At 44.9% G+C, this 72,089-nt stretch overlaps 1 non-coding gene across 1 annotated transcript; it reads right to left on the bottom strand.

Moving 5' to 3' along the window:
- Window positions 1-37,086: 37,086 nt before the first annotated feature.
- LOC132575598 (U6 spliceosomal RNA) lies at window positions 37,087-37,196 on the bottom strand. Its single transcript, XR_009555691.1, has one exon. It is a non-coding gene; the product is annotated as a U6 spliceosomal RNA (small nuclear RNA).
- Window positions 37,197-72,089: the final 34,893 nt, after the last annotated feature.

The raw sequence follows: 72,089 nt of genomic DNA, 5'->3' as shown, positions 1-72,089 counted from the left end.
CTCCAACCACCATCTGGTGCTTGGAAGCCCTAGCTGAGAAGCAGAAATACAAACAGTGGGTAATCATAGAATCATAGAGTTGGAAGGGACCTCCAGGGTCATCTAGTCCAACCCCCTGCACAATGCAGGAAACTCACAAACACTCCCCCCTAAATTCACAGGATCTTCATTGCTGTCAGATGGCCATCTAGCCTCTGTTTAAAAACCTCCAAGGAAGAAGAGCCCACCACCTCCTGTGGAAGTCTGTTCCACTGAGGAACCACTCTAACAGCCAGGAAGTTCTTCCTAATGCTGAGCCAGAAACTCTTTTGATTTAATTTCAACCCGTTGAATCATAGAGTTGGCAGGGACCTCCAGGGTTATCAACCCCCTGCACAATGCAGGAAACTCACAAACACTTCCCCCTAAATTCACAGGATCTTCATTGCTGTCAGATGGCCATCTAGCCTCTGTTTAAAAACCTCCAAGGAAGGAGAGCCCACCACCTCCCGAGGAAGCCTGTTCTACTGAGGAATTGCTCTAACGGTCAGGAAGTTCTTCCCAATGTTGAGCCGGAAACTCTTTTAATTTCAACCCACTAGTTCTGGTCCCACCTTCTGGGGCCACAGAAAACAATTCCACACCATCCTCTATAAGACAGCCCTTCAAGTACTTGAAGATGGTGATCATATCACCTCTCAGCTGCCTCCTTTCCAAGCTAAACATCCCCAGCTCCTTCAACCTTTCTTCATAGGACTTGGTCTCCAGACCCCTGACCATCTGCGTCACCCTCCTCTCCTAATCAAGGAGTAGTGAGGGAAATGGTAGAGGAGATGACTAAGGCATTAACCTTGAGAAGGTCTGAAGAAATTTTAGAAGCTGGGTTGTGTATATATTTGGTGTTGGATGGAGGAGACGGATTGCTAAGGATGTCTGCCTGACCAAGATAGAGGTCATAGGGTGGAGACCTCCTGGGATTACAACTGATCTCCAGGTGACAGAGGTCAGTTCCCTTGGTGAAAATGGCCTCTATGGTGAAAGTGGTCTCTATGGCATTATACCCTGCTGAGGTTCCTCTCCTCTCCTCCCCGACATATAATTTTTGGGAGGGCAGGTTGGAAATAATAAAAGAATGAATGAAGATTGAAAGACCAGAACTTGAGGAGAGAACAAGAGAACAGGTGTGACCCAAAACTTCACAGAGGTTGTAGAACCACAACTGTAGGAGGAAACTGCAAAGCCAAAGCGAGGTTTAGTGGAAGTGTGGTTTAGATTGCATACATGAGTTGTAGGTATACACCTCAAATGCCAATAATGCTACTGGGTCTATGGATGGAGTATTTTGCTAGTTGCAGTATTCTTTTTTTGGAGGGGGTGGGTGGGTGGGGAGTCTACCATTTTGGGATAAGGAAGCAAATGTGCATGGGCATCAGTAATTCTCCTTAGCCACATGGATGGAAGATGCAAATAGTGGGAGGGATGGTGGCTCAGTGGTGGAACATCTGCTTGGTAAGCAGAAGGTCCCAGGTTCAATCCCCGGCATCTCCAACTAAAAAAGGTCCAGGTAAGTAGAGGTGAAAAACCTCATCTTGAGACCCCGGAGAGCCACTGCCAGTCTGAGTAGACAATACTGACTCTGATGGACCGAGGGGGGGGGGGGTCTGATTCAGTAATAAGGCAGCTTCATATGTCCATATAGTAAACACTATCCATAGCAACATGGGAGCAATCACTCTGCTCCAGTTAATGGATGCAGCATTGTAACCTGACAACCCTCAGGGGCGCAATGAAAGCCAAGAAGCAGTAGAACAGTGTGACGGCTGAATTTCACACACTGATTTGGTCTAGCCAATCAATTCCCTGGCTGATGGCTTCTAGTATGGTAGTAGCAGACCTACATATTACAACACAGTCTGCATCTCAATTCTTGCTTATATCCAAAATTAAACTCTGCTGCTCTTAAAGGTGCCTCTGGACTCAAACTTAGTTTTCACATCTGTTTGTTAACTCTTTTATTCGTATGCTAATTTGCTGCTATTCACAGGTCTTACCAACTATTTTAATCCAGTCTCTGCTATACATCACTCAGTTACTTATGCATCTTAACTCTAACTAGCCCTTCCTGGTAACTAACTCCCTCAACTATACCTAAGGCTTGAGGAAGTCTGTTCAACATATCTGAAGAAGTGTGGACGCACAAAAAAGCTCATACCTAGAATTAAAATTCTCTTTGGTCTTACAGGTGCCGCCGTGTGAGGATCAACCAGGTATCAATCACAAAGACTCTCTTCTATGAAAGCATAGATAGAGTTTATTGAGTATCAATAACAAGAATCAACCTTCTAGCCAGAGAATGAGATACCAGAGTTAAAATAGTCAAGTTGTATGGCAAAAGTTAGTCTTCCCTTTCCTGCTTTCTCACACCAAGTAGTATATCACTTTGAAGAGAAAACAGTCCAGGCAGCTCCCACTCTCCAAGGCCACTCACATATAGGGGGGACTCAGCAGGCCAGACACCGGGGCCTTTGTTTCTATGACAACAAGATAAGCTAGGAATTGCAGATACCAGATATATGCTATAAAATGCAAAGGTTTTACATGACAAAGCAATGAGCATCACGCCCCCCCCCACCCCAATACACCAGGAATACATCAAAAGGCCAGAAAAGATAATAACTTTTTGGCAGGACTCAGTCCTGACACACTGGACTCAAACTTTGTTCTAATTTGAATCATTGATGGGGTGCTGCTTGAAAAAGAGGGTCATTTGCACCTAATAGTTCATGCTTCCAAACATAAACTGAGGAGGGCAACACAGCATGCCTAGATATTGGGGGATGCTGCACTGCTCTAGGTATGTATTTATGTTATCTCCTTAATGAAAAGGATGCTGCTCTTTGCCTTAACCTGGAAGCTTATCTCTGACTCCTCTCTTCCTGTGCCTTTTGTCCCTCAAGATGCATCTACAGGTCTCTCCTTTGGAAACTATGTCCTCTCAGTTGCACATATGTGATACTGAGGTAGCCTGCTATTTGTGATAGCAGGGAACAGTATTCTTTAGATTTCAGTTGCAACATGGATATGAACTGAATCTACTTCAATAAGTGTGAGTTTTACCTTTTTTTGGCAACACACTTCTTTGGAGTGCATTTCCCATACATGAGTGCATGCTTCTAAGACTGGACACCTTTGCTATATTAACTAATACATATCCCCAATTTAAACTCCATTTCAAATTAAGCACAGACTGTTCTGAATCCAGGACAGTCCAACAGAGTGAAAATAGGCTGACTGCATATCTTGTCCCTATTCCTGTTGTCCTTTTCTCACATAAGAAAGGCAAGGGGACAGGTTCTCCACAACTGCAGAATTCAGGATAAAGGCATGCAAGCTGCTACATGCATTCATGACAAAAAAAAGCATAAGCAATGCTTCAGATGTCAATGAATGTTGCTACACAAGCTTGCAACACTGTCTGGGTCCAAGGTCCCTAACACTGACTCAGCAAAAGTTAGGAAATTTGGGGAACAATGCCTGAGAAGGGCAGAGTTTTGGAAGGATGTGATGTCACTTTTGAGTGAAGTTCTAGACTGCCTCCCCTAGTCTCTATGGTATTTACTTACTAGGTGAAGGCCATTCCCACCCACCCCTTGCTCCTCAGCTCTTCAGGAATGGGAAATGAGGCATAGTAGTTACCCTCCTCAGGCAGGCCAACGGAAGAGGTACCTGAGCCACAATCCTAATAGCTGTCATTGCCAGAGGTCCTCTCTGCTACTTCTGTTCCTTGGAAAGAAAAGTTTGCAAAAGGGACGAAGTGGCAGGAAGAGAGAAAGGGCAGTGAGCAGGTACATTTCACGGTGCTCTCTATGCACCTGCACCATCACAGGACCCAATACAATGGAGAATAAATTACAAGTAATGTTTTCGGATTATCAGTTTTCAGAAGGGAAGTGTAATAATCTTGGAGTTGGATCTAATGCTTTTCAATGCATAAGGGAAATTAGGTGCAAGCAGACTTTTCAAGCAGTGCTTTTCAAAAACAAGTGTTTACAGGAGATGTGCTACTGACCTGTTTCTCAGATACTTCTTAATTGAATTTACTTAACCCATTTCTGCAGATGCTTACTATTGAGCCCAGTGAACATAGGAGGGAAATTACATTTTTAAAAAACCTCTGAGGAAAAGGCATCGTGAAAGGGTCTGATTATGCGAACCAAAGTGAAAATGTTCGTTTCTTTCTGCACTCCTGGATTGCTTGTCAGCATTTAGCAATTTAAATGCATAATTTATTAAACGCTCTCCAACACTGGAATCTGTCAGATTTAAAGAGTTCCCATTTAGCCTTCGTTATTTCATAAAGGGATTACAGTGGTTAATTTCAATGACTTTCCCCCAGCCCCTTTCAGTCAGGATTCCTCTTGGACTGCATCTACACATGATCAATGTCATTCATGTATGCTCCTTCTCTTGACGGTGAGATGAAAAGCTTTTTTTTGTGTGTGTGTGTGCCTGGTTTCCCAAGATTCTTGTTAAGGTTTTGTCCCTTGTCTTACTCCTCAGCATGCAGATTACCTGATGATATCTATGGCTGGGGACAGATGGCTGGGCTTGGGGCTGCGGCCTCCCATCCCGGAAGGAAACTGGCAGAAAGAGAAGTGCCCCGGGGTGGTCAGATGGTGCACATCCTGCTGCTGGAATGGGGATGGGCTGTGTGCGCCCCAGAGGAGCAGTCACACTGTTCATGTGCCTGACCTCTGCTCCTTGGCTATTCAGGCTGCCAGGAAAGGCACCCCGGAAGAGCTTCGCCGAGTTGCTGCCAATTTGCTACCACTTTGTATGTGGTAGCTTTTTGAGGTGGTAGGATGACATGTTAGGATGGGGTGAGGGCCGCAGAAGGGTGGGATTCTGATGTGCATGCTTGAACACACTTTTTTGGTCTGGACATGGGGCATCCCTGAGGTGGCTTATACTGGCCATCTGACCCAGCCTATAAGTCTGGACCTGCTGGTTCCTTCAGCTGCTATCCTGTCTGCATATCAATATACAAAAGGGATGAAAACATTTTGTTCTTCCTTTTGCCAGCAAAAGAAGAACATGACAACTCAAATGCAATTCTTTGTTGTTCTTCAGTTGCTGTCAAAATTTTCACCAGGAACAAAATGTAAAGCTTATTTGAGGTGTTCCTTCTCACAGAAATCAAGAGAGTTCTGATCTGACTAGCAAAACTTCTCAGGGGCTTTTATCTATATTCATTCCTTGCTCTTAGTGAACAGTGCGGAACCAAGATACTAGGCCAAAAAAGGCTGCAGAAGCACCAATAAAGTATTTCACAGCACTGTTTTCTAGAGGCCATATGTAGACCAAACTGGGCTAACTGTTCCCAAGTATCCGCCACTTTTATTCACTGACTCAATGTCTTCTCTTTCAGGGCTTGATGATTAGCAACACTCCTCAATTATTGGCCTCCATGTTTCTACAGGTGACAGCCATTTTATTGTTAGACTACAGACATGGTAGCTGCAAAGGAAGAAGCAGTAGCCCCCACGAGCAGATGTAGAAGTCCCAGGATACCATGTCAAAGGGATGGGTCAAGCTTGCCAGAACATGCCATCAGTACAGTTTTAGATATATGTTTCCCTGATGATATTGTTGGATTAGAGCTGGCACTTACTGGGAAAGTTGCCTTCTTGGTAAATGGCTACTCTGGTTCAATGGTAACAAATTACTTATGGACAACCCCTGAAGCAGTCTTGTACAGCCTGTTCCTGCCCTTTTAAAAACTCTAGTGTTTATTTTGGGTCCTTGCGGCATCCTCTGAACCTCTGTCCAGCATCTGTCACAACTCTTGAACAACAGGCCTCCCAGATGCTTTTAATTCTGTTGCCCACCCGTTAGTGTTGCCAACGTCCAGCTTATGGCTGGAGATTTCTTGCCGTTGCAACTGATCTCCAGGTGATAGTAAGGATGCCAGACCCCCTGGTAGAGGTTCCCTGCCAATGGTGCCTGCCCCAATCTGCCAATCAGCTGGCCAGCAGGGGACTTACCTGGAGAAAGAGAAAGCCCCAGGCCTCCAGCTAGTATTGCACAGGAAGTGACATCATCACACCCAGTGTTATCCAGGTGATGCTCTGGTATTTGGGCAAAAACTCAATGGCCTGTTGTTCACTTTTACCATAGAGGTTTTGCCCAAATACAAGACAGTCATTTAGATGTTGTAGGTGTGTTGACATCACTACCTCTGTGATGCTGGTTATGAGTCCTGGGCCTTTCTCTTTCTTCAGGTAAGTTCCCCCTGTCCTGCACTGGTTTACTGGGGAGATTAAAGTGAAAAAAACAACTTCTTATCAATGACCAAATTGCTATTCCAAAAGGTTGAGTTAGTAAAATTAATGTTTTGAGCACATGGGAATTTTCCCTTTCTTCCTTTCCTTTAAAAATACATTACAAGACACCTCAAGGTATGTTAAGTACAACAGCATAGTTTGAGGTCAAGAAGTTCGAAGGAGGGTTTGCATTTATCTCCAGACAGCCAAAGGCAGCGCTTTAAAAGAAATGCCAGTCAGGCAGAATAATGATGGCTACTTTATTAAGCCCAAAGCACCATAAAATTACATCCTGTACCAAATGCGTACACAAACACACACACAGAGTTCTTTCTGAACCCCATGACATTGTCTGGTATTAGCTAAAGGAAGTTTTCATTTCCCTGTTTCTCCTGGGAGTGGTAACAGAATTGGATTGTGGGTAATCTTCTTTTCTCTGCTATACAATAACCTGAAGTGAGCATATTGCCTCTAAAAGGAGGGGGGGGGGAGAGAGAGGACAACAAGATGGAACAGTCCATTCTCATCACTGCTCCTCAACCGTACAGAAAATGGCAGACACAGTAACCCAGACCTGAATCAGAACTGATTTAGGAAGCAGAAAAACAGCCTATCAGCCATGTATTGTGAACTTGAGGCTGCTTTATACATTCCAACCATTATTCCTTCTACAACAGGATTGCCGTTTCTGAATGGTAGCAGCTCTCCAGGTTCTTAGGCAGAACTCTTTCACAGCCTTGCTAGGCAAGTTATTTTTTTTAAATGAAAGTAACGAAGACTGCAAGTTTTTGTAGGTAAAAAAACAAGCCCCCGATGGGCATCACAAGTTGTACAGGCTTGCCACAGAGGGCTTTATTACAGCTTATCGCTTGCAGTGCAATCCTAAACAGAATTACACTCTCCTAAACTGACTGATTTAGACGAGAATAACTCTGTTTAGGATTGCACTGACAAAGTTTTCAATTTTTGTTTTTCATTTGGAAAGGAAAGGAGGTCCCCTGTGCAAGCACCAGTTGTTTCCGACTCTGGGGGGACGTTGCTTTCACAACGTTTTCACAGCAGACTTTTTTTACGGGGTGGTTTGCCATTGCCTTCCCCAGTCATCTACACTTTCCCCCCAGCAAGCTGGGTACTCATTTTACTGACCTCAGAAGGTGGAAGGCTGAAAACCCAGTTTCCACCGAGGATTGAACTCAGGTCATGAGCAGAGAGTTCAGACCGCAGTACTGCAGCTTTAACACTCTGCGCCATGGGGCTCTTACTTTTCATTTGGAAGGGATGTACAAGTGCCTCCTACAGCAGGTAATCTACAGCAGGGGTCCCCAGTGTGTCCTATGGGTCCTGCCAGCATCATTCCTGGTGGCCACCCATACTTTTGAGGCAATGAGCGGGGTCAGGTGAGGCTTTTCCAAAGGAAGGCTTTTGAGTAACCGCTGAATATTTCATGGGCTGTGCAGATATTTTAAAATGTTGCTTTGACAGATGCTGCTGCCACAGCACAAGGGTCATAAGAACATAAGAGAAGCCATGTTGGATCAGGCCAGTGGCCCATCCAGTCCAACACTCTGTGTCACATAAGAAGAGAAGAGAAGCCCTGTTGGATCAGGCCAGTGGCCCATCCAGTCCAACACTCTGTGTCACATAAGAACATAAGAGAAGCCCTGTTGGATCAGGCCAGTGGCCCATCCAGTCCAACACTCTGTGTCACATAAGAACAGAAGAGAAGCCCTGTTGGATCAGGCCAATGGCCCATCCAGTCCAACACTCTGTGTCACATAAGAACAGAAGAGAAGCCCTGTTGGATCAGGCCAATGGCCCATCCAGTCCAACACTCTGTGTCACATAAGAACATAAGAGAAGCCCTGTTGGATCAGGCCAGTGGCCCATCCAGTCCAACACTCTGTGTCACATAAGAACATAAGAGAAGCCCTGTTGGATCAGGCCAATGGCCCATCCAGTCCAACACTCTGTGTCACATAAGAACAGAAGAGAAGCCCTGTTGGATCAGGCCAATGGCCCATCCAGTCCAACACTCTGTGTCACATAAGAACATAAGAGAAGCCCTGTTGGATCAGGCCAGTGGCCCATCCAGTCCAACACTCTGTGTCACATAAGAACATAAGAGAAGCCCTGTTGGATCAGGCCAATGGCCCATCCAGTCCAACACTCTGTGTCACATAAGAACATAAGAGAAACCCTGTTGGATCAGGCCAATGGCCCATCCAGTCCAACACTGTGTCACACAGTGGCCCAAAAAATTGTGTATATACACACAGACACACACACTGTGGCTAATAGCCACTGATGGACTTCTGCTCCATATTTTTATCTAACCCCCTCTTGTAGCTGTCTATGCTTGTAGCTGCCACCACCTCCTGTGGCAGTGAATTCCACATGTTAATCACCCTTTGGGTGAAGAAGTACTTCCTTTTATCCGTTTTAACCTGACTGCTCAGCAATTTCATTGAATGCCCACAAGTTCTTGTATTGTGAGAAAGGGAGAAAGTACTCCTTTCTCTACCTTCTACATCCTATGCATAATCTTGTAAACTTCTATCATGTCACCCCACAGTCGACGTTTCTCCAAGCTAAAGAGCCCCAAGCATTTCAACCTTTCTTCATAGGAAAAGTGTTCCAAACCTTTAATCATTCTTGTTGCCCTTTTCTGCGCTTTTTCCAATGCTATAATATCCTTTTTGAGGTGCGCTGACCAGAATTGCACACAGTATTCCAAATGAGACCACACCATCGATTTATACAGGGGCATTATGATACTGGCTGATTTGTTTTCAGTTCCCTTCCTAATAATTCCCAACATGGCGTTGGCCTTTTTTATTGCAATCGCACACTGTCTTGACATTTTCAGTGAGTTATCTACCATGACCCCAAGATCTCTCTCTTGGTCAGTCTCTGTCAGTTCACACCCCATCAACTTGTATTTGTAGCTGGGATTCTTGGCCCCAATGTGCATTACTTTGGACTTGGCCACATTGAACCTCATCTGCCACGTTGACGCCCACTCACCCAGCCTCAGCAGAGTCCTTTGGAGTGCTTCACAATCCTCTCTGGTTCTCACCACCCTGAACAATTTATTGTCATCTTTACTGTGGCATTCTGCGGCAGCCATTTTGTGCTTGTCTCTGCCTCCTGCAGCAGCCATTTTGTGACTGTCAGAATTCCAAAGGTGCCTACAGGTTCAAAAAGGTCGAGGACTTCTGATCCACAGTGTCAGCTTTGCAAATAAGCCCACAAAGCAAATATCAAAACCCAATTCTGCTATAACTTTTCTTGCTTCCCTTCCCACAAATTTGTGGTCACTGTTCACAGCATAGTAACAAAAAATAAGGAACCAAGGAAATCTTCTCATTTAATGTTCCTTTCACAGGTGAATGCGTGTTTAGCAGACAAGTGCATAATATTTTGCTATTTCTGGGCCTAAGCCAGAGTCGTTACAGAGCTGGGTGTTTTATTCCAAGGTCCTGCTCATGTTCCAATGCCGCCCACCCTCTCACTAAAAATGACCAATAAGATTCACTGAACATTGGGCATAAACTGAATATTAAAATTCTCTCTAGAAGCTCCTAATGGAAGCATCATACTTTGGCCACGTGATGAGAAAACAAGAGTCACCAGAAAAGGCAATAATGCAAAGAAAAGTCGAAGGCAGAAAGAAACGGGGAAGATTCAGTGTGAGATGGATTGACCCACTCAAGGAAGCCACAAGGACCCTCCATTTTCAGCACGAGCAAGGCCGTGCTCATGGCTCCACCCCCAATGTTTCCTGGTTCCACCCCCAAAGTCCTCAGTAGGCTTCCCACCCCCCACCCCTGGCGGGGGACCCCCAAATTTGCAGCCTCCTCCCCCGCTTTCCAAAAATCCGGAAGCAGGGGGGGGGAACATGAGTGTAGGCATCATGTAGTTGCAGAGCTCCTGATCCATTTGTAAAATGTGTGCCTTTAAGGCTGCGCAGGAAACAGGAAACAGGAAGGGCTTCATTGGAAAGGGTCAGTAACAGTTTCCATGGAGAACGGCCCCTCCCTTTCTTTTGCTTTCGTTTTCACAGCAAGTAGAGTTCTGCAGGAAGAAGATCTAGTAAGTATTTGTGTGTGTGAGAGAGGGAGGGGCAGGGGATTCCCTGGTTTGGAGGCCCTCCCCCCCTCTTTAGAAAGCGTAGGTGGGGGGGAGGGAAATGTCTACTTGGCACTCTATTATTCCCTATGGAGAACGATTCCCATAGGGAATAATAGGGAATTGATCTGTTGGTATTGGGGGCTCTGGGGGGCTATTTTTTGAGATAGAGGCTCCAAATTTTTCGTATAGCATCTAGTGCCTCTCCCCAAAATACCCCCAAAGTTTCAAAACGATTGGACCAGAGGGTCCAATTCTATGAGCCCCAAAATATGGTGCCCCCATCCTTAATTATTTCCTATGGAAGAAAGGCATTTTAAAAGGTGTGCTGTCCCTTTAAATGTGATGGCCAGAACTCCCTTGGAGTTCAATTATGCTTGTCACACCCTTGTTCCTGGCCCCACCCCCAATGTCTCCTGGCTCCATCTCCAAAGTCTCCTGGCTCCGCCCCCAAAGTCCCCAGATTTTCCTTTAATTGGACTTGGGAACCCTAGTCCTCAGATATTTGTTGAATTGGACTTGGCAACCCTAATTAAGTCATAAGACTGTCATAAGATAAAAACAACCTGATTACATTTACACACACGCAATGGAGAATACACAGGAAAGCAGTCTGGGATATTTCAGTTTCTTTGGCCATCTTCTGGTTTTAGATTGATTACATTCAGAGTTGTGAGGGAAACTCCCTCATATAAGAAGAAGAAGAAGAAGAAGAAGAAGAAGAAGAAGAAGATATTGGATTTATATCCCGCCCTCCACTCCGAAGAGTCTCAGAGCGGCTCACAATCTCCTTTATCTTCCTCCCCCACAACAGACACCCTGTGAGGTGGGTGGGGCTGGAGAGGGCTCTCACAGCAGCTGCCCTTTCAAGGACAACCTCTGCCAGAGCTATGGCTGACCCAAGGCCATTTCAGCAGGTGCAAGTGGAGGAGTGGAGAATCAAACCCGGTTCTCCCAGATAAGAGTCCGCACACTTAACCACTACACCAAACTGGCTCTCCACTTCTATAAAGGAAAAGAGGCTTAAGCCTTCACATTGTAGAGCAAAGTGTCATGGTCTGAGCCTGCCCCACAGGTGTGGACATGCCCCAGGTCCACTTGCTGAGGAACAGAAGGCTCCCTGCCATAGTGAGATGTTGTTTAGCTCCCATGAAATCCCTTGAAGTGTCTCTCAGTATTAGGGGTCTGGATGAGGGACCAAAAGTCTGATCAGATTTTTGTGTTGGTGGATTTTGGACAAGAGAGAAACGCAGAACAGGACTCCCAGCACGGATGAGATAAGCGTTGCCTCTTACTCATCCCCCTTTTCAGTAGGGTACAAATCCATGTTGAGACTCTTATCCCCCTCCCCTCACACACGCACCCCTTGGTTTGGATGATAACACTGGAAGGACACCGAAGAGTCCTTCCTGGCACAGCACCTGAAAAGGCCAGGTAGCACATGCCTTTCTTCCCCCTACTGAATAGGCAGTTCAGCACAGGAAAAATCATGAGGCCCATGAGAGTCATCCCATCAGTCAACCCAAATGGTTGTCTCTTCCCTTTAGAGACCTTATCAGGATGGAGCGGCTCTTTGCCACCCAGCAAGCGGGCTCCCCTATTCCTCCAGTGATATACCACTCAGGTCTAATTGCAGGAAGGTACCTGGAGATTTGTTGACAGATGCAATAGATAAAGCAGAGGGAATAATAAATCCTGATCTGGAATGGTTCCTACGGCAATGCAGTATTTCAGTCCTCCCGATTCAATGCTTACTGTCAGCCCTGTCAAATTTAAATGAGGAGGCTTATTTATGTATTTTTAAAAGGAAACCTACTTGGAGCAACCAGGCCACTCTGCTTCGATTGTAATCCAAAACTGAAGTTTAACTCAGCAATTCTCCCACAGGTAAAACACTAATGCAACAATGTGCTTCAGTATCAACCTCTGTTTGCATTTATATACATGCATCATATGTGCACTCTAAGAAGATTCCTTCCCCACCCCAGTCAAGACGCAGCCAACTTATGGAACCCTATAGGTTTTTCAAGGTGAGAACTGTTCAGAGATGGATTGCCATTGCCTACCTCTGCATAAGAGCCTAGTGGTGCAGCGTGGGAAGCTGCAGTACTGCAGTCCAAGCTCTCTGCTCACGACCTGAGTTCGATCCCAGCAGAAGCTGGGTTCAGGTAGCTGGCTCCAAGTTGACTCAGCCTTCCATCCTTCCGAGGTCAGTAAAATGAGTACCCAGCTCATGACTGGGGAAGGCAATGACTGGGGAAGGCAATGGCAAACCACCCTGTAAAAAAAGTCTGCCATGAAAACATTGTGATGTGACGTCACCCCAGAGTTGGAAGCGACTGGTGCTTGCACAGGGGACTCCCTTTACCTTTTTGCCTCTGCATAGCAACCCTGGGTTTCTTTGGTGGTCTCCCATCCATCCAAGTACTAACCAGGGTTGACTCTGCTTAGCTTCTGAGATCTGAATGTGAGGTTTTGCTAGTCAGCTCAGTGCATATACAAATGGTCAATTGTTTATTCAGGACCAATGCAGAGCAATGGATCTTCATGTTATGAAGCCATTGCTGAGAATAAGATAGCATACAAACAGAACCAAGAATATACCCAGCAAAAGGCATGCATATTAAGCCAACTCCTGGCAGTTAGGTTCTCAGGGTTAGGTGTACAGCATAGTGAGCTGGATGCTCAAGGCCAAAGGCAGATGCTGTCATGGTTACTAGACAGCAATCTTACTTCCTGTGTCTTCCTCCTGTGCATCCTGAGAATGTTACAGCAAGTGAAATGCCAAAGCATGTTCAATGAGATACACATTTGAGCAGGGTATGACTTGACTACATAGTGCAGATTACATTGGTATGCAATGCCAGGGTATATAAAGTAAAGGCAATGACTAAACAGGAGAGAATCCCCCCAAAGAAGAACCAATTGCCAGGGAGTCTGCAGTGGATTTCTGTTAGATACAATGTATGGGATTTGAATGTGTGCCCTTTGTATTTCTTGAAGAATCTTGAAGTCAGACTTATACATTGTTTCTTTATTTCTTATTGTAAGTTGCATATAGTCAATTACAGCCTTTGTTTACCTGAGTGTTCTGCTTTTTGCATTATAGGGTTTCCTCTTTGGTAGATTCGGTTGCTGGGCTATCCAAGAAGTTATTGACTGATAAATTATATACTTGGAGAAATTGTGTTTTACATTGTAATGCCATGTCCAAATGCCTTATGCTGTTATATTATGGAATTATACACCCAATTTCTGAAGTCCAAGACTATACATATATATGCATATCATAGATTCAGGGGTGTACAACAGAACAATTTGAGTCCAGTGGCACCTTTAAGACCAACAAAATCTAATTCTGGGTATGTTTTCATGTGCATGCACATGAAAGCTGATATCTAGAGCCAGTTTGGTGTAGTGGTTAAGTGCACAGACTCTTATCTGGAAGAACCAGGTTTGATTCCCCACTCCTCCACTTGCAGCTGCTGGAATGGCCTTGGGTCAGCCATAGCTCTAGCAGAGCTGTCCTTGAAAGGGCAGCTTCTGTGAGAGATCTCTCAGCCCCACCTATCTCACAGGGTATCTGTTGTGGAGGAGGAAGATACAAGAGATTGTAAGCCTCTCTTAGACTCTGAGATTCAGAGTGAAGGGCGGGGTATAAATCCAATATCATCTTCTAGAATTAAAAATATATTCAGGGGAGCGGTGTTGGTTTGAAGCAACAGAACGACGTTTGAGTCCAGTGGCACCTTTAAGACCAACAAATTTTAATTCTGGGTAGAAGCTTTTGTGATGAAGTGTGCATGCACAGGTCAAGGATCCTGGAGGTTTTTGCCATCTTCTGGGCATGGAGCAGGGGTCATTGGGGAGGTGTGTAGGGGGAAATATTTGTGAAGTCCCTGCACTGTGCAGGGGGTTGGACTAGATGACACTTGGAGTCACCTTCCAACTCTATGAGTCTGTGGATGTATGCACACTTGTGATGGGTTGCATGCACACTTCATCACAAAAATGTATACCCAGAATTAAACTTGGTTGGTAATTTAAAGGTGCCACTGGACTCACACTTTGTGCATATGCATTTCATGTTATGCACAAATGTCAGACTTTATTACAGCTAAACAAAGTTTTTGCAAATGCATACATGTGTTCTGATTGAGAGAAAGAGATTGAATTTCTTGATGCTCTCAATGACTGTGCTATGGAGCAGATGGTCTCAGAACCTACCAGTGGTGGGGCGATCCTGGATTTGGTCCTAAGTAATGCCCAAGACTTGGTGAGAGATGTAAAAGTGATTGCGCCGCTTGGGAGCAGTGACCATAATGTTATTGATTTCACTGTTTGTATAAATAGGGAGTTGCCCAAAAAGACCGCCACAACCACGTTTAACTTTAAAAGGGGTAAATACACTGAGATGAGGAGGCATGTGAGGAGGAAACTGAAAGGAAAGGTAAATACGGTCAAAACCCTTGGGGAAGCTTGGAGACTATTTAAAACTATAATCCTAGAAGCTCAGATAAAATACATACCACAAGTTAGGAAAGGCACAAACAGGCATAAGAAAAGGCCTGCGTGGTTAACAAACAAAGTAATGGAAGCTGTAAAAGGTAAGAAGGACTCCTTTAAGCAGTGGAAAACCAGTCCAAGTGAGATTAGTAAAAGGGAACACAGGCTGTGGCAAATCAAATGCAAGACTGTGATAAGGCAGGCAAAAAAGGACTATGAGGAACATATTGCAAAAAACATAAAGACCAACAATAAAAATTTCTTCAAATATATTAGAAGTAGGAAACCAGCTAGGGAGGCAGTGGGGCCCATGGATGACCATGGGGTAAAAGGATTACTGAAGGAGGATAGGGAAATGGCTGAGAAGCTGAATGAATTTTTTGCCTCTGTCTTCACTGTGGAAGATGAGAACTTTTTGCCCACCCCAGAACCACTAATTTTGGAAGGGGTGTTGAAAGACCTGAGTCAGATTGAGGTGACAAAAGAGGAGGTCCTACAACTGATAGACAAATTAAAAACTAATAAGTCACCGGGTCCGGATGGCATACATCCGAGAGTTCTGAAAGAACTCAAAGTTGAACTTGTGGATCTTCTAACAAAAATCTGTAATCTTTCATTGAAATCTGCCTCCGTTCCTGAGGACTGGAAGGTAGCAAATGTCACCCCCATCTTTAAAAAGGGTTCCAGAGGAGAGCCGGAAAATTACAGGCCAGTCAGTCTGACTTCAATACCGGGAAAGTTGGTAGAAAGCATTATCAAGGACAGAATGAGTAGGCACATTGATGAACATGGGTTATTGAGGAAGACTCAGCATGGGTTCTGTAAGGGAAGATCTTGCCTCACTAACCTGTTACATTTCTTTGAGGGGGTAAACAAACATGTGGACAAAGGAGACCCGATAGATGTTGTTTACCTTGACTTCCAGAAAGCTTTTGATAAAGTTCCTCATCAAAGGCTCCTTAGAAAGCTTGAGAGTCATGGAGTAAAAGGACAGGTCCTCTTGTGGATCAAAAACTGGCTTAGTAATAGGAAGCAGAGACTGAGTATAAATGGGCAGTCTTCGCAGTGGAGGACGGTAAGCAGTAGGGTGCTGCAGGGCTTGGTACTGGGTCCCATGCTCTTTAACTTGTTCATAAATGATTTAGAGTTGGGAGTGAGCAGTGAAGTGGCCAGGTTTGCGGATGACACTAAATTGTTCAGGGTGGTGAGAACCAGAGAGGATTGTGAGGATCTCCAAAGGGATCTGTTGAGGCTGGGTGAGTGGGCGTCAACGTGGCAGATGCGGTTCAATGTGGCCAAGTGCAAAGTAATGCACATTGGGGCCAAGAATCCCAGCTACAAATACAAGTTGATGGGGTGTGAACTGACAGAGAATGACCAAGAGAGAGATCTTGGGGTCATGGTAGATAACTCACTGAAAATGTCAAGACAGTGTGTGTTTGCAATAAAAAAGGCCAACGCCATGCTGGGAATTATTAGGAAGGGAATTGAAAACAAATCGGCCAGTATCATAATGCCCCTGTATAAATCGATCGTGCGGTCTCATTTGGAGTACTGTGTGCAGTTCTGGTCACCGCACTTCAAAAAGGATATTATAGCATTGGAGAAAGTCCAGAAAAGGGCAACTAGAATGATTAAAGGGCTGAAACAGTTTCCCTATGAAGAAAGGTTGAAACGCTGGGGACTCTTTAGCTTGGAGAAACGTCGACTGTGGGGTGACATGATAGAGGTTTACAAGATAATGCATGGGATGGAGAAAGTAGAGAAAGAAGTACTTTTCTCCCTTTCTCACAATACAAGAACTCATGGGCATTCGATGAAATTGCTGAGCAGACAGGTTAAAACGGATAAAAGGAAGTACTTCTTCACCCAAAGGTTGATTAAAATGAGGAATTCACTGCCACAGGAGGTGGTGGCAGCAACAAGCATAGCCACCTTCAAGAGGGGTTTAGATAAAAATATGGAGCAGAGGTCCATCAGTGGCTATTAGCCACAGTGTGTGTGTGTGTGTGTATATAAATTTATTTATTTATATTTATATATTTATATATATAAATAAATAAATATATATTATATATATAAATAAATAAATAAAATTTTTGCCACTGTGTGACACAGAGTGTTGGACTGGATGGGCCATTGGCCTGATCTAACATGGCTTCCCTTATGTTCTTATGTCATGTACAGAGTGTAAAAAAGATTCTACTCTTTCCTATACATTTCTGAAAATTCTATAGAGAGTACAGCATGTTTACATTTTTGAAGCTCTGAACGCTCATGTATTCCTGAGGAAAGTTTTAAATGACAGTTTTTTCTCTTAATGGTGACTGACTTTTATGGCACTTGCTCTCATAAACTTTTTGGCAGGGTTACAAATTCCGTTCCCTGGGTATGTTCTTATATCCAGCCATCCAGCACAGTCTTGGGTTTTTGTTTGGTTTGGTTTGATTTCTGTAGTAGTTTCATGGCACAGGTGCAGCTTTTGGGGAGTTTTGTGCGCAACCCATACAGACCTGTTTCCAAAAGGGCAAATGCAGCGCCATCTTGAAAAGATGCACTGCCATCTTTTTTCATCCCTCTGCTCATAGGTCTGCAGAGTTTGAGCCAGCCTGGGAAATTTCTCATGATTCCTGAACTACTCCCCCCACCTCGTGATGGAAATATTGCAGTCAACAGGGTGGAAGCCATCATCTGAAGTCATGAGATGGTTCTGTCCCATATCCCCTCATGCCCACTAATCTGTGCAGAAGGTTAGCGCTCAAGTCAATTTAATCAAGGCTTTCAAGATGTAGCTCAACAGATAAGAAGGAATCCATTGCAAAGAACAGCTTGGATATGAGCATTTTTAATCAAGTAATAAGAACTGTAATATGGTGGACAAGTTTAGAAGGTTGCTTTTATACGGGGAATAGGATTGTAGTTTTTGCACTGCTTATTGCATGTATCAGCTTGCTTTTACTGCATTGCCATCCACCTTTGTAATCCATGTTCTGCAATACAGCACAGCACGCCTTAGGCAGGTTTCTGTTTATCTGCAATGCTTTTCAGTTCTGTAATAGTACCCCCACTACAATATTTATTGGATGTCTCATGCTGTGTTGACTGATTTTTTTTTTTCCACACTTGAGGCTAAGCTATAAACATGGGCTATATGTGAAGGAAATGAAATTAAAATAATCAATACAATTTGACTGGTGCATGTGCAGCTCTGGTGATGTGCAAGCAATGATTTCAGCAGTGTGGGGAGGGTTAGAGGTGCCTTAGGAAGAACATGATGGGGTTCTGCAAAGGGAAGGGAGAATCAGTGGGAAACTGCCACTTTAGTCCAGCCATGTATTTTATTACTCTATAATTCCAGTTCAAAATGAAGAATTTTAAAATTTGATTGTGGAATTAGAACATGAGAAGTTTACCATGGCTTTCACTTCCTTCTGTTAATTTGTTTCTTTCCCCCCACCTCGGTGTTTGAGGTATACATATAGAAACCTTGCTGTGGTTGGATATATCTTCAAAGGTCCTACTTTGCATGCCCCACCTAGAGTTGCCAGCCTCCAGGTGGTAACAGGAGACCTCCCACTATTACAACTGACTTTCAGGCAACAGAGATCAGCTCGCCCAGAGAAAATGGCTGCTTTGGAAGGTGGAGCTGAAGTTAATTTGCAGGCCTTGATTGTAAGAGAGAGCAATTAGGGATGTGGCCAGAAATTACATGTAGGTTCAGCACTTTTTCTTCATTTTTGTACTTTTAATATTGTGAGGTCACAAGTCTGGGGTTGCTGTTGTATTTGTGGAATGTTTCCACTGGGGTCAGTTAGGAGGAAATATTCTAGGGCTGTACCCCCTTGCTCAAAGCAACCTAAAATTCAGGCAGGTGGGATAAAGTCTCCTCATTCTAGAGACCCCAAGAAGAACAACATAGATCTGTCTCTAAATTCCCTTTCCTTTCCATTCCACCTGAAATGGAATTCTGACTTCGTTGGGTTGGACCCAGTGAATTAATACATAGGACATTGGTCCACTACAGGTTTTGCATTTAAGCATTGTGGAAATGTCCTGCGAAGCTACAGTTAATGGCACAGGAAGAGAGGGGGAATTTGCACTAGACAGGGGCAAGGTGTAAATTGCCAAAACTGCTGCAAACCAGTGTTACTTTTCAACCAGACTAGTATTTGGAAGATCTTCTCTCAAGGGATCCCTTCCTGTTGTCTCACACACGCAAGGAATGCTCTCTTCTGTTTACTTGTGAGAGGACTGGAGTTGCCAGCTCTGGGTTGGGAAACATCCAAAGATTTTCTTGTGGAGGGGGGGTAAGAGCCTAGTGAGGATGTGGTTTGGAGAGGGGAGGAATCACCGCAGAGTCGACCTTCTGAAGTGGCCACTTTCTCCAGGTGATCTCTGTTGCCTGGAGGTTAGTTGTAATTCCAGGAGTTCCCCAGGTGCCACTTGGAGGTTGGCAACCCTAGAGAAGGCACAGACCAGCACAATGGAAAGGGCTCCTTCCATGGCACCCATTCTGTGGCCGACCTCACAAGGGAAGCTTGTTTCTTATTTCTTTATTGGCCATTTCTCGCTCTCTTCTTGTCTGTCATCCTAAGCTAAATGTGGAAAGGTGGCTAACAACTGCAACAAACAGATACCAAATACTCTTTACCTGTTTAATGAGAGCCCATAAAATATAATCATAGATGAATCCCAGACAACTATGTTTGAGTGCTCACCAACAGCAGATAAGAAAAAAAAAAACTTTACCTATGTTTCTCAAAACTTCCGATACCTGGGACATTTTTTTCCCCTGGAAGCACAGTTACTGCAGCCTAAAAGGTTTATTCTTAGTGCTTTGGAATGACCTTTCAAGAATCCTGCTGCCTCTGAGGGAGGTTTATTTTGTTGTATTTCTGCATTGAGTGCAATATAGAGAAGCTGCAGAATTACCAAACCCCAGTGCAGAAAGACCGGAAGGGAAAAAAGCCAGAAGCGTAAATCATGCAGAGATGCAGCAGGCAGTCTCCTATGCAGGCGAGTAATTTCGACTCAAAAGATGCCTTAATTATTCAAATCTGTTATCACAGCTCACTAGCGAGCAATAACTAGAGATATTTCCAAAATTCTCTTCATCCAAATTTGTTTTCAGACTTTTCCAATTAAGCTGTTTCTGAAATGGAATGGCTACATCTGGAATTTTCCACTGCACCGTTTTTATTCCTGAACTTTGAACAGGGCACAGGACATGCCAGAAGTGTAAATCATGCAGTTCCTCCTAGCAACTGGCAGGCAAATTGGGGACTTACCCGTAGAAAGAAGGGCTCGGCCACATTGCTGGCATTAAAAGGGAAGTGATGTGATGTCATCACCTCAGCAACTTCCAGGCAAACTCTCTGGTCTTTGGGCAAAAAATCTATGATAAAATTGACTTCTGCCATAGATTTTTTGCCCAAATACCAGAGTGTTGCTTAAAATTTGATGAAGTCGCTTCCTGTGTGACTCTAGCAATGTGGCCTAGGCCTTTTTACTACTGGTAAGTCCCCTTGCTGGCCAGATGATCAGCAGCTGGGTGGCAAGGCCTGGCGATGGGGAACCCCCACCTCCACTGGTGGTAGGTTTGCCAAGTCCCCCATGGCCCCCCACGGATTACCTTTTTCACGTGTATGACCCGCAAGTGATGTCATCGCGGCAGCGATGTCGTGCACCGGCATCTCTAGGCATTTCCGGGAAAACTCTATGGTTTCCCAGATGCTCTAGCAATTTGGGAGGGGGAACTCTATGGCACCTATTGTACCATAGAGTTTTTCTTCCCAAATTGCTAGAGCATCCAGGAATACCATAGCATTTTCTTGGAAACACCTAGAGCGGCCAGCACGCAACATTGCTGGCGTGATGATGACATTTGTGGGTGATGTCATTGCGCTGGCAATGATAGGGGAGGTTCCCCTCCTGGCACAATGTGGGCCGGCAGGTTGGGAACCTCCAGGGTAGGAGAACCCCTGCCAGGCCGGGGGGCTTGGCAGCCCTAACTGGAGGGGTCTGGCAACCCGAGCATTCAGTTTGCTGCAAATGTTCTTCAATTAAGTGTGTCCCTATTCCCACACTCATCAATATGCATGTATGTATTATGTTACTGCAACACGCCCCCCCCCCCCAAACACTGAAAACCATATTGTGGTGATTACACATATGGTTGTTGTTATCAAGATTATTTTGTGTGGTGTTTTACCAGTGCAAAGGAGCTCAAGTGCCCATCAACAAAACACTATACAAAAAAGCCTTAGTGCAATCATGTGCATTCACATCAAATTTGATCCCCCCCCCCCCGCCTGCCCTGTATTTTATCAATACACACGTGTGGATGTGGTGGGGTGGGGGGAACAAATCCATGGAAAGAAGTGGCCACAGGACATGTTCCAGTTCTGGGATCCCTACCTAACTAGAATGCAGGAGTAGTAGAACCTGGGGCAGAATGGACACTGATTACAGTAAAAGAACAGAAGGGGGAAATCTTGTTATTCTGCCAGCACTCCCAATTCCTCCTCAGTTCCCACTTCTCTGGACCTGACAGTCAGTCCCAACCAGCACAATAATGGAACGGCAAAGATCTATTTAGCAATCATTTAGCCTGAATTATTTAGCACATGATCCAGCTACTATATCTAAAAGGAAACTTGAACCAAGGTCTTGGCTCATGTAATCTTACTTTGCCCCTTTCCTTAAACAAAGACAACTTTCACTTTAATGGGATTTCTAATATGCAGATCGTGTCAACCATCTCAGGCTAACTTTGAATTCTGATGTAGTACATATCAGAGCACAGCCATTTAGAATATTAGTTAATCTTAATTAAAGTAAAAGCCCATCGTTGATGAAAGAATAATTATTCTTTAAACCAAAGTATAAATTGGGTTGTGTACTCATGAATGGTACACATTTTTTATATTTTGCTACAGTATTAATAGCATCTCTGGGAAGCAGATATTTGCATTCCTTGTTTCTGGGGGGAAATGCAACACTACAGGAAGTGGGCTTCACTTTCTGCCTCTGTAGTTGGATATAAATAATACATTTCAAGATTTCTGATGAAGTCTGTCCTTCTCTGTGAGTCTGGATGGAGCCAACTGCTGCTTGACAGCTTCTCTTTTAGAGCTGTCCTTATCAGTGTCTGTTCTAAGACCCATATCTAGGAATGTAGGGGGGGGGGAAGCAGGGCCAGGATAGCCAAGCCCCTATCATCCTAAGAACATAAGAGAAGCCATGTTGGATCAGGCCAATGGCCCATCCAGTTCAATACTCTGTGTCACATAAGAACATAAGAGAAGCCATGTTGGATCAGGTCAATGGTCCCTCCAGTTCAATACTCTGTGTCACATAAGAACATAAGAGAAGCCCTGTTGGATCAGGCCAGTGGCCCATCCAGTCCAACACTCTGTGTCACAGTGGCCAAAAATTTTATATATACACACACACTGTGGCTAATAGCCACTGATGGACCTCTGCTCCATATTTTTATCTAAACTCCTCTTGAAGGTGGCTATGCTTGTGGCCACCACCACCTCCTGTGGCAGTGAATTCCACATGTTAATCTCCCTTTGGGTGAAGAAGTACTTCCTTTTATCCGTTTTAACCTGTCTGCTCAGCAATTTCATCGAATGCCCACGAGTTCTTGTATTGTGAGAAAGGGAGAAAAGTACTTCTTTCTCTACTTTCTCCATCCCATGCATTATCTTGTAAACCTCTATCATGTCACCCCGCAGTCGACGTTTCTCCAAGCTAAAGAGCCCCAAGCGTTTCAACCTTTCTTCATAGGGAAAGTGTTACAGCCCTTTAATCATTCTAGTTGCCCTTTACTGGACTTTCTCCAATGCTATAATATCCTTTTTGAGGTGCAGCGACCAGAACTGCACACAGTACTCCAAATGAGACCGCACCATCAATTTATACAGGGGCATTATGATACTGGCTGATTTGTTTTCAATTCCCTTGCTAATAATTCCCAGCATGGCATTGGCCTTTTTTATTGCAAACACACACTGTCTTGACATTTTCAGTGAGTTATCGACCACGACCCCAAGATCTCTCTCTTGGTCAGTCTCTGCCAGTTCACACCCCATCAACTTGTATTTGTAGCTGGGATTCTTGGCCCCAATGTGCATTACTTTGCACTTGGCCACATTGAACCGCATCTGCCACGTTGACGCCCACTCACCCAGCCTCAACAGATCCCTTTGGAGTGCCTCACAATCCTCTCTGGTTCTCACCACCCTGAACAATTTAGTGTCATCCGCAAACTTGGCCACTTCACTGCTCACTCCCAACTCTAAACCCTGAGACATCGATAGGGTCTGATGACGGCAGGGGGCAGGGCTTGGTGATGGCAGAAGGGATAGTTGCATTAAGTATGAGGCATTCATGCACTTTAAAATATTTTCACCCCAACTTTCCATTCACTTAGGGCCTTCAAGGTGGCAACCTGTCACAGAGTCCCCTCTCAGAAACTGCCGTTTTCCCCAGAGGCAATGATCTCTGTTGTCTCGAGATCAGTTGTAATGGCAGGGAGATCTTCAGGCCCCACCTGGAGGTTGGCAACCCATAGTGCCCTCCCCAAATTGTATTCCTGTGTGTCAGTGGACGTGAAGGAACAGTGAGGGGGGCAAAGCAGGAATCTGCAGCGGGAGGGAATCAGCAAAAATCTATCTCTTTCACAGACAGATCAAGATGGGTAGCCATGTTAGGCATCTGAAGAAGTGAGCAGTGAAACACGAAAGATCATATCCTGCCACAAATTGCATTAGTTGCTACTGGACTCTTGCTCTTCACAGACAGAAATGAATGCCATTGGAGAACCTACAGCTGCGCCTCCAGAAGAGCACCTCACAATCCAAGTTATAGTCCGTTCCCCCTATTTTATCCTCACAGCAATACAATGAATTAGGTTTAGCTGAGGAAGAGTGACTGGCCCAAGATCACCCAGTGAGCATTGTGGATGAGGGAGGGTTTGAACTTGGGTCTTGCCCCAGGTGCAGTCAAACTCTCTAACCACTGCACATTCTGGATTTTCCTGTCTGAAACAGATGTTTTTGTTATCTTTTATGGCCTATTAATTCATAGATGAAAGCATAGAGGGAATGTTTATTATCTTTTTTTTAAAAAAAGTAAAGGTAGTCCCCTGTGAAGCACCAGTCATTTCTGACTCTGGGGTGACGTTGCTTTCACAACGTTTTCAAGGCAGACTTTTTACGGGGTGCTTTGCCATTGCCTTCCCCAGTCAGCTACACTTTCCCCTCAGCAAGCTGGAGACTCGTTTTACCAACTTCGGAAGGGTGGAAGGCTGAGTCAACCTGGAGCCGGCTACCTGAACCAGCTTCCGCTGGGATCGAACTCAGGTTGTGAGCAGAGGGCTCAGACTGCAGTACTGCAGCTTTACCAATCTGCGTGGTTGCAAATACAGTAGAAGACAGAGACAGGATGATCTTGACAGGCTGGAACACTGGGCTACAACAAATAAAATGAATATTCATGGGAATAACTGCATAGAGGTAAGAAAAATCCAATGCATCTTTATAAGACAGAGGAGACTTGTCTTGGCGGTAGTATGTGCGAAAAGGATCTAGGGGTCTTTAGTAGTCTGTACACTGAACATGAGTCAGCAGTGTGATATGGTGGCTAAAAAGGCAAATGCAATTTTGGCCTATATCAACACGTGAAGTGATATTGCTTTACTCTGCTCTGGTAAGACCTCACCTGGAGTACGTGTTCAGTTTTGGGCACCACAATTTAAGAAGGATATAGATAAGCTGGAATGGGTCCAGAAGAGGGCAATGAAGATGGTGAGGGGTCTGGAGACCAAGACCTATGAAGAAAGGTTGACGGAGCTGGGTAACTTTAACCTGGAGAGGAGATGACTGAGAGGTGATATGATCACCATCTTCAAGCACCTGAAGGGCTGTCATATAGGCTGAATTCAGATGACCTATTTGGGTCAACACAACACAGGGACTCCCCAAAGCCAGATTTAAATTGCGCATTCAAACGTGCACATCTGGTCCCACCTCACTCCCGCCCTTATGTCATCCTCCCGCACCTCTGCTACCTTGAAAAGCTATCACCAGGCCTCCTGGGAAATCTCCTCAAAAGAACATACTGCAAGAGACATGAAAGCTCATATCTTGAAGAACACTTCATGGATCAAAAGTGCCAGTGGACTCCAGCTTTTCTCTCAAACACTGGGAGAGAGGGAGAAGGAAGGAGAGGCAGCCCAGCTCCTCTCTGCACAACACAGAGACGGGAGAAGGAAGGAAGGAAGCCAAACAGAGCTCAGGCTTTGCAGCTTGTATCAGTCTTCAAGGCTAGCTTTTCTCAGTACAACACAGAGATGGGGGAAGGAAGGAAGCCAAATGGAGCTCAGGCTTTGCAGCCTGTGTCAGTCTTCAAGGCTAGCTCTTCTCTGCACAACAGAGAGATGGTGGAAGGAAGGAAGCAGAGCAGAGGTCATGCTTTGCTGGGGGCGGGGCTAGCGTTGGCTTTTCTTGTGACCCGGCAGTGAGGCTTCCATGGCCCAGTACCGGGTCCCGACCCTGTAAATGGGAAACAGTGATCTAATATCCCTGAACTGCTGAAAGGGGCTTTTTTTGAGCAGGAACGCAATTCTGCCTGGCTTGGTATCAGCGTGTGTGGCCTAATATGCAAATGAATTCCTGCTGGGCTTTCTCCACAAAAAAATTCTGTGTGAAACACTAGTGATGTCAGGGGGTGTGGCCTAATACAGAATGAGTTCCTGCTGGGCTTTTTCTCCAAAAAAACCCCTGTTTATACATAAGGATGGCGATGGCTAGCAGTAGCAATGAGCGTAAGAATGAAAAGGAAGAGTCACTTTGTGGCAATGTTTCCTCTCCTAAATATTTCTAGAAACACATCCTGACAAGTTCTGCATATTCCAGGCTGCAACAGTAAGGCTTCTAAGCGGTCGGTGATTGCAGAAACTCAGTTCCCGACATCCCTTCAGTGCACCCCTCCTTCCTTTCAATTTCATCAGGAGCATTTTCATGAGGAAATAATTTATGAGTTGGGAGACAGGAGAAATACCAAAGGAAATTGTGCTCTATGCACTTCAAAGAAATAGTATTACCATTCAAACCTAATAGAATTCTGGGGATGGCACAAAGGTGAAAGAAACTGTCATCTCTGGATAAGCTATGGAACTTCGCATGTTGGGATCACCTGCTAAATTGAACTGTTCCTGTCTGAGAGTCACATCATTTTCCAAAGGCTGGCAAGATACACTTAACAACACTGTCTAAAGGTTGCACAGTTTGACCTGCAATTGGTTATATATATATATTTTATCGACACTGTCCCTCAGAGTACGTTTGTATTTGCAACATCCTTTATCTTGTTGCTGTATTGTTAAAAGAGTCTGCCAGTTTCTTTTTAAATATAATTTTTCATTACCTTCTGAGGGCAAGGAACAGCTGTAATAGATTGAGAGTAACCTTTGTCTTTCGTGTTAATGTAATTTTTGGCACTGTAGCTTCTGGCCCTAATGTTGGTAAGTGGTAACACATCATCCATGTTAATAACAGATTCTCTTCAGAAAAATTTCCAAAGTGGAAAATATAAATTGTCAGCTGATGTATGTCCCACGAATCTTTGCCATAATTTCCCATCCCAGTGGGTGAAATAGACAGTTCTTATCTACATTTTCCAGAACATGAGAATAGCTCTGCTGAATCAGACCAGAGGTCCATCTAGTTCAGTATCCTGTCTTACACAGTGGTCCTCTGGAGGACCAACACTCAGGGCAGAGAGGCCAAGCCCTTCCCCTGATGTGGCCTCCTGGCTCTGGGATTCAGAGGTTACTCAGCCAATCAGATGAATTTGACAATTAGACCAGACACTCGACAGTTCCAATTAAGCCAGCACCTTTTCCCACCCATGGGTTAGGGCACTACTAATCCTCCTGGATTTTGTGGCCTTGAAACTGCTAGGCCTAACGATCGGACCATCTCCCTTACTGGAGGATGGGTTGTAGGGTGGCCAAATCCAGGCGCCTCAGTAGGTTACAATGCAAAGTATCAATTTTCTCCAGGGGAACTGATCTCTGTAGTCTGGAGATGAACTGTGATTCCAGGAGATCCCCAGTCTGGAAGCTACAATCAGTTTGAACTTAGATCTGAGAGAAAAGCAAAACATCCATGATTTCCTGCCTAGGTCTCAGCCTGAACCATTGTTTGAACTGACATGCCCAGCGTGATGACATCGCATGGGGGCGGGAATGTCCTAGCATTTGAGGGAAAACTCTATGATTATCATCGAGTTTTCTCCCTGGTCACAAGTGCCCCCCATGATGTGCCCTGTGCAATAATGTCACTTCTGGGTGCTCTTTTTTGGAGGGGGAATCTCTCCCACCAGCCAGTTCTATGGTGGCAGGTTGGAGGCCCCAAAATCGCCACCCCCAATGGGAGACTGGGAACCCTATGCTGTAACACACTAAGTACCACTTTGCAAGGTTTGGCTGGGCAAGCAAAACTATGAATCTGAGTGCTAGGAAAAGAAGAAGGAAAGGATGGACTGCAGGAAGCAACCACCTTATTAGCAGGGTGCAGGCTGGCAATTATGGCAGCCATCAGTCAAGATGGCTTTTTTGCTCCCTCGCTGGCTTGGTTGATGGGCTTAGCATGATCTGTTAGGCAAGTTTGTTTCAGTATTGCAGAAAGGTCAGAGGCAATAGCCAGAGTCTCTTTTTCTGCTCTCTGTCAAAAAACAAACAAACAAATAATACAGTTTTTCAGTGAACCCTGCATCAGGCAAGCTTCATCCTCAGGAGATTCATCATGCCTACAATCGGGGTAGAATTCTAGCAGGAGCTCTTTGCATATTAGGCCACACACCCCTGATGTAGCCAATCCTCCAGGAGCTTACAAAAAAAGAGCCTTGTAAGCTCTTGGAGGATTGGCCACATCAGGGGATGTGGCCTAATATGCAAAGGAGCTCCTGCTAGAATTCCACCCCTGCCTACAGTGCAACATGGAACACTGCCATGTGGATGGACCAGACTCAGGTCCACAGCTTCAGGGGGGGGGGGACCCTTGGGGCCCTGCCCTTAACTTCTACCCAGGCCCCCCCAACTCAGGGCCTTCTACCTGCCACCTGTCTGGTGCTTCCTGGAGCCCGCTGCCACTGCTATTCAGAGCTTGCTGGCTGGGCAGGCTCACAGGGATGGGCTGCACTGAAGCAGCAGCTTCCGGGAGCCCACTGCTGTTGCCGCCATTCAGGACTCACTGGGCAGGCTCATATGGCCAGGCTGTGCTATGGTGGTGGCTCCCCATCACTGCACAGATTGCCCTGCAGTGGCTGTGGGCTCATCTTCCTCCACCTGGTCCCATGACTTGGGACAGTTCATTGGGCTTCTTCCGGACTGGCCTGGCTTGCTCCCCCCCTCCACACTGCAGGGAGCAGAATTGGGACTGGTTAGAGGGGGAACTTCCTCTGGCATGCTGCTTGAGGGGGCCCAGCAGGAGACTTGGAGGGGAGGCTGGGCTGGTTGGGGTAGAAGGAGTCTGTGCTGCTGGGCTTGCTCAGGGCTTGCTGGCTGGGCTCTGGCTGGGCTGGGCTGCAGTGGGAGCTTCTTCCTGCTGTCTTTCCCACCCTCTCCCTTGGTGCCTACAGCTTTTCCTAATGCCCCCCCTGATCAACAAATCCTGGCTACAGGCCTGACCAGACTAGCGATGCGAAGTTTTCTTTCTGTTTTGAAGGGAAAGGATTCAGCACTAATAGTGTGTGCATATGGCCTGGTCACAGAGGGTGTGATTATGCAAACGATCCTGTTCCCTCCCCCCCAACTATGGGGGGTTGTTGTGTTTGAACTATGCACAGTTCAGCGGTTAATGTGTCAACTAGTTGCACTGCTTGCTTCTACGAAGAAGCGGAAAGTAGCTTTAGTTGGCCCCATCTAGTTATGAATTAGTCTCAAATCTCATGAAAATCCAGGAGACAAATGGTATTCTATGGACAGTTTCCCAGGAGCAAGTCCCCGGGAACAATTTGGAGTGCATAGAATTGGATCGCATGTGCCATTCATTTCAACGGGACTTAAATATGCCTACATTTTCTGGATTATGCCCAGAACAAAGACCTTAGGGCATGATTTGCTTAAAAAATGAACACTGCCTTCAATTCCTATCCTATTTTGCATGGGTTGTTATGTCACATTTCATGCTCTTGCGCAATGTTTTTTTTTTTTTTTTAGCTAACCCTCTTAAATTGCACAAATAAATAAAAGGTTGCACAGCTAATTAACTGCCGGAAAGTGGCATTCTACTTAAGTGCCACAATAGTTAAACAAGCACTGCGTCCACAGTAATTCACAGCTCTGTAACCTATGATTTGGTTCATGTACGCATCCACAAATACAAACATAATTGTTTAATCAGCTGCTTATTCAGGGCTTTCAGCATCCAGAAGGCTGTTAATTCCTGACTGATTATCTATTTAATTTCCCACTGAGAAACCAGACTGAAGGACATGCCTGTTTGCAATACAACGAGCACAGCCAAGGCTGGGGGGAGGGGGGAATAACCTATAACAACACTGTGGCATTGCCTATTTCACGGTAACATTGTGGAGTGGTGACTAAGCAGCACGAGTGATTCTACAGAATCCATGCAAAGACACAGATTAATAGAAAGCAAACTGAATAGCAAATTTCTGCACAGAAATCCCCTCCCCCGGCCATATCGCTTAGGCTAGGAGTCCTTTATGACCAAAGGAAAACAAAGACGGGAAAGAAACTTAACCCAAAAACTGGAGTAAGAAACCTAAAAGGTTAATATGCAATTAAAAGGCCAAACATTAAAAACAAACTGTAGAAAAAAATCATAAATCAACATACATGTATTTACTGTTGAAAAGGGCCCATCAGAAGCCTCTATCCTATGTACAATCATAAAACCTCAATGGGAACCCGCTCAACTTGACCTGACGCGTTTCAACCTAGACTGGTCTTCTTCAGAGGTCAGAAAGGGAAGTACACATATTGGCTCATAATACAGAACAGAATAAAACAATAGAACAATGCTGGGCCACAAGGAAATTTCTGTAATATAAAAGAGAAAAATTATAAATTTGTAAAAAATATTTTTTTCATGCTATTTAAGGATAATATTTAGAATTCATTACTTCCAGTGAAATGGCAAAGGCTTAGAGATATTCTTGAGGCCTCTTGTTCTGTAGCCTTACGTCTTAATCAAGAGCATACCTATAACATTCAGTGGTTTTTTGTATGCCTAAGAACAAAATATTAACCAAAATATAAAAGTTAAACCACACTAAAAATAATTCCAAATAAAACCTTAAATTTCAAATTTAATCAGTTGTCTCACCACGTGGTCCAGAATTGATCACGTAAAGTCAGAGCCTCTGTGCCAAGAGTTGTGTGTAGTGCACTGAAGCTGGTGCTCAGCTTAAAGATGCTAGGAACCAGATGATGCAATCCTGGCCCAATCAAAGCACATGATGTAATTAGAACAAAGGTCATGAGGGAAGATAAATTGGAAATTACAGGTACATTACAGGTAAAATGGAAAACTTCCAAAATGTCTCTCTGGCCTTCAGACATTGCGCAAGCTGTAATTTTGGAGCATGTATTTGTTCCAAGACAAAGACCTGCAGGTGCTTATCAGAGTGATTTGATGAAGCCCAGTGTTTCACCAAGGGAGCATTCTTCCTTTGAAGACGGATGTTACTTTTGTGCTCAAAATCCTGGTTTTCACAGCCCTAGTTGTAGAGCCAATGTACATTAAGTCACAGCAGATTATACAATAAATAACAGATTTGAAATTACCATTAAGGAATGACTTAACGAAAGACTTCTTCTGCTTGGTAGAGTCAAGAAAAGAATCAGTGCAATGCATTGAACTGCAAACAGAGCAGCCCCAAAATGGAAAGCTCCCTACTGGTCTTCCCCTGCCACTCCCATCTGACTTGTTTGAATGGATTTTAATCTGCTAACTAAAACATCCTTCAAGTTCTTAGATCTCCTATATTTAAAAGGGGGAGGAGGGCGAACCTTGGTGAGGAGATGCCAGGGTTTCATAGTAATTTCCTTTACCTGTCTTGACCTGCCCTCAAATGTTAAGGGGATAATTAGTCTCTCCGTTTGACTTTGTCTAGTTTTAGGGGCCAATAAGGATGACCTGCAGGTATTTTTTTGCTTGTGATAAGCTTGTTTAACTATTCTGGAGGAGTAACCTCTCTCCCTAAACTGTCTCATCAATAAAGAAGCCTGTTTAACAAAATCAGAGTATTGGCTGCAATTCCTTCTCAGCATTTGAGAGTATGGTAGATTCTTTTTTAAACGTTGGGGGTGGAAACTGTCACTGGCAAGTAAGGAATTAACATCGGTTGGTTTTCTATAAGCGTCAGTCTCAATCACATTGCCCACTCTCTTCACTACCACATCCAGAAAATTAATGGTATTTTTATCACAATTCATTTCAAATTTAATACTATCATGTACACTATCGATGAACTGTTGAAATTCAACCAGTAGTTGTTCTGAGCCTCTCCAGATTAAAAATATATCATCCCAAAATCTTTTATACATAATGATGTTGTTTACATAAATGTTATTATTATTCAGGATATACTTGTTTTCAAAATTGTTCATAAACAAATTTGCCAACTCTGGTGCAAATTTACAGCCCATAGCTGTCCCAGATATTTGCCAAAAAAACTTATTTTGGAATTGAAAGTAGTTTCTCTTTAAACATATCTCAGCTATTTGGCACAGGAATGCAGCAGGAGGATTAGTTGGATCCTCTCTCCCATCACATGTTATCGGCAGTGCCTCCAAGGCCTCGCCCTGAGGCCTATTAGTATATAATGAGACTACATCAAAAGTCACAAATAACATATCTTCAAAATCCATTCTTATTTTACTGAAATGTCCTAAAAATTCCATTGTATCTTTTAAAAGCCATATTGCTTAGGCTAGGAGTCCTTTATGGCCATGTGAAAAAGTACAAAATGGCAGGCCTCTGCTTGTGCCAGAGATTGGACTCACAACTCAGTCCCCAAACTTGTTTTCAGTGCCTGCTCTCAGCACAGAAATATCATTTTACACAATCCACTTCCTCGAGTGGCACGACAGTCCTGGGAAGTTTCACAGGGTCAGGGCTTTTTTCTTTTAAGAGGAAAGACTATGGGTTGTTCTGCCTTTAATTTGAAAGAAATAGGGTTGCCAGCCCCCCAGTAGAGGTGGAGGTCCCCTGCCAACAGGCCCTGCCCCTCAGTCACCAATTAGCTGTCTGGCAGGGCCTGGGGGACTTACGTGGAGAAAGAGAAAGGCGCAGGCCTTGTGGCTGGTATCACACAAGAAATTGTCACTACATGAACAATGTCCAGGCAATGCTCTGGTATTTTCACAAAACCCCTATGGCAGAAGCTGCTTTTCCCATTGAGCTTTTGCATTGCTTGGATGTTGCTGGTGTAGGGTTCTCAGGGCCTTCCTGATCCCCGGTGGGGGACTTTGGGAGGCATTCCTGGAGGGGACGGGGACATCCCCAATGAGATGACACAGAAGTGATGCCCAACACACCTGAACTTCAAGTGGCAAATTCACTGCTGGAGTTCAGGTGCCTCCCCCTCCCCGGTGCTTCTTGCAGACAGCATTTAAAGTGTCTGTGCATGCCTAAACTCCATGTGGTGAATTCACAATGGGTGTTCAAGTGTGTGCCCCCTTCAAATTTGGAAGAAGCAGGGGTTCTGCACACCTGAACTCCAAGCAGCAAATATGCTGTTGGAGTTCAGGTGTCCTCGTCTTGTAGACAACATTTAAAGGGACCTTTTAGATTCTGTTTGGAAGAAGTGAGGGCCACTCATGCCTGAACTCTAGTGGTGAATTTGCCACTTGGGGTTCAGGTATTTGTGATATCCTTACAAATGTGTGGAGGTAAAAATTAACCTTGAGTGCAGCCGCAGAGCTTTCAAACCAGTTAAGTTACCAGCTCATCCACTTCTAGGTTTTTTTGTACATATAAAACAGGTATTTTTTCATAGCCATGTTCTTTCAGTTTTCAAACACCGGGGAACAATTTTGGGTTCTTTCGTATTCTACCTTTTTAATGCATTCATTCCAACCAGCTTGTCTTTACTGCTCCTCATTTATTTGCTTGACTCCAGCTGTGCAAAATCTCTGCAGCCTTTGGGCAATGCCAGTCTCTGCACATCTGGAGGCCAACAACTGGAAATAAATGCCTACATTCCCTTTGAAACAATCTTGTAAATATAATTTCCCATCTCCAGCACACAGTAGCCTACATATTTAAAAGGTAAAGGTCCCCTGTGCAAGCACCAGTCATTTCCGACTCTGGGATGATGTCGCATCATGACGTTTTTGCACTCTCAAAACTTGGCAAACAATTTGACACGGATCGCCTGCACAGGCAAGTGAGAACAATCCACATGCATTAGCTTGAATTTTGTGCTTTGTCGGCACAGCATGGCAAAGCAGATGTGATGGGTTATGCGGGGAGGGTATAAATGTGCACTGGGCAGGGACAGGCTAGAGAAGCTCACAAGCAGCTGGACTGAAGAATGAGCAAGCAGGCGTGAACTGAACTGGAAATGCAACCCTGTGGAAATGCAGCACTGCTGAGCAGGGTGTTCAAGACAGTCTTGAACATTTGGCCTGAATATTTCAACATCCCCACTGTATTCTTACTACTAATTCTCTTTAGGGTTGCCAAGTCCCCTGCAGCCTCTGGAGTTTTCCTCCCAAATTGCTAGAGCATCTGGGAAAACTATAGAGTTTTCCCGAACACTTCTAGAGTGTCCCATGTGGGCTGGCCAGTTGGGAACCTCCAGGGCAGGAGAACCCCCGCCCGGCCCGGGGAACTTGGCAGCTCTAATTCTCTTACATGAGCGTGACAGGGAGAGGCTAGAGAGGAAAGTCCAGGGCACGGCTGGAAGCAAAAGGCTGCACTGGCAGCCCCAAGAAGCCTGCACAGATGAGAATGGACAAACACCAGGCAGAGCTGGTGAGGGCTAATAACCCTGGAAACTGGCTGGGCCAACAGCCATTAGCAGAAGCTGGGAATAAGTGGGGTAACAGATCAGCCAAGTCAGGGTGCTTAAAATGGAAGATGGCGTAGCAAGGAGAAGGTCTGAGCCATGAAGAGGGCTGTTGGCTGCTTCCTTACACTGGATGCCTTAAGGCAGCAAAAACTCATTTGCACATTAGGCCACACCCCCTGACCCCAAGCCAGCCGCTCAAAAAAGCCCTGCCTTAAGGACTGAATAAACACCTGGCTGAAGGGACTGGGGAGTCCTGCATGTGCTTGGGGGAAGGGGACCACGGGATTCTAGACCCTTACTCACCTGGCTATGGGCTGCAATTAGGGTTGCCAAGTCCAATTTAAGAAATATCTGGGGACTTTGGGGGTGGAGCCAGGAGAATTTGGAGGCGGAGCCAGGAGACATTAGGGGTGGAGCCAAGATCAAGGCTGTGACAAGCATAATTGAACTCCAAAGGGAGTTCTGGCTATCGCATTTAAAGGGATGGCACACCTTTTCAATGCCTTCCTTCCATAGGAAATAATGAAGGATAGGGGCACCTTCTTTTGGGGCTCATAGAATTGGATCCTCTGGCCCAATCGTGTTGAAACTTGGGAGATATTTTGGGGAGAGGCACTAGATGCTGTACTGAAAATTTGGTGCCTCTACCTCAAAAAACAGCTCCCCCCAGAGCCCCAGATACCCGCGGATCAATTCTCCATTATTTTCTATGGAAATAAATCTCCATAGCGAACAATAGAGTTCCCAGCAGACATTTCCCTCCTCTCCCCCCGCTTTCTGATGACCCTGAAGTGGGGGAAGGGCCTCCAAACCGGGGGATCCCCTGCCCCCACCTGGGGATTGGCAACCCTAGCTGCAATACTCCAGGTCATGCAGGAGATGCTGGTCTTGCCACAGCAGCTCATAGGTTCCGTGGCAGACCAGACCTGCTCAGGCCTGCAAGACGTGTTCCACTCTACCCTCCAAGGTTTTCCCAACACCTGGAGAGGCTGTTCTTTCTCTCTCGGGGAAGCACTGCCACCACCTGACCTTTGTAAGGAAGTGCCTTCTGGGAGAGTTGGGACTCCCCGATTCCCTTTCAAGTTCTGAGCCCTTGCCTCGGTGTTTCCCTCTGCCCAGCACCTGGTCACCACAGGGACCATTTACTGCCTTGTGCCCCCTGGAGAAATAGGCACTCGCCAACTGCCTGCCTTCCTCCTGGCGCTCCTCTTAAAATTGCATGTCTGAGATGGCAGAGGTCTATGTAGCACAGAGAACCACTACCAGCATCCAAATGTATAAAGCACGTATTCAAGAGAAAGTGTCCACAAGCATATTTTTAGCACAACTCTAAATTAGCACAGCGAGGGATTCCAGGAAATGGATAAAATACATCTCCTTTGACCTTCTCTCTATAACCAGGGCTGCCCCTAGACTGTCCGTCACTCTAGGCAAGGCTTAGTTCTGGTGCTCCCCCCCCCCGCACTGATAACATCACCGAGTCACATGGGGGCACCCTATTTGGCACCTCCCTAGGCGATCACCTAGTTTGCCTAGTGGCAGGGCTGGCTCTGTCTATACCCGCCCTCTTAGATCCTTGGCTCAGTAGCTCTGCTGTGCAATTGGGAGAGCCTGGCAAAGCAAGCTATCCCTCCTCCCCTTCCTCCCCAAGGGAGGAGCCTCAGCCAATGGAGAAAATAGAGACTTTGCTCTGTAGTTCCTGTGCGATTGAGCAAGTCTTACCAAGAAAGCTGTTATGCAGAAGGAAGCAGATGACAGCCAGTTGTTTGGGGGCCTGATAGGAGCCCTCCAGGGGCCTGATTCAGCCCCCGGGCTGCATGTTTGACACCCCTGCTCTAAGATTTTATTGTATTCTTTCTTTCTTACCCCCCCCCTCCCACTTGCTTCTGGGCTCCATTGTTCAAACCCCATAACCCGACTGCTCAGCAATTTCATTGAATGCCCACGAGTTCTTGTATTGTGAGAAAGGGAGGAAAGGACTTCTTTCTCTACCTTCTCCATCCCATGCATTAACTTGTAAACCTCTATCATGTCACCCCGCAGTCGATGTTTCTCCAAGCTAAAGAGCCCCAAGCGTTTTAACCTTTCTTCCCTGTGAGAAGTTTGCTGAATTCTAAGATTTTTTTGACAAACTTTCTAATATCCCCCCCACACAAAAAATGGGAAAATAACTAAAACATATAAAGGAGACAGATGGAAATCTTCATCATGCCACTGCGGCCACATAAGAGAAAGTCATTTAAAAAGTATGATGGGAGTAAGAGTCACATGGGGACACCCCTTTAGAATTATGACAATTCTAATTCCAGAAGCATTTTAAGGAAGATGCTGAGCTGATGTAATTTAGTACACCTTCTGGTGATGTCAGGGGTGTAGGGCATATGCAAATGAGTTATGCTAATGAGCCGAGCTAATGAGCTCTGGCACCTCTTTTTCAAAAAAAATGACCCCTGATTACATTCCCATTAGCTCCAGACTGCATTATGATTTTTTTTTTAAGATCAGAAAAGAAAGGTCCGCAACAGAACCATTATTCAAGGGAAGTGTGCCTCACCATGGCAGCAAGTTATCTAAAATGAGGCCTCTGATTTATACCTCTGCCTTAGGTCACAGATATTGACTCTAAATAAATAAAACAATTTTACTTTGGTCTGGGTTTAAGAAATGACACTATTATTGTAACACTAACAACCATCTTTAATGGCATACCGCAACACCACAAACAAGCAAGAAAACAGGAGAAATCATTAACCCTTATTAATACAGTCTCTCCCCTTGGAGGCCAGACACAAAAATTTGACCACCCTTTCCATAGTCACCACATGACATTTAGAAAGCAGAACAAATACCTTTTGCTCATTAGGTCGATTTTCTTGGTTTCTCAGTAAAGGCTCCAAATACAAGGCTCGGAGATCACAATAATAAGTGCAAAGCAAGAGGATATGATCCAAGCTTTCTATTTCATTAGCACCACAAGCGCATCATCTACCAGCGTATGGGATTTTATGAAACCTCCCAACCAATACAGCCAAAGGTAACACATTAAAACAGACTAACATAAAGGCTCTTCGATAATGTGGAGCAGTTAAACAAAGGAAATATTCTGCTATAGATGCTGGAGGAGGAATCCCTTGCGCAGGGGCCATGCTAATCTTCTCCGTATCGTTCCAATTTTAGTATATGTGCTGCCGAAATGAACACCTTGGGGAGGAATCCCTACCTACCTTCAAGGGAGCATCTGCCGGTGGCATGGCTAATCAGCTCTTGGAGGCAAAACTGCAGAGCACTCGCATGCGGGCCTTCTCTATTGTAGCCCCACACCTATGGAACCAGTTCCCGGAAGAAGTGTGGGCCCTGCGGAATTTTGAACAGTTTTGCAGGGCCTGCAAGACCATCCTTTTTGGGATGGCCTTCACCGATTAAAATGACAGAGGGACTCGCCTAAATGACTTTCACCATCATGCTGAAATAGCACCAGAATGTTAATTTTAGAAATTTTAAATTAAAATGTTTAAATTAGTTACGTTTTTTAAAATATTTATTATATAATTTACTGTATTTGATGCTGTTAGCTGCCCTGAGCCTGCTTCGGCGGGGAGGGCGGGATATAAATAAAATGTTGATTGATTGATTGGTTCAATGTCCAACAGTCTTTGTTTAATCAAACCAAAGGCTGACCTTTCTGGCAGGAGAAGGAATTCCCCAAAACTAACCCCTATTTGGGAGATCTTCCTCTATATATAAAGCAACCAAGCAGAAGACTGGGACTCGACAAGCATTTCTGAAATAAGAGAACCAGGGCTTGATCGGAAGTGTAAACTGAGCCAAAATTTGATTGTTACAGTCTATGCTTTCATCTCTAGGAGTCTTTGATTAGTCTCCAGACATACGGTCACATAGGATACATATGGGGGAAGGCCTAGTACTTTTTGCAAGGATTTAGATTGAACTTTTTCTATATCCTTCTTGATGGCTGTAATCCAAATTGGGATCCCGTACATCAATTTGGCACTGATCTTATGGTTCAAGGCCCTAGGGAAGCAGGAACATATTGATTACCCTTAATATGAGAGAAGCAGGTAATTGCCAGTATGTTGCTGTTCACAGATTTAATCATTACCTTTTTTATGGGAACCCATCTGGAGCTATGATGGAAGTCTACTCCCAGATATTTGAAGCTTGGAACCTGCTCAATCCAATTACTTCTTACATTCTATTTATCTGGCTTCCACACATTCTAAAAGGCGATGATTTTAGATTTTTCAAAATTTAGGTTTGGTTTGTTTAATTCACAGTTGAAAAAGTGGACTAAGAGCCTTTTCATCCCAACTTGCGACAAGGAGAGAAGCACAGCGCCGTCTGTGCAGAGCAGTGATGAGAGCTGGATCACCCCCAGTTTGGGACTGTGGCCATCAGTGGTTTTCAAAAAGGAATCTAAATCATTCACAAAAAGGTTAAATAATACGGGGGCAAGAATACAGCCTTGTTTTGCTCCTATGTTTATTGGAATCTTGGGTTTTAAATCCTCCTCCTTGAAGCATCTTACTTGGTGGGTAGTATTGAGATGTAGCTTCCTAATCAAGAAAAACAATCTCTCATCAATGCCGAAGTCCCAAGAAGAAGATCTCTCAGGACAGTGTCAAAAGCTCGCTTCAGATCGAGAAAGGCTGCAAACAGCTTGGAACCCTTCTCTTTACTATATTTGATCACTAGATGGCTTAACACAACACAGTGGTCCAAAGTTGATTTCCTGTGGCGAAAGCCAGCTTGTTCTGATCCCAAAACCTGCTGCTCTATCATCCATTTCTTCAGTTTATTTGCCAGATACTGAGCATACAATTTGCCCACAACAGACAGGAGGCTAAGCGCCCTGTAATTACTTGGAACCTGCCAGTCACCTTTTAAAAAAAATGGGACTACAATAGCTTTGGTCCAAGTTTCAGGCATTAAGCCTGTCTTGTCAATTATAGTAAATAGAGCATTTGTGATAGGGAAAGGGGGCCCACCAACTCAGCAACTGCAGTGCCTGGAACCATTCTGTAACAACATTGATCACTGAGGAAATCCAGTTGCCTGAAACATATTTGATCTATCTATTATTTGGAGGGCTGACCCCAAAGGAGTACCAGGGCTGCTGTGATGCAGAGGCAGGCAATGGGAAACCAGCTCTGAAACATCTCTTGCCTTAAAAAACAAGTCTAGCTCACCACCTCATGATGCATAAAAGAGTTCACCTTCTGGCTGCCAGACAATCTTAGGATCTCCTGGCTATACTACACGCACTGCCATACTATAATTATAATTATGACCTATCTTCAGGATTTATGTATGATTTTACTCTAAACTGAGGCTATTACTTGGGCTTATATTTGTTTTTTTAAATTGAATTTGTAATAGATGCATTTATATTTTATTATGTTTGATAATATTTATGCTTCAGTTTTAGACACAGAACTACTGGGCCTTACATTCTGTTTTCCTTAACCATTTGGTCCCTAATTCAATGCCACGAATTGTGAAGCTCAGTTGTTTTATAAGATGGCTGAACAAATGTCAGGCTAATACTCTGGTTCTCCTCCATTTTTTACAACCCAGAAATCACGTACACCACACCATCTGGCAAAAGAATGTTTATGTTACTGGGAAAGGCCTGCTGTGTCTGAAAGATGCACTCCTTAAAATTCACAGGCTCCTTATCAGTTCACGCTGTGGTGTGAGAATGCTTTTGTAGTAAAATGGATAGTCACTGCTGTACCCTTTGAACCTTAGATTTGAACGAAGTGCCTTTTGTAACATTTTATGATACCCAATGTAGCACCACGTAACCTCTGGTATCTCAGTATTTCCAAGCACCTTTGAATTCCTAAATAAACCAGTCTATTTGAAACAAAACAAAGGACTTCATTATTGGGAATCTCGGGGCTTGACAGGGATTGAGCCTGAAGCCTCCTGCATGCCAAACTGACACTCAGCCACTGAGCCGTAGTGCCCTCCCAAAACACCTTTAGACACTTCCAGTGTCTGTCCATGAACCTAGGGAATTTTGCAATCTAACGGAAGAGGCTGACTATCCAGGTGCAAAAAAAGGCACCTGCCATTTCAACAGAGTTTTCAACAACTGAGTCCTGTAGCACAAAGGGATCTTATGAAGCTGCCTTATACTGAATCAGACCTTTGGTCCATCAAAGTCAGTATTGTCCACTCAGAACTCTTATGAACGTGCAAAGCAGGTCAACATGACTATCTCTCTCTGCTCAAGATGCAAGATGAAATTTCTAACATGTTGTCCGGACAGTCACTTGCTTCTGCGACAAGCTCAAGCAAGGTACATTGGCCTGGTGATCATCTTTGTGCCAAAGTTCTCAGCATTCCTAGTTCTTGTTGGAGTGAACACTCAGCATGCCCGAGCATGGGGTGGAGGGGGGGGGTGCTATATCACTCTAAAGTAGTATAGGTGTTCTCCTTGAATGGAAGGCCTCTCTTTGTCTTAACCTGGGAGCTGCCCTCTGACTCCTCCTCTATCCCTTTGTCCCTTCACTCGCTCTATATGGCCTTCCAGGGAGAGAGATGTCTCTGCAGGTTTCTCCTGTAACTACAGTGCCCTCATACTCCCACACACCTGATGCTGGACAAGCTGGCCATTTGTGATAGGGAAAGTACTCTTTAGATTAAGCTTCTTTCTGTCCTTTTGACTGCAACCTGAACTGAATCTACTTGAATATATGTAAATTTACATTTCCCCCCTGATATACTTCTCAGGAGATTTCTTTACTGCATCCAGTATCAGTCTTCTATGACTGACCAAGACTCCTGTATATTAATCAAATATCCTAATAGTTCTGATCCTGCTTTTTCAAACATAGCCTCACATCTTCTTTCTTCCAGTTCCCAGACTGAGCTGCTCTGGGGTGAGGCCATGTGGGGAAGACATTTGTAATCTGAGGAGAATAGGGGTGGTGAATCAAAAGTTTCTCCCTCTGTGCTAAGATTGCTCTGTGACAACACCAGGCAGGAAAGGGTTAATGCTGCCAGTGTTGGGGGGGGGGTGGTCCTTGAACCTTTGTAAGGGGCACATTTGGGAGTGAGGGGAGAGTGTTGGAATGTGGGGGATGCCTCATCTCTCGGCCTTGGAGCAGATGTCAGCTCAAGGCTAGGCATGGGATTGTCACCCCCTATCCCCACAGTATAAATTAAGGGGGGTACTTTTTTCCTTTGGAACTTCAGCTCAGACCAGGATGCAAAGTGGTGCTGAGCACCTTGGCTGACCCCCAGGAATTGACCCATTGTTGTTATTGAGGTTCTCACAGCTGAAAGGGATGTGGGTATGTATGTATGTATGTATTTATTTATTTATTTATTTAAATTTCTATCCCGCCCTCTCCACAAGCAGACTCAGGGCGGCTAACAACATACATTTTTACAATTTAACCAATAAAACTACAATTTAAAATTATGTAAAACACTTAAACATTAAAACTTTAAAGTAGAGCACCTTATTATTCTCTGGTACTTTATGAAGGATAAAACTGTTTCCCTTCACTGCTTTTGAAATCCCTAGAGGAAAAAGAGCCATTTGCCTCTTGGCAACACACCATGGCTCTGCTTTGCATGCAGAAGGATCAGCCCTTCCATCTCCAGTTGCCAACTCTGGGTTGGGAAATACCTGGAACTTTTGGGGGTGGAGCCCAGGGAGGGTAGGGTTTGGGGAAAAGAGGGACCTTCTGATATATAACGCCACAGAATCCGCTAGAATCCACAATGCAAAATTAATCCAACAGCAAACAATACCACACTCTTCAGTGTATTACCGTTGCAGCAATTCCTCATTTCCCCCATACTTCCACAAGTTCTGTTTTGAAATGAGCTGACACAACATCATTATGGCAGTTGAAAAAGATGCCAGTTGGCATTAGCTAATGAAATAAAATTGCTCCTCTCGTGTCCCTCAAAATCATTAGTGAGCTAAATTTTTCACTGAAACACCCAACTCGACACATCCTACGCATTTCGCAATTAATCCACTGCCAGTCACTAATGCCCTGTGTAACTACTGCAGACAATGGGACTTCTGCGATAACAAAAACATTTTCCTACGAAAAAGCAAGAGTGACTCACTCACAAAGGCTCCTCCCCTGCCACAAATTTTGTTAGTGTTTAAGGTGTTGCTGAACTCTCGCTCTTTCCCACTGCTACACACAGACTAACACCCGACTGTCCATCTTGATCTCTCTACAATAACAGTCACCTCTTTTTGTTTTTAATCTAACAACCCATCGCATTGCATATTTGACTCTTCCCCCAAAGTGAGTGCATTTCCTGTCCACAGGGTGCAAGGAGAGCCAGGGAGGTGGTTCGAGCATCAAATGAGGGTCAGGAGGCCCGAGATTCGAATTCCCACTCTGCCAAGGAAGCTGGCTGGGTGAGGGTGTAGGGGGGCCAGTCACAAACCACTCTCAGCCTCACCTTTTTCACAGGGTTGTTGTGAGGATAAAATTATTGTGAGGATAAAATGGGCCAGAAGAAGCCTGGAAGTTATTTTAAGTCCCACTGGAGAGGAAAGCGGGGTAATGCTATATGAGCCACTTTGGCCACATTTTATCTTACTTGCCACGTACATAACTGAAACTGATAAGATATCCCACCAGAATCAAGCTATGGTTTTACTCATCTGATCTTAAGCCGCCTTCTGACAGGTAAATGTTAAAGTCTGAAAAACAGAATTCAAACTTAGGCTGCAGGCAGATGAGCTATTAATTCTGGTGTCATAACGTCTCCTTATTGGATTCTACAAGTGCGTCCAGACAACCACATCTGTATAACATTCCTCACTGTTAGGCCACTTGTCTTCAGTCCAGCTTTGCTGACATCAAAGAAAGTCTGGTGGTGGCTGATTCAAGTAGTCTTGTCATGCATTTCCAGATGTCTGATCACTATGTTGCATGCTCAAACTGTGCGCATATGCATTCAGAGGGGAAAGAGCTGCGATCGACCACTTATGCACATGCACAAACAGCAAAAACTCTTTAAAACGTGGCGCCTGAGTGCACACTCTGTGGTTACACGACGGGAAGTGTGAACACTCAACCACGGAGCCGAGGCAGGTGATAGCTGTGATGTCTGGATGACACTCGCCAGTATTAACACCGTCACTTTAAATGCTCTTAAAACATGTCATCTGATCGGGTCCCCAGTTTTCTGTTCCCCACATAAACCAGGGCTGTGATCCTAAGAACTTTGTTTCCTAGGATTAAGCTACATAGCATAAAATGGGACTTACTTCCAGGGAGACCTGCTTAAGATTGGTCTTTTAAATTCCTGCTATGACCTCCTACTCCTTGATCCACTATATCTTGCCCAGGCTTCACTACATAAGAACATAAGAGAAGCCATGTTAGATCAGGCCAGTGGCCAAAAATTTATTTATACACACACACACACACTGTGGCTAATATACACTGATGGACCTCTGCTCCATATTTTTATCTAACCCCCTCTTGAAGGTGGCTATGCTTGTGGCCACCACCACCTCCTGTGGCAGTGAATTCCACATGTTAATCACCCTTTGGGTGAAGAAGTACTTCCTTTTATCCGTTTTAACCTGTCTGCTCAGCAATTTCATCGAATGCCCACGAGTTCTTGTATTGTGAGAAAGGGAGAAAAGGACTTCTTTCTCTGCTTTCTCCATCCCATGCATTATCTTGTAAACCTCTATCATGTCACCCCACAGTCGACGTTTCTCCAAGCTAAAGAGTCCCAAGCGTTTCAACCTTTCTTCATAAAGAAAGTGTTCCAGCCCTTTAATCATTCTAGTTGCCCTTTTCTGGACTTTCTCCAATGCTATAATATCCTTTTTGAGGTGCGGCGACCAGAACTGCACACAGTACTCCAAATGAGACCGCACCATCGATTTATACAGGGGCATTATGATACTGGCTGATTTGTTTTCAGTTCCCTTCCTAATAATTCCCAGCATGGCGTTGGCCTTTTTTTATTGCAAATGCACACTGTCTTGACATTTTCAGTGAGTTATCTACCAAGACCCCAAGATCTCTCTCTTGGTCAGTCTCATCATCCCCAGCCTCATGTTCTGCTCATGACCTACTAGACACTTCTGCTCATGATTGATCAGGTTCATCCTTGGCTACAGATTGATCAGGTTCATCAGGGGAGGGACAGTGGCTCAGTGGTAGAGCATCTGCATGGTAAGCAGAAGGTCCCAGGTTCAATCCTTGGCATCTCCCGCTAAAAAGGGTCCAGGCAAATAGGCATGAAAAACCTCAGCTCGAGACCCTGGAGAGCCGCTGCCAGTCTGAGTAGACAATACTGACTTTGATGGACCAAGGGTCTGATTCAGTATAAGGCAGCTTCATATGTTCATTGGGAGGGACGGTGGCTCAGTGGTAGAGCATCTGCTTGGTAAGCAGAAGGTCCCAGGTTCAATCCCTGGCATCTCCAAAAAAAGGGTCCAGGCAAATAGGTGTGAAAACCCTCAGCTTGATACCCTGGAGAGCCGCTGCCAGTCTGAGAAGACAATACTGACTTTGATGGACCAAGGGTCTGATTCAGTATAAGGCAGCTTCATATGTTCATATGTACAGCTACAAACCACCACCCACCACCACCTTCGTCCTTCCCCTGGCTTGCAACAGTTCAGCCTACATTTCTTTTTCAGAAATGCAAACGTGGCAAGTGGTTAAAGATGCTTCCTCTGCCTTGTCTAGTGAAGGCGCACGCAGGCAGACACACCAGTCAGAACGGTGCCACTTCCCACCATATTCTACAGTTATGGACAATAATTATTTAGACCATTCTAGGCTAGGCTAAAATTTGATCTCCAGATTTTAAGGAAAGTCAAAAGAGTTTCATTAATATGCATGGCAATTCTGAGGGGAGGGGCTGTGGGGCAGGGGTTGGGACATCTACTATGTATGCAAAAAGTCCCAGTTTCAATCCCTGCAATGATGTGACACCGTCTCATGGCTGGTTCGAACCAATATCCACTTAGGCCAATGCTACACTTGATAGCGATTTGCCTACTTTCCTGATGATCAGAAATGGATTATTCCAACAGCCACCAATGACTGTCTCTTGCCTAGGGTTGCCAGGTCCCTCCGGGCAGCCAGCTGGGGGTGGGGGCTGGGCTTACTGGGAATTTATCCTAAGTTCCAACAACATGTTCACCTGATTTCCATGTGACCTGACACTGGCACATTGGGGCTGTTGAGGTGATGTTATGGGTTTGAGAAAACTCTATGGTAGAAATAGCCTATACCTTGTAGAAAGGTAGCAGCAGCTGAGGTCCATCTAGGCCAACCTCACCTCTTTCTGCTGGTATTTGACTTCAGGGGGATCAGAAGCATGAAGCAAAGGGGCTCACAGCCTGGGAAAGATCTGTGTCAAGCTCCAGCTTCTCTGGATCCATGGGTGGAGGACGGTGCTGCTCCAGGGTTTGATTCCTCTCCAGGTGCAGCTGACACAGCCTCAGATCTCTGAGAGAGAAAGGGTGTGTGTGTGTGTCACATTCACCCTATTTCCAGTCTCTCACCCCCGAGCTCTGTCTCTCAAGATTCATTTCTCAGCTCTCCTGGGCTGGTCGTCTTCTGACTCTCCCTCCCAGCTGCAGCATGTCTCACCCTGGTCCTCAGAGCTCATGCCTGCCCCTACTCCCACGACCTGGAGGCAGCTTTTGGAGGCATCCCAGCCTCTCTGATCATGACTGATGCCTGGCCTAAGATCACATCCAGACAATCTGTTTGCCAAAACTGGTTCCTGGATAGATTTATTTATTTCATTTGGAACTTTAGTTTTGTGTCTGGCGTTCATCCCGGAAAGTACAGCACAGCACACCTGTGGGCGGTGCCTGGAAGGGATGAACTCAGCCAGCCTATGATGATTAACCACCTGGCTAGATAGGTTACACCCTGACCGGGCCCTGGATCTCTGCAGCTCCCTCGAGACCATGGACGCCACTAGGGGGTTATTTCTGGGGGATCCGGTCTATGCCAAGAATTTTACGAGTGGGCTGGAGTGGATACCAGCTCGGGTGCTGCGGCTCACCAGGTCCCACTCATACGAGGTCTAATCGGAAGGGGGGCAGCTCCTCCGCAGACACATAGACCAGCTCTGCTGCCACACCCTGCTAGAAGAACTGGCAGGGCCAGGGGGAGTGGGGAATGGAAAGAGCATGGGACTGCTGCAAGAAGCAACCCTGCCCAGCTCGCAGGATTCACTGGCGGAGGAGCCTTACAGGGCGGGGGAGATACCTCCGCAGGATCGAGACAATACTCTGCCGACCGCGGGCCAAAGAAACCAGTGGTTACAGAACCCTCGGCAGCAGCCTCAGCTCCCCAAATTGAACCTCGGTGGTTGCTCAGAGAGCGGTGGCCGCCCGCTCATTTTAAAGACTATGTATCTTGAACTGGGGGAGAGGAGTGTTGTGTCTGGTGTTCGTCCCGGAAAGTACAGCACAGCGCACTTGTGGGTGATGCCTGGAAGGGACAAACACAGCCTGCCTATGACAATCAGTGGTGGGAAGTTTAACTGGCCAGGATTGGACCTGACCAGGAAGAAGGTTGTTCCGGGAAATGTATATAACAGGGGACTCGGCCCCGCCATGTTGTCTTTGTGATGTATTCGCTAATAAAGCATGTTGCCATCTGAACGTCTCCGACTTCAGTACATTACATTTAGGGAGGGGAGTAAACTGCTTTGGGCCCCTCAAAGGAGAAAAAGAGGGTTTAAAATAGGCTTGCCAACTCTGAACTGGAAAATTCCTTGAGACTTGGGGGTGGAACCTGGAAAAGACAGGGACTTCAGTGGGAAACCAAGGCCATAAAGTCCACCCTCCAAAGCAGCCATTTCTTCAGGGGAACTGATCTCTGTAGTCTGGAGATGAGCTGGAATTCCAGGGGATCTCTAAGCACCATTTGGAGGTTGGCAACTCTAATTTAAAATGCTTCAATAAATGAACAAATTGCTACTATAGGGATGAAAGAAAATTAAGTTTAGTTGCATAGAAGACAAAGCAAAACAAAAACCTGGCCAGTGTAGGTAATGTGTGCAATCAGTTGATGGCCGACATCTTGAAATATTTTCTGATAACTGACATATTGATTGGAAATGCTCTGAGAAAATGTTACAGGGCCTCTCTCTAAGCTGCCAGCCTCCCTCCCCACCCACTGCTTGTGACACCAGGGTTTATCTTGGATCTCCCTTAATTTATAGCTCTTTCATAACAGCCGTAAAGCTCCCTCAAAGCTGACAAGCGGGCCAACCTTCACGCTTAGGCTGTAAGAAGCTTATGTCTAGTGAGAAGCTTGCTTGCCTAGGAAATGGGCTTGCTCCCCTTTTGCACAAAGAGGAATGACAAGCATCTGGCAATGTGGAATGACACTGCTGTTAACGCTGCATTCTGCGGGGGCGAGACCTGGCAGAATTCGGAGGGTTAGGATTATATGACATAAAAATGCAGCTCTTGATAACCAGCTTCACAGAGCAGGGACAGTTTCCAGAAATTTACACCTTCACAGTTGAAACAAATCAACTGTTCCTTCCACACTCTTATTTCTCTTAAGATCTCCTCTCCTTTAATCGACCCGTCATCCATTCTTCTTGGTTGCCCCTTTTTGCAGAGACCTCGTGCCTTGAAGCCCCCCTGGTGTTTCCACCCTGCCAACCCCTTCTCAAAATCCACCCTTTCCATTAAGATGAAACACCAGCTGAACTGGGTTAATGTCATTTGCTCTCCCTCATCCCCTGCTAAACAAATCAAGACACCAAACTTTAGCTCTCAAACAATGCAGTCTTAAACAGCGCTACACCCCCCTCTTAATCCACTGAAATCAATGGGCTTAGAAGGATGGCACTGTGCTTTGAATGGCATTATTAGACTTCTAACATGATTTGGTAGGGATGCCAGCCTCCAGGTGGGAACTAGGGATCCCCTGGAATTACTCCAGATCATCTCCAGACTACAAAGCTCAGTTCTCCTGGAGAGAAGGGATGCTTTGAGGACGGATTCTATGGCCTTGGTACTCCCTGCCCTCCCCAGCCACAACTCTTAACCTCCAGGAGTTTCTCAACCTGGAGCTGGCAATCCTACCCCCTCCAGTGGCCAGGGAGGACCAGACAACCCTACAGTTTAGTGCTGTGCCAAATGTTCACAATGTTTGATTGTTGATCAGGAAATGGTTTGGAAAGCTGTTTAAGTATTATGCCAAATTATTTAAAGGTGTTAAAATAAAGAAGGAGAAGATGGATGAATATTTACAAAAGGTAAAAATAGAGCCCTTAACTGAAAATATGCAAAAAGTTTTGAATGATCCAATTGAAAAAATAGAAATTGAAGCAGCAATTAACGCAATGAAAAATGGAAAAGCACCTGGGCCAGATGGATATACAACTAAATTTTTTAAAATCTTCAAAGAGGAATTAATACCAAAGTTGCAGAAGTTGATGAATACGATAAGAATGAAAGGGAAAACACCAAACACATGGAAGGAAGCTGTTATTTCATTGATACCTAAGGAAGATAGAGATGTCACGAATGTAAAAAATTATACACCAATTACGCTATTAAATAATGACTATAAAATTTATACAAGAATCCTGGCAGAACGGCTTAAACAGCATTTGATAAATTTTATAAAGGAAGATCAAGCAGGTTTTCTTCCCAAAAGGCAAATAAGAGACAATATTAGAACTGTTGTAAATATTGTAGATTATTATGAAAGACATCCAGAAAAAGAAGTAGCATTATTCTTTGCAGATGCAGAGAAAGCATTTGACAATTTAAACTGGGACTTTATGTTTGCAGTAATGTAAAAAATGGAGCTTGGAGAAAGCTTTATACGAATGATAAAAGCAATATATTCTGAACAAAGTGCAAGGTTATGTATAAATGCAGATCTTACAGAAGATATGAAAATCAGCAAAGGTACTAGACAAGGTTGTCCACTTTCACCATTGTTGTTTATAATGACTATTGAAATATTATTGATGCGGATACAAGAAGAAAAAGATACAGAAGGATTAAGAATAAAAGGATTTACTTACAAATACAGAGCTTTTGCTGATGATATAATGTTTATAAATGAAAACCCCATACCAGTTACACCTTTGTTGTTAGCTAAAATACAAGAATATGGGGAGTTGGCGGGACTTTGTATTAATAGAGAAAAATCAAAAATTCTGTGTAAAAATATGCAGATAAATAAACAACAAGAATTGCAGAAACTAAAGGGCTGCGAAGTCACCTCCAAGGTAAAATATCTGGGGGTGGAGATAACAATGAAGAATATTGATCTGTTCAAAAATAATTATGAGAAGTTATGGCGTAAAATGGATGAAGACATGTTAAAATGGAACAAGCTTAATTTGTCATTGTTGGGTAGAATAGCTGCAATTAAAATGAATATTCTACCAAGAATAATGTATTTGTTTCAAACTATTCCTGTTGTGAAGGATAGTAAACAATTTGATAAATGGCGAAGAAAAATTTCAGAATTTGCGTGGGCCGGGAAGAAACCAAGGATTAAAATGAAAATTTTGACAGATGCAAAAGAGAGAGGTGGATTTCAATTACCGAATTTAAGATTATATCAGGAAGCAGTTTGCTTAGTGTGGATAAAAGAATGGATAACGCTGTTAAACAGAAAACTTTAGTGTTGGAAGGTCACGGAAATAAATTTGGCTGGCACACATATTTGTATTATGGAAAAAAGAAGACGGATGGTTTTTTCTCTCACCATTGTATAAGAAATAATTTGTTAAGTACATGGATGAAATATAAGAAGTATGGAGATGAGAGAAGACCGTTATGGATAGTACCAGCAGAAGTAATAAAAATAACAGCTGAGATAGGGGAAGAAAAGTGGTTGTCATATAGTCAACTGTTAAAAATACAAAGTGGCAAAATAGAACTGAAAACTGCTGAGGAGTTGATTAATAAATATGATTGGTTTCAAATGCAACAAATAAAGAGCTTGGTGGAGAATGATATTAAAACTGAAGGAATAAGGAAGGAGCAAACAGAAATGGAAAAAGTTCTGCTTGGAGACAATGATAAATTAATTTCAAAAGTATATAAATTACTTTTACAATGGTCTACAGAAGATGAAGTAGTAAAATCTCAAACGATTAATGGGCAATTAATGTAAATAAAGAAATACAGATGGAAATTTGGGAATATTTGTAGAAGAACTCTATGAAACTCTCAACATGCCAGAATATCAAAGAAAATTGTTTTAAGATGATGTACAGATGGTATATAACTCCAAAAAATTGGGAAAGATGAATAACAAGATGGCAGACAGATGTTGGAAATGTAAAAAGCATGAAGGTTCTTTCTACCATATGTGGTGGACTTGTGAAAGAGCTAAAATGTTTTGGCAGATGATTCAGCAAGAGATTTCTAAGATCTTGGGATATGAATTTAACAAAGTTGCAGAGACTTTTCTGTTAGGATTTCCAAAAGAAGACAGAACTTTAATCTGGTACTTGCTCTCAGCTGCTAGGACATTGTATGCGCAGTTGTGGAAGCAAGAAAAAATACCAGAGAAATGGGATTGGATTGTTAAAGTTATGACATGGAGTGAAATGGATAAGTTAACAAGAACTTTAAGAGACTATGATTTAGAAGTATTTAAGATGGAGTGGAAGAAGTTCAGAAGATATGTAGAAAAAGAATGGAAAATAAAAAGACATTGGACAGTCTTTGATAATAATTAAGTATAAGTGGGGGGAAGATATGAACTTTGGTTCTTATTAATTAGCGGTACCTTTTAAAATGATGTTTTAAATTTAGTACACTGGCGGGGGTCAAGTAAAGGGGGGAGGGGTAGATAGAAAGTAATATATGGGATTTAAAAAAGTATTAATGATATAAGAAATTGAATATATTGCCATATGTTACTAATAAAAATTGTTTGAAACATGAGGAAATGGTTTGGAAAGCTGTGAAAAGTGCCACTAAAACCTTCCAGTCTTCAAAAAAAAAAAGGGGGGAGGGCAGCTGTTTCCCTCCCTTGTTGCACCAATCAAGAGCTGCCTTAGCACCTATATATAAATTTGAAAGGCCATTGCTTGCAGGCCTTTCAAAACCACCTTACTGTGACATACCTTCAGAGTGACTCTATATAAAGCTCCCTTGCTATGTGTTACTGTGCATTAACACGTGACTAGGAATCAATTAAAAGATCCTTTTGTGAGCCTGTCACTGGGCATTTAGGCTCATGGACATTAAAAGGCTGTTTAAGCCTGATGATTGTGGACTGAACCATTTTCACACCTGTTTTATTTCTTTTTAAACACCCAACAGAATCTCTCTCAGTGAAAATGTTCGTACCTTTTGAGTACCTCCTGAATGTATCAATGAAATTGGGGGGGAGGGGGGGAGAGAGAGACACACACACATTTTTGAGGGGTGTGAAAATCTTCATGAAATTTACACCTTCTCCCACCAGAGTTGGGCTCAGTACTTAAAATAATGACTTGATGCTGAACACATGCAGACACGTACCTTAAGTTTCTCCCAGTTATTCTGAACTGCAGGGGAAACATATGGAAAGCTTTTAACACAGCAAACATTGAGATTTGTAGTCATATTGAGATAACTTACATAATATAGCCTAAACAGTATACACAGGGCCTTTTTTGTAGCAGGAACTCCTTTGCATATTAGGCCACACACCCCTGATGGAGCCAATCCTCCAAGAGTTTACAGGGCTCCAAGTACAGGGTCTACTGTAAACTCCAAGAGGATTGGCTACATCAGGGGGATGAAGCCTAATATGCAAAGGAGCTCCTGCTATTAAAAAAAAAAGCCCTGGGTATACATATGTCACTGAAACAATGTGGCTCATATCTATTTACTTTATTTAAATCCCGCTTTTCTCCCTAAAGTGGCCTGTATCATTCTCCTCTCCTCCATTTTGTCCTGAGAGTGTGTGTCCTGCCCAACATCACCCAGCAAGCTTCCACAGCATAAGTGCGGATTCAAATCTGGGTCTCCCAGATCCTAGTCTGACATTTTAATCACCACACCATGCTGGCTTTCTGATAGATTTATTTTTAATCACAAAACTCATTAAAAACAGAGGTTCATCTAGAGGGCTTGAAACTAGAGAAACACTTTGATTATCTCACTACCCATATAAGTGAGAAGAACAAGGGGAAGAACAAGTAGGAGGATCTGGAATTCGTGGATCTCTGAACCACAGATCTGGGAGATTCTCAACAGCAAGAACCAAAACATGGCAGAGAACTCTAGATCCGAGCCACTAGGATGGATTCCGCAGATCCATTCCATGAACGGTGGCACCTTTCCCCCAGTGTCTTTAGCAGAACTGATCCAGGAGACCCAAGCCTCTGAAAATATGCTCCATGTGTATAGACGAGGGACTGAGACTTGAATAACAGTGGTCTGAGTGAGTCCATGTAGGAAGTTCATGGCTTGAGCAATGTTTTCACTAAGGACATCTGGTCTCACTTCTATGCTGCCGGTTGCTATCTCTGCTTATGCAGAAGAAACATATACAGGATTGTACCTTAACCACTTCACCAGCTCTGTAATTAATCCTCATGCCTCAGAAGCTTAAGTGCAGAAAAGTTTGGGTGGGATCCAACCAGCTTTTCTGCTGTTTAGAAAGGAAGATCATCTCTGACCACCTCAAAATGCTATGCTGAGAATCATGGGAGCTACATCTATAAAAACCATGCAGGACAGAGGCTGTAGTGAAGAGGGGAAGTGGGTGAGATTGCATGAGAAAGTTGGCTGAGTCTGACCTGCTGAATTTTCCAAGAACTTGTTTAGGATTGGTGGCATTTTTAAGGTGCCAACAGTCGAGCTATTTTAAAAGTTATTTCTCAGGCACCTTTCCAAAAACTGCCCGAGGTGACAAAAACTTCTGAAGCAATATAAAGTCATCAATGCAATCTTGGGGATTTAAAGTCAACAGACAGCAGCATTAAATCGTAAGACATCACCAAAACCCCACAAGAACAAGAAAAATAATCAGTGCTACAGCAGCAGAAAGACCAAGTGAAAACCAAAGCGCAAACAAAATCATCACAAAATCCATAAAGTGCGCCTGTGAAATAAAAGTAAAAGTAAAATACTGGGAAGTAAAATAAAGTGGTAAAATGGTAAAAGGTAAAGGCAGTCCCCTGTGCAAGCACCAGTTGTTTCCGACTCTGGGGTGACGTTGCTTTCACAGTGTTTTAATGGCAGACTTTTTATGGGGTGGTTTGCCATTGCCTTCCCCAGTCATCTACACTTCCCCCCCCAGCAAGCTGGGGACTCATTTGACCGACCTCGGAAGGATGGAAGGCTGAATCAACCTCGAGCCGGCTTCTGCTGGGATCGAACTCAGGTCGTGAGCAGAGCTTAGGACTGCAGTACTGCAGCTTTACCACTCTGTGCCATGGGGCTCTCTGTGACCAAAATGACCAAGGGGCAAACTCAACTCAATTAATAGCCCAGACAAATATTTGCTTGATGCTCAAATGACAATAAAGTTGTACAAGCGAACTGTTGGAGTGAGTGACTTGCCGGGGGTGGTGGTGCTACCTCACTCTGTGTTTAGGTGTTATCTCTTTGAATGAAATAACTCTTTGTCTTAACCTGATAGATGCCCTCTAACTCCTCCTCTTCCTCTCTCTTTGTCCTCTCACTCTCTCTCTGCATGGTCTTCCATGGTGACACATGTCTCTCTAGATCTCTCCTGTAGACAGACTGCCCCCATACTGCTGCACACGTGATGCCAGACAAGCTGGTCATTCGTAATAGGAAAAGGTCTCTTTAGATTAGGCTTCATTCTCTTCTTGTGACTTTTGCAACCTGAATATGAACTGGATCTACTTGAATAAATGCATGTTTATCTTTTTTGCAATACACTTCTGGGGAGATTTCTTTACAGCATTCAGTACCGCGCTTCTATGACTGGGGGAAAACTCTGCTATATTAACCAAATATTCCAGTACAAACTTCTGGGACAGAGCTGGCACCACTGACGGGCTTGAGACAAAGATCTTGATTGGTAAGCAGGGTGGTATCTAAGCAGGGTTTAGGGCTTGAAACATAAGAATCTGTCTGGGGCAGAGGAGCCCCCCTCACGATTACCATGTTGATGGATAAGGGGCAAATACCTGCTGGTGATGTGGTTCTGCTCCCACTGGAGAGGTCTGCTCCCAAACAGAGGTTGGCTGGCTGTGGGACAGCAACAGTACCTGAAATGCCAGCAGTGCCCCAAAAGCTGTGTGACTGCTTTGAGAAGTTGTGCTTAATAGCTGGGCCTATTGTTAGCTGGCAGGAATACGGCCAGGGGGATTCCCCAAGTTGGGGAGATAAAGCCACACCCACACCACATGACTTGCAGGAATTCTCAATCTCATGGGATTTCCCTGGACTTTCTTGGATAGATGGGGCTTTAATTACTCTCTTTAAAGGATAGTCAGCAAGAGACTAAGAAAGGTACCCCCAACCTGAATAGCCCAGGCTAGCCTGATTTCATCAGATTTCGGAAGCTATGCAGAGTTGGCCCAGCTTAGTATTTGGATGGGAGAAATCCAGGGTTCAAGGAATTCCAGGGTTACTCTGAATGTCTCTTGCCTCAAAAACTCCATGGGGTCACTGTAAGTCAGTTGCGACTTGATAGCACTTTCTACCAACGGGGAGGACATGCCTGAGTTCACTCTGTTGGGCTGCAGAGGCCTGGCATTGAAGAGAAGAGTTTAACTCCCTTCTCTCCTAGTACTGAGGCCAGAGATATCCTGCAAAGGACACTGGAGATCAGTCAGGTCCAGAAATCCAACCTGGTCTCCCAACCTTCTGCCAGATGTAGGGCTGTGGTACTCTAAAAGACGGTGGTACCTGAGACCATCTTTTTCAGTATCATCTTGTCCACCAGTTAAGAATAGCCAAATCCTGACCTTTAAATACTTCAGAGTGACTCAGAAGAAAGCTTATGGCCAGCCACAGTGGAAGTACCGGAAGGGTGGGCAGAGCATGTGATTCCAGTCAGCTAAAGGCTGCCAACTGATTCGCCATCCCTTGCTCCTGTGACTTGAACTGCAGACATCTGCCATGAAAAATGTTACCTTCTGATTTTCACACTGAAAGTAGAATCACAAAATCATAGAGTTGGAAGGACCTCCAGGGTCATCTAGTCCAACCCCCTGCACAATGCAGGAAACTCACAAACACCTCCCCCTTCATTGCCGGGGTCTTCATTGCTGTCAGATGGCCATCTAGCCTCTGTTTAAAAATCTCCAAGGAACGAGAGCCCACCACCTTTCGAGGAAGCCTGTTCCATGAGGAACTGCTCTAACAGTCAGGAAGTTCTTCCTAATGTTGAGCTGGAAACTCTTTTTGATTGAATTTCAATCCATTGGTTCTGGTCCTACCTTCTGGGGCCACAGAAGACAATTCCATGCCATCCTCTATATGACAGCCCTTCAAGTACTTGAAGATGGTGATCATATCACCTCTCAACCACCTCCTCTCCAGGCTAAACATCCCCAGCTCCTTCAACCTTTCTTCATAGGACTTGGTCTCCAGACCCCTCACCATCTTCGTCGCCCTCCTCTGGACCCGTTCCAGCTTATCTATATCCTTCTTAAAATGTGGTGGCCAAATCTGAACACAAGACTCCAGGTGAGGTCTTACCAGAGCAGAGTAAAGCGATACCATCACTTCACATGATCTGGACACTATACTTCTGTTGATACAGCTCAAAATTGCATTTGCATTAAGTAGTCACCCCTCCCCCTCAAGTCAGTTGACAACCCGAGACGAGAACAAAATGTTGACAAGGGCATTGACAGAAAAGGCCACTTGAGGCAAATGAGGTGATGACTACTTTTATCAACTGTAATGGGGATAAGTCTGGGATGAGTCATGAAATTGCTTACTTGATATGAGCCCTGTGGTTGGTGTGGCCTCCCTTCTTTTCAATTTAGTTCCTTTTGGAAAGCCCAACTGTATCTTGTAGCTTATTAAGTCTTAAAGTACTTCATACAGTCCGACACAGTCCACAGTAGCTAGTCACACCCTCGCTTGAATCCTGTGATACATAACAAGTGATTGTAGGGAAAATTGGACACCCTCGTTCAATTTACCATAAGATCGAATGATAATCATGTTAGAGGGGAAATAAATTAAAAAATGGGGGAGGGGAATAGATTTACATGCAGATTCCCCATCATTTTGAGAAGCACTTAACAAAACAAGTAGTTTACATCAATCTGAGAAGAGAACTTTACAAATATCAGACTCATAGGACACATCACTATTTTTTCCTCAGAAAAACCAAGTTACAAACTCACATCTGAGAGGAAGAACTTCTGGGACACTTTTGGTTAGCTCTAATCTGATTTTCCCCTCAGTCTTGTCCAATTCTTCTTCCTTTGCCTCACTGGGTTTTTGTCCGTGTAGACCCCATGATTCTCAGCATAACATTTGGGGCAGAAGTGATCAAAGGAGATGTCTCTTGTCTTTTTTCACCATTGGAAAATCTGATTAGATCTAACCTATTATGTTTCTCTTTCTTTTGTTAACCAGATCCCAACACAGATTCAGAGGAATTTCAGTCTTACTGAACTGTATTGTGGAGTTGTGGACAGATACAGCTGCAGCTAAATTCATTCTGTGTTGAATACATTATGCCTCAAATAATACCAAAAGGTTTTGTAGATGGAAAGGGGGTTATTTCTGCAGATCCCTCCCCCTCCTGAGGCAGGCATCCAACTGCCTATAAACTACCCTAGGGGTGATACCAGATGGGCATTTAAAGCCGCCAGGGGGTCGGGAGGCAGGTGGACCAAAAAAGCACGTCCACACATGCACATCTGCCTGCTGTCCCCGTCCCACCCCGGTCCCATCCCAGGTTTGCCAGGAGCCGGCTCGAAAAGGCACCCCTTTCAAAGTGGTCCCTTTTCACTGGGGCACCTCTGAGGCACCTCCCCAGCCATCTGGAAAGCCAAGAGGCACCCAGAGTGCACCCGAGGTGCCGTGACACGAGAGCATTCCAGATGCTCCCTGGGCACCCATGGCCTGCTCCTTTTCTGAGGGCCTTCCGGAAGCTCCAGGGTGCTCCATTTCCGGCTGGCTCTCTTTTATTTATTTATTTATTTTATTTATATTTTGACTTATATCCCGCCCTTCCCACCGAAGTGGCTCAGGGCAGCTCACAACACATAAACTTACATAAGTTTATCTTAAAAACATTTACATAATAAGGATTAAAACATTAAATTAATAAAACATAAGACATAAAAACCAGTGGTCTGTTAAATGCATTCTAATTCCATCCAGAAATTCTCAGTGTCAGTTAGTTGTTGTAGGCCAGCCGGAAGAGGACTGTTTTACAGGCCCTGCGGAACTGCCCTAGGTCCCGCAGGGCCCTCACCTCTTCCGGCAGCTGGTTCCACCAGTAAGGCGCCGTTACCGAGAAGGCCCGATCCCTGGTGGATTTCAGACAGGCCTCCTTTGGCCCGGGGATTACTAGCAGATTTTGTGAGCCCGATTGTAGTACTCTCTGGGGAACGTGTGGGGAGAGACGGTCCCTAAGGTAGGCAGGTCCTAGGCCATATAGGGCTTTAAAGGTAATGACCAACACCTTGTACCGGACTCGGAATGTTATTGGCAGCCAGTGCAGATCCCGAAGCCCCGACCGAATGTGCTCCCATCTTGGGAGCCCTAGTAACAGCCGGGCAGCGGCATTCTGCACTAACTGCAGTTTCTGGGTTCGGCACAGGGGCAGCCCCATGTAGAGGGCAATACAGTAGTCCAACCTCGAGGTGACCATGGCATGAATCACCATTGCTAGGTCGTCGTGCTCCAGGAAAGGGGCCAACTGCCTCGCCCGCCTAAGATGAAAAAATACAGACTTGGCAGTGGCTGCTATCTGAGCCTCCATTGTCAATGAAGGCTCCAATAGTACCCCCAGACTTTTGACCCTGTGCGCCGCTGTCAATGGCGCCCCGTCAAAAACTGGCAGGGGGATTTCCCTTCCCAGGCCACAACGACCCAAGCAAAGGACCTCTGTCTTCGCCGGATTCAGCTTCAGCCCGCTCAGCCTAAGCCACCTAGCCACTGCCTGTAACGCCCGATCCAGATTTTCTGGGGCGCAGGCAGGCCGGCCATCCATAAGTAGATAGAGCTGGGTGTCATCAGCATATTGATGACAACCCAACCCATACCTTCGGGCAATCTGGGCAAGGGGGCGCATATAGATGTTAAATAACATCGGGGAGAGTACCGCCCCTTGAGGCACTCCGCAATCAAGCGTGTGTCTCTGGGACAGTTCATCCCCAATCGCCACCCTTTGTCCCCGACCGTCGAGGAAAGAGGAAAGCCATTGCAAGGCCAGCCCCTGAATCCCCGCATCGGCAAGACAGCAGGCCAGCAACCGATGGTCGACCGTATCGAACGCTGCTGATAGGTCTAACAGCATCAGCACCGCCAAGCCGCCTTGATCCAGATGCCGCTGAAGGTCCTCCACCAGGGCGACCAGCACTGTCTCCGTCCCATGGCCCGGGCGAAAGCCAGACTGGCAGGGGTCAAGGACAGAAGCGTCCTCCAGGAAACTCTTTGGGACGGCTTGAAGCCGACCCAAACCGGTCGTCTGGTATCAGCCCAGGTGTCCCCTCTCCCCTAGGGTCCACCTCTCAGGGGGTCATTTTGGGCTATAGTGGGAGGGGGACACAACTAAGGCGTGGATCTGATGACCTTCTTCTCCTCACATGAGGCAAAAAGAAGTCACATGCTCAAGCTCAAGGAATCATCACAGGCTCAGTAGAGCTCTGTCCTTCTGCCTTCCCTTGGCCAGGAGCAAATACCCAATGGGTGGTGAATTCAGGAAAGAAAACAGAAGTACTAATTTACTCAATGAAGAATTAAATTGTGACATTTGCTACTAGTGACAAAGTGATGGTCACAAGCATGGCTGAAAAAGGAGAACAGGCAGAGTCATAAGGAAAGAGGTCCATTAGTGGCTGCAAGTCCCAGCGAGTAAAAGGGAACTCCACATTCAAAGACAGTGAGCTTCAGAATACCAGCGATACCTCTATGCCCTGTTTGTTTGGAAGGAACTTAAGGGCAGGGACAGGTGTGCTGGAATGATACTAGTGCATGACGTCACTTCTAGCACTAGACTGTGACATCATCATGTTGAGGGGGGATTTGCCCTAAACCGTTGCATGGTAAGCGAATCCTAGAGTGCTGCCTCAATGTGATGATGTCACTCTTATATTGGTGCAGGAAACGGCTTCACATGCTGACATAATGCCAGCACATCTGCCCATTTTCCCTGTTGGCCTGTGACGTACTGGTGGGAACTGAGTGATATTTGGGGGCACTTTCACGCTATAGCTATAGCAATAGCAGGAGACCCAGTCCCCTCACTGTTTGGCCTCGCTCTGTGTCAAACATGAGGCTGGTCTAGGTGAACCACTGGTCTGACTGAGCAGGGGTGTTTTTAAATGTGTGAAGTACCCCTGATCTAATGTTCTTAAAGCTGAAGATTAGCAGATATGTTAGGAACGTTGCCAACTCTTCTCTGTGAAAAGCAGTGGATATCCGGAGGATCACAGATATTATACCATAGATAGAACTTGTATGGCATCTAGTGTGGGATAATGCAGTAGGAATGATGTTTGCTTTGCTTGTACCCCACAAAGATAGGGGAGGATCATGCAATCAGCACACCAACCTGCTTCCCTATAATTCTGATGACACGAGAGCACAAGAGCCTTACACCCGTGTTCAAACCGCATTTCTGCCTCTTCAGATAAATCTACTCCTGATAACTGCTGAGCTGGTATTCGTTTCTGTAGACTAGGCAGACATGACCTCATGGTAAAGGGGGGTATGTCTTCCGGTTAGTGCTTTTGTCTGATGCTGTAAGCTCGTTATTTTTGGCGCAACTGATGCAGAGATAAATAAACCCTTGCTCAGAGAGGCAAGGCAGACACATTTCTTCCTCAATACACGTGTCGAGAGTCTTCATTCCTACAATCTAGGGTTGCCAGCCCCATCTCAGTCAGGTCAGGGATCCCCTGGTCTGCTGGGCTCCAGTCCTCTGGCTTAAAGCTGGCTGATGTGGGAGACCCCAGCCCCCAACAGGGACATTGCACAATATCCCTGACATGATGATGTCATTCAGAAGTGACATCATCACACTGGGGACTTTGCATGATGAAGCTTTTGTTATTGGGTAAGCTCTATGGTTTTGTAGCTTAAAAAAAAATAGAGTTTTTGCCCCAAACCTAACGCATCATTTGCAACACCAGCAGTGCAATGACATCACTTCCAGGTGATGTCATTGCACTGTCATTGCCCAGAAGACTCCAGGAGATTCCCCCGCCAAGAGAAAGGGAAGACCTGGCAACCTTAATGACATCTCTCATCACTGTCAGCATGAGACTTTCCATGGAGTCCATTCCACACATTCAGGGCTATAACCAGGGCTTTTTTTGTAATAGGAACTCATTTGCATATTAGGCCACACCTCCCTGATGTGCCCTGAGTTTACAGGGTTCTTCGTACAGGGCCTACTGTAAGCTCTTAGAGGATTGGCAACATCAGGGGTGTGTGGCCTAACGTGCAAAGGAGTTCCTGCCACAAAAAAGGCCCTGGTGATAACCCTGCACACCTTTCAGTTTCAAGGAAGCTAAATATGTGATCCAACTGAAAGCCAATGAGGTTGAGACAGTCTGAAAGCTCTCTTTGTAATATTTCATTAATGATGGCTTATTCACACACATGCAAATGAATGTAAGCATTCGAGAAACATGTGAACTAGCCACAAATTGTGACCCTCAGCTGCCTTCAGAACGTAGGCTTCCCAACCCTCCCGCCCTGGCGGGGGACCCCAGGATTTCCACCCTCTTCCCCAAAAAACGGGAGGGGGGGAACGGCGCCGGAGAGCATGGTGAGCCACCCGATCCTGGAGCGGGCGAGGCCCCCACACCGCTGCCACCCCCTTTCCGCCCACCGCAGCTGCTCCTCCGAGATGGGCCCAGGCTGAGCCCATCTCGGAGGAGCAGCCAAGAGGCGGCAGCAGCACAGGCAAAACCAGAGAAGGAGAGGGCGGAGGCAGGCCAGGAGCGTGGCGAGCCGCGAATCCGGGCCCTTCTAGGACCCGGACTCGTGGCTCGCCATGCCCCTGGCCCGCCTCCACCCCCCCCTCCAATTCCACCCCAGAGGTGGAGCGGGCGAGGCTGCCGCGCCGCTGCCACCCCCCCCGCCCAACCGCAGCTGCTCCTCCGAGATGGGCTCAGCCTGAGCCCATCTTGGAGGAGCAGCCACGGCGAGCGGAGAAGAGGTGGCAGCCGTGCAGCGGCATCGCCCGCACCGAGACAGGGTGGCTCGCCACGCTCCCCGGCGTCGTTTCCCCCCTCCCCTCTAGCTCCACCCCAGTGTCTCCTGGCTCCACCCCCAAAGTCTCCTGGCTCCACCCCCAAAGTCCCCAGATATTTCTGGGATTGGACTTGGCAACCCTATCAGAACATCTGTTATGAGGTGGGATATATATTGTGAAATAAATAAATGAATTTATCAGCTGGAACAAAAATGACAACATCCTTGCTGAAACCAAAACACCCATTCCTCACACAGTATCATTTATTTGAACAATTTAATTCAATAGGAAGCGGAGGTTTAAACCACGCATGATCGAATGTAAAACTCTCCCTAGCTTAAATGAAATCTTTCACATTACTGAAATGAGTTTATATGTATAATTTATGGTGAGCAGGAGCCAAATTTGTATAACATTTCAAACGATATTAGTGCTCTTGTCGTAATCAGGCATCATAATGAAATTTTCTCCTCTACTACTAAATTACAGCCCTTCTCAATTAATTAAAGGGAGGGTTGATTGTTAAATTAAGTGGAGTTTAAATGTGTGCTCAGATCACTTCAGCATTTCTTGGAGTCTATAAATACAAAGGTGAATTTATAAGTGTCCCAAGCCTGATTATGTTAATTAGCATGCATTATTTGCAGTGGCTATTACAAGAGCACGGACACTTATGCCATTTAAATGTGACCGGCTGTGGGTATCATTTGGGGACAGTCCAACACATACCGAGCTGTGTTTTAGGACTATAGTTGTAATGGACTCCAAACAGGATTGCCAGCCCTGGGTTGGGAGATGCCTGGAGAGTTTGGGGGTGGAGGCTGGGGAGGGCAGGTTTGGGGAAGGAAGGGACCTCAGTGGGGTACAATGCCACAGAATCTGCCCTCCAAAGCAACTTTTCCCCCAGGGGAACTGAACTCTGTAGTCTGGAGATAAGTTGTAATTCCAGAACATCTCAGCCCTTTCAGAGAGTTTAAGTAATGCTATTTTGGTTCTTCTGTGATCAGATGGATCTGAGACTACACTGTCAACGGTTGAAAGGGGCCTCCTTAAAGACTACATTGCCTGTTTTTGTGGTCTCTTTCATTACCTCTTGAGACTGAGAAGAACTATGTTGACTGACAGTGCTGGGGTAATGACAACAGTTAAAAAAAATAAAGAGGTACAAAGGTAAGTCAGCTCTACTGTGTAAGATTAGTATTTTGTGTAAGATTAGTATTTGCCATGTTTCTGCCTCACCTCTATTTTACCCTTCCTCCAAGGAGATCAGGACAGCATACCTTGTTCCTCCCTCCTCCATTTTGACCTCACAATAACTTGTGAGGCAAATTAAAGTGAGTGACAATGGACACCCCAAGATCCCTCAGCAGACTTCATGGCTGAGGAGGGGTCAGAACACACATTTTCCCCTGTCCTAGTCCAACACTCTAATTGTTACACCCAATGAGCTCTGATACAATTCTCCTGAAGAGTTACGGAATTAAAAGGAGAGCCCACATGCCTCAGTGCTTCATACACCAAATCCTCAGCACTAGCGCTGCCAAGTCCCCGGTGGGAGTGGGGTATCCCCCCCATGTCATACTGTTGTTCCAAGTGGGGGCAGGAGATTCCCCCAGTTTGAAGGTCCTCTCCCTGCTTTAGGGTTATCAGGAAGCAGGAGGGAGGTGAGAGAAATGTCTGCCGGCACTCCATTATTCCCTATGGAGACTGATTCTCATAGGGTATAATAGAGAATTGATCCATGGATATCTGGGGTTTGTGGGGGAGGCTGTTTTTGAGGCAGAGGCACCAAATTTTCAGTATATCATTTGGTGCCTCTCCTTAAAACACTCCCCAAGTTTCAAAAAGTTTGGACCAGGGGATACAATTCAATGAGCCTCAAAAGAAGGTGCGCCTATCCTTCATTATTTCCAAATGGAAGGAAGGCATTTAAACGGTGTGTGGTCCCTTTAAAGGTGATGGCCAGAACTCCCTTCAGAGTTCAGTTTTGCTTGTCACACTCTTGCTTCTGACTCCACCGCCAAAGTCCCCAGATATTTCTTGAGTCAGACCTGGCAACCCTAGGTAGCAGGAGAAGAAGAAAGGTGGCTTGCTGTATCATTGAATGCGGTAATTTGGGGCTGGTGGTGGAGGTGAACTGAGGCTTTGAACTTCATACAGTTCTTCTCCTGTGCTCTGTGGCGCTCCCTTTACATCTTATTTTGTTAATTCCAATTTCCTGGCTCAGCAAAGGTTGTGCCTGTAATGCTCAAGCAGACGAGATGGAATTCAAGAGGCCTGCTAAGGAGGAAGGCTGCGCTGCTCCTCCAACAGCAAGGTTCATGGGGCATGGTGGGGCCCTTCATCATGAGGGAAAGAGTGAGCAGAAATTTAACCAAGCCATTATTAAAACCTGGTAAAGCCACCAAAGGTCTACATGAAGTCGCTTCAGGGGTCAGATTTCAGACCAAGAGCTATTAAGCCATTCTGAATTCTGAGCACATAATTATAAATAAAAAAAAAAATGCATTACTATCCTTTCCAGAACCAGTTTTCTATATTTGCCAGTCAGCTAATTTGATTATAAAGAGCTTGGTCATGTTCTTCACATGGGTTCATGGTTAAATATTGCTTGATGTTTAAGTGCTGTCTAGTTAGATATCTTCATATTCTCACACAATTCAAATAAGCATTTTCTTTATACCGTATTGCTATTAATACCAAAGTAAAACCCACAAAACACATAAACACAGTATATGTTGAAAATATTTTTTTTAAATGTGTTTTAATATTTCTGAATATTGCAAAGGAATCACGGGGCTTCTCAGTGTGAGTGTCAGCTCTTTTGTACATGCATGCCATTAATTATTTCACTTCGATAAGCTTACACAAAGAACCTGATGCAACCACATGGGCTATTTATGTGATTGCCACAGGAATTGTTTGTTGCAGGTATTGGGCTGCTTGATCTGGGCTGGAAGCTTCTGAGGAAACAGCCACAGGATGAGCTGTTGTGTTACCAGAACGGACAAATTAGTGAAGATCAGCTCGTGAAAGCATCTTCCCTACACTTTCAACTGAAAATGGCACTAATATTCCAAGTGCAAATAGTTCTTTCTGCTTCCCTAGCAGTGGTCCCAAAGAGTTCAATGGGACTGTGGAAAGGGGAAACAGTTGGATATTTGAGACCCATTTGCTTTTTAGAATCTCCAGCGGCACTCTAGTGTTGCCAAGAAGTTCATCACAACACACTACAATTTAAAGCATTCAGCCTCACGGTGAGGGAACAATCAGCCCCACCCATACAGCTGTCTTTTGAATGGTGGCAAGTTTTTAAAAAGCTTTTAAGGTACAAAAGAAAAATAACATAAATGGTTTTGGGGAGGAGAGGGAGTACTTTGAACATTTGCCTTACTAATGATTCGCTCAGGTACTTTGTATGAGGAAGTGAGAACTCTAAATGAAAGAAGGCACGGCTTTTGTAGCTCCTGCCAGGCTACCGAAAACCATCCCCAGTTGGACAATAGCGGCAGCTTTCTCCCTAACGGGGGTCAAGCTCAGAATCCACTCATGAGGAAACCCTTCCAGGTGCCCAGAAGTGATGTTCTCCACCATGCCACAACCTCATTTACTTCATGAAAGCTGACCGTGATTATTGCAGTTTATAATTTGCTATTCAAACCTGGAAGGCATTTTTCCATGCCAGAACTGGCATTTACTGGAAGCAGGAGCTGAGTTCAACAATGGGAGTTGCAAATGGTTGTTGGGAAAGACTCCAGCCCCTTGAATCCTGTGATTATATCAGTCAGAATCTACATTTGCAACATTTCATATACAATTTCCCTTTTTAATGGAGGTGGTGGGGGGAGGAATTACTCTTTGAGTAGATTGGTGAGTAGTCAACACAACACTAACCATTTTTTTAGGATGGGAAGATCACCAAGAGAAGTTAATAGCCATAAATGAATTTGTTGTAAAGACACTAAAGCATTTATGGCCTCCTTTGATATTCTACTCCTTCAGGAGACTTGGCTAATAGATGAACCTGTCTTTCCTGGTTACTTTACTCTCTTTCAGAGAGCTACCACAGGCCCAAGGGGGGGGGCAAGCCATGAGGGGTGGGGGTTAATCTCAACTAGACTTTATCTAGGGGGGTTAATTTCAACTAGACTCTGCAATCTTTTGGTGGCAGATGATTTAATTATTGTCTTCATATTAAAGTTAGATGATGCAACAGTCATCGATTCCTCTGTTTACATTTCCCCTTCCACTTTTAGTATGTTGGTCCAGAAATAGGATGGCCTGGGTAAAATTGTTGATGACTTGCAAGCCCCTTTTCCAGAGACCCCTTAAGTACCAGTGGGGTACTTTAATGCAAGGACTGGCAGTGATGATTATATGCTTTTCTCTAAATTATTAGGCTCTGATAGTAATGAATTTCTTTGCCTTACTTGGCATAAAATAGAAAATCTATTAGTCTCTCGGTGTGTACTTGAATGCTGTTGTTTCAGCCTGGATTTTTCTGACAGTTAAGGTTTTAAATGCCTTTGTTTTTGATGGTTTTGGCTTATTGGCTAAATTGTCAGCCACCTTGAATGGGTCTCCGGAGATACAGCATATACATTTCCTAAAGAAGTTCTTCAATAAATAAGTAATAAATAAAGTTAATTTTATTGTCCACGTCAGCTTTGTGTCACTGTTGTTACAGGACAGCCTCCATTTTGGTTTCTTTCCTAGCACCATGTTGATGTCAGGGCCGACTTCTTTCTGCATATCACATCAGGGTCAGTTGACATTTCTCTGGCCAGTTACAAGACAAAAGGCAGTACAGGAGTAAGGACTTCACCTAATTAAGTTGGCCTAACTGGAGAAGAGTAGCTCTCTCAGGCAGGTCTCATCTTGCCAAGGGTCTGGCCATCAGATTGTTTATCTAAGAACACCAGGACTTAATCAATGTGTTTTGAGCCACAAATAGCACCTACTGAATTGGCACCTACCAAACAGAGAATCCATGTCAATGTACAGTAATCCTCAATTCCATTTCAAAGCAAGTTTGGTGTAGTGGTTAATTGTGTGAACTCTTATCTGGGAGAGCTGGGTTTGATTCCCCGCTCCTCCACTTACAGTTGCTGGAATGGCCTTGGGTCAGCAATAGCTATGGCAGGAGTTGCCTTGAAAGGGCAGCTGCTGTAAGAGCCCTCTCAGCCCCACCCACTTCACGGGGTGTCTGTTGTGGGGGGAGAAGATAAAGGAGATTGTAAGCTGCTCTGAATCTCTGATTCAGAGAGAAGGGCGGGGTATAAATCTGCAGTCTTCTTCTTTTTGTCTTGGGCCGAGGTCAGACGCACATAAACTGATGAGATGGGCATGGATAAAAACCAGATGCATGTCGGATTTTATGCGGTTGTCCAAACATCAGCATCTGGCAATGGTCGTTGGCTCCGTTCGTGTCCCGAACTGCCATGACTGAGACGCGGACTTTTTTGATAGTACATTAAATCCGGAATAAGAATGCTTCCAACGACTCCCGCGCCTACTTTCTATGTTTGAACGCTCCATTGTAGCCGACTCATCGCAAGCGCACATCCGCTTTGCTGCGAGAGCCCACTCCAAATGATATCATTGTGCCAGCAATTGTTAACTCAGCCTTCCAACCTTCCGAGGTCGGTAAAATAAGTACCCAGCTTGCTGCTGGGGGGGGGGGGGGGGAAGTGTAATGACCGGGGAAGGCAATGGCAAACCACCTCGTAAAAGGTCTGCCGTGAAAACTTTGTGAAAGCAGCATCACCCCAGAGTCGAAAAAGACTGGTGCTTGCACAGGGAACCTTTCCTAGATGGGGGGGGGGGGGAGGCAGATCGCCCACCTTTGCTGTCTCCCTGCCAGGGGAGGAGGATGATCCACCTTTGCCGTCTCCCCACCAGACGGAGAGACAGCAAAGAAAGTTGCCGTGTCCCCCACGGTGGGGTGTTTAAATGGGGGGGGGAGGAAGATCCCCCACCTTTGCTGTCTCCCCGCTAGGCGGAGAGACAGCAAAGAGAACTCCTGGGCTTCCCCTTCCTTTCTGGGTGTTTAAAAGGGGGGGGGGAGCAGATCGCCCACCTTTTATGGCACCTTTAAAAAACAACAACAACAACAAAGCACAATATCCCATGGTACTGCGCTTGTGCGAGTGTGGAATGCCATCTCAAAAATGAGGTCCGATTGAGACCTCTGATCAACCAACAACGGGACCAATGATGCCTAGAACTGAAGGATGGAGGGATGTCTGAGCAGGAAATTCGTTGTAAAAAGCTGCGGGGTATAACAGCGACGGGTTAGGGATGGATTTAATGGTGAGTGTGACCGCGGCCTTGGACAGGCTGTCCCAGTAATCCAATTTGGATCATCCAAATGGCTCAACAAGGACCTCCTTCACTGATCAGGCTGTTTTAAGGTTTTGCTGGGGGGCAGGAAGTAATTTCCTTGTGCTATTTTAAGTGTAGGTTGTATTGCGAGTTGTATTGAAAAAAGGAACCCATTTGCACAAGCAGGTATCTAGGGCATGCCTGTTTCTTAACTGCGCACAGCAACAGGGCAGCATGGAAAGTGGGGGTGAAGACAATCTCCTGTGCTTCCTAGCCCCGAGCCCTGCCTTTTGTTTATTAAACGTCAACTTCTCCCAATATTTGAAAAAGTCCTCTGCATGTTTTGTTATATGCATCGTGAATCTAATTAATCAATTCATGATCAGCTAATTACTGCATTAGATCTATTTTAACTGAATGGCAGCTCTGACTTTTAAACTATCAAATGAAGACTAGGCGGAGTGTAGGTTGACCTACCAAATCCCGTGCTTTAAGCATTGTGGAGGGGAGGGGTTAAGAAACCAAACGCACAGCTGCAAATGGGGAGCCCCAACAGGCTTAATCCAAGCTTGAAAGATTTAATCCAAAATGATACAGAAACGACAATGAACAAAATGAATGTCTTACCGATACCTGATCTGCAAGGGGAATACCCGAGGGGAGGGGGGAAGCTGTGAAGCACATCTCAAACAGATTTTAAACTAAAATGAGCAATTGTCTCTGTCCGATTATTAAGGCTAGAACGATCTGACTCTTATACCCAGGAGCCTCCTTCTGTGTGAAATTTAGCTGAGCCTTAATTCTCTATTAATCTAGAGGATCAGTGATGGATAGATCAGTGGAAATGAGCAAATCTCACGTGTTTTTACTGAACTTTCCCTCAAACTAAGGCAGCATCAAACAGTAAGTCTTCCTGCGATGGTTCATGCTCTTTAGAGTAACGTGGGTGTCTTGAATCTATTGATCTATGAAGATCAATTCATAACCCAACACTCTAGAGAAGAGTGCACAAAGCAATAACTGTTCCCCACACTACTCTAGTATAGGGGCATTTTTTTATAGAACTGGAGAAAGGCGACACTCTTGAAAACCAGCTATTATATTGGCTGCTTTGAGCCAATCTGTGGAATTTCAAAACACTCTGGGGCCTGTTAAAGGTTATGGGCTTAGATCCAGTGGAGATTTCTGAGAACGGATTTCAATCCAACAGCACTGCCATGCACCTTCCTCTCATCCCAAAATTCTCCCTGAAATGCTGCTCCTTGGGTGAAAGAGAACCCCACATGACACATGAAATTGTCTAATACTGTATCAGACCATTGGGTCCATCAAAGTCAGTATTGTCTACTCAGATTAGCAATGGATCTCCAAGGTCTCCGGAGAGGGAGGTCTTTCACATAACCTTCTAAATTTAAATTGCAGAGGCTGAGGCTAGAACCTGGGACATTTTGTGTGAGCCTGGGACCTTCTGCATAAGAACATAAGAGAAGCCATGTTGGATCAGGCCAACGGCCCATCAAGTCCAACACTCTGTGTCACACAGTGGCAAAAAATTTTATATACACACATACACTGTGGCTAATAGCCACTGATGGACCTCTGCTCCATATTTTTATCTAAACCCCTCTTGAAGGTGGCTATACTTGTGGCCGCCACCACCTCCTGTGGCAGTGAATTCCACATGTTAATCACCCTTTGGGTGAAGAAGTACTTCCTTTTATCCGTTTTAACCTGTCTGCTCAGCAATTTCATCGAATGCCCACGAGTTCTTGTATTGTGAGAAAGGGAGAAAAGTACTTCTTTCTCTACTTTCTCCATCCCATGCATTATCTTGTAAACCTCTATCATGTCACCCCGCAGTCGACGTTTCTCCAAGCTAAAGAGTCCCAAGCGTTTCAACCTTTCTTCATAGGGAAAGTGCTCCAGCCCTTTAATCATTCTAGTTGCCCTTCTCTGGACTTTCTCCAATGCTATAATATCCTTTTTGAGGTGCGGTGACCAGAACTGCACACAGTACTCCAAATGAGACCGCACCATCGATTTATACAGGGGCATTATGATACTGGCTGATTTGTTTTCAATTCCCTTCTTAATAATTCCCAGCATGGCGTTGGCCTTTTTTATTGCAAACGCACACTGTCTTGACATTTTCAGTGAGTCATCTACCACGACCCCAAGATCTCTCTCTTGGTCAGTCTCTGCCAGTTCACACCCCATCAACTTGTATTTGTAGCTGGGATTCTTGGCCCCAATGTGCATTACTTTGTACTTGGCCACATTGAACCGCATCTGCCACGTTGACGCCCATTCACCCAGCCTCAACAGATCCCTTTGGAGTTCCTCACAATCCTCTCTGGTTCTCACCACCCTGAACAATTTAGTGTCATCCGCAAACTTGGCCACTTCACTGCTCACTCCCAACTCTAAATCATTTATGAACAAGTTAAAGAGCATGGGACCCAGTACCGAGCCTTGCGGCACCCCACTGCTTACCGTCCTCCACTGCGAAGACTGCCCATTTATACTCACTAATTTATACTGCTAATTATAGCATTTATACTGCTAATCAGCCCCAGGAACCATATAAAGAAGGAAGCTGATCCCTCCAATCTAAACCTTCCTTCCTTCCTTCTGGGGCTTCCTTCCTTTGGGGAGGGATGGTGGCTCAGTGGTAGAGCATCTACTTGGCAAGCAGAAGGTCCCAGGTTCAATCCCTGGCATCTCCAACTAAAAAGGGTCCAGGCAAACAGGCGTGGAAAACCTCTGCTTGAGACCCTGGAGAGCCGCTGCCAGTCTGAGTAGACAATACTGACTTTGATGGATCAAGGGTCTGATTCAGTATAAGGCAGCTTTGTATGTTCATATGTATGTATGTATATTCTCATACGATGGTCCATGGCATTGAAATGCATGTTTGTGGAAGGAAGGGGGGTGGGGAGAGCTCGACAGTGTAAAATCATTTACTGAAAGAACTATCCTGAAAATGTTTACCCAAACTCAGAAGCATCTGCAAGATGCAAGCGACAAGGCTGAAAACTACCCAAAAGATCCCACCATCTGCCGGTTTGAGGATAACGTTTTGAAAGTCAATTATGGTGCCAGAGGTAGATGTTTATCCCTTCTGGATGTTTCAGAAGGATTTCTTGTGAAGAAAAATAAATCGGATTGAAAAGCTGATATTTTACAATTGACGAGCTATCGCTAGGTATTGCTGAAGAGGCAACAAGATGGTGAAACACAGGCCATCGAAAAGAAGTCCGTAGGAAAAACCCAGATCCATCAGGGATAGCGCCTGACGCCAGTATTCCCTCTAAGTTGTGGAGTCTTGTGAGCAAAAATTCTACTTTGTGAACTACTGGCATTAAAGTTGTGAGCTACTGCATAAATAAGTTTGCTCTGGGGCCATTTTTCCTGAGCTAAGACAAAAATTCACTGCCACAGGAGGTGGTGGGATTCTGGGCCCCAATGTGCATTACTTTGCACTTGGCCACACTGAATCTCATCTGCCATGCTGACACTCACTCACCCAGCCTCAACAGATCTCTTTGGAGTTCCTCACAATCCTCTCTGGTTCTCACCACCCTGAATAATTTAGTGTCATCTGCAAACTTGGCCACTTCACTGCTTACTTTCAACTCCAAATCATTTACGAACAAATTAAAGAGCATGGGACCCAGTACAGAGCCCTGCGGCACTCCACTGCTTACCATCCTCCACTGCGAAGGCTGCCCATTTATACTCACTCTCTGCTTCCTATTAATTAGCCAGTTTTTGATCCACAAGAGGACCTGTCCTTTTACTCCATGACTCTCGAGCTTACTAAGGAGCCTTTGATGAGGAACTTTATCAAAAGCTTTCTGGAAGTCAAGGTAAACAATATCTATTGGGTCTCCTTTGTCCACATGTTTGTTCACCCCCTTAAAGAAATGTAACAGGTTAGTGAGGCAAGATCTTCCCTTACAGAACCCATGCTGAGTCTTCCTCAATAACTCGTGTTCATCAATGTGCCTACTCATTCTGTCCTTGATAATGGTTTCTACCAACTTTCCCAGTATTGAAGTCAGACTGACTGGCCTGTAATTTCCCAGATCTCCTCTGGAACCCTTTTTAAAAATGGGGGTGACATTTGCTACCTTCCAGTCCTCAGGAATGGAGGCAGATTTCAGTGAAAGATTACATATTGTTGTCAGAAGATCCACAAGTTCAACTTTGAGTTCTTCCAGAACTCTTGGATGTATGCCATCGGGATCTGGTGACTTATTAGTTTTTAATTCGTCTATCAGTTGTAGGACCTCCTTTCTTGTCACCTCAATCTGACTCGGTCTTTCAATACCCCTTCCAATATAAGTGGTTCTAGAGCAGGCAAACACTTCTCATCTTCCACAGTGAAGATGGAGGCAAAAAATGCATT

This window comes from Heteronotia binoei, chromosome 7 (genome assembly GCF_032191835.1).
Source record: "Heteronotia binoei isolate CCM8104 ecotype False Entrance Well chromosome 7, APGP_CSIRO_Hbin_v1, whole genome shotgun sequence".
Classification (NCBI taxonomy): domain Eukaryota; kingdom Metazoa; phylum Chordata; class Lepidosauria; order Squamata; family Gekkonidae; genus Heteronotia; species Heteronotia binoei.
The sequence above is the reverse complement of the archived record's forward strand: the minus strand, read 5'-3'. Positions and strand labels throughout refer to the sequence as shown.